Consider the following 71,823-nt stretch of genomic DNA (forward strand, 5'->3'; position numbering starts at 1 on the left):
CTTATCACGGGTTGGGCAGATGAAATTTGGAAGAAGGGGCACAATGACTGTGTATACAACTAGAAAGTTGTGGTCTGGATTTAACTGTTGGGAGCTGCCCAGAGCAGCAGGGCAACCCAGTCAGATCGGTGGCTAATAATAATAATAATAATAATAATAATAATAATAATAATAATAGTGTGTGTGTGTGTTGGGTGCTGTAGCACCACATACACACGAGTTATTATTCCCTGTCAGAAACACAAGCTCCCGTTCCCCCCGCCAATATTCCCCCTCAGGCAGCCCAAAGCTGCAGGCCAGGAGGAGAGAGAAGCAACACCTGTTGAACGTCTGCCATGCCGCTAAGCAGAGCTGAGACCCCTGCATTGCAGGGGGTTGGGCTAGATGACCCTCGGGGGTCCCTTGGTCCAGCTCTACCATTTTGCAAGCCCCAAGCGGAAGGCCGGCTTGTGATTTTAGTCAGGAGGGGCTGCGGCTGAGGGGTGGTGGTGGGGAAACCATTTTGGCTCCTCACAGAAACCCGGGGTGCCCGTGTGTGTGTGTCTGTGAGGGGGGAGGGCGTTATGGCCGGCCTCGGCCTGAGGAGGCGGGAGAGCGCCGCCGCCGCCATCCCTCGCGCCCTCTGAGGCGAAGGCAGCGAGGAGGCGGGAAAGGGCGACGCCGAGGAGGAGGAAGAAGGAGGCGCCCGGCCGCCGCCGCCGCCGCCGGCCTCGTCAGTCCCCGCCCCGCGGCGCTCGCGCTCCCTCTCGCCGCCCGACCGCCGTCCGCCCGTCCTTCCTCCCCTTCGTCCGCCGGGGCCGCCTGCCGCTGGGAGCCGAGCCGAGTCCCGCTCCTCTTCCTCCGCCGCCGCCATGAGCTTCTTGTTGTAAGTGCGGGCCGCCGAGGGAGCCCCTTTCCCCGCCTCGCCGGCAGCAGGGCCCAAGCCGGGCTGCTTTCCTGGCGCCCGAGCCCCGCCGGGGGAGGAGGACGGAAGCCCTTTCCGCCTCGCCTCCGCGCAGCGCCCCATGGCTCTGCCCGGGGGCCTTGGCTCTCCAACCGCCGCCTCCTCCACCACTGGGGTTATTTACTTCTGGGTTTTTTTGCTCTGTCGCTTAAGCCTCTTTCCTCACATCCTTTGTGTTCGTGTGTATGCCTTGCCACCCCCTCCATGGCTGGCCTCCTCCTGCTCCCCCCTCCTGAGGCTCCCCATTTTCTCCGGCTCTCCCCAATTCTGCCCTCGCCCCTTTGCTTTCCAGCACATTTGTTCCTTATGTGCTGGTGCTTCCTTTTAAAAAAAAATCTCCACCACCCCCACCGACCGCAGGAAAAAAAAGGGGAAGTGCTTTTATTTATATTTTCTGGTGTTAATGTTGCTGGTTCCCCTTAAATAGCTTCCCCCATATTGATCATCACCATCATCATCGCCTACTGTCCTGCATCCAAAGATCCCTGGGCGCTTTGCAACAGAAAAATATAAAATGAAAATACAAAATGCTTATTAAAAAGCAAGGGTGTTTTATTTTATTTTAAGGAGGTTATCTCTTTGCTTGCTTGACCCTTTGATTAAAAAAGGGGGAGATTGGTGGGATGGGGGCTCTGGGAAGCCCCTTCTGAACCTCAATGGGGGGGGGGATTCGCTTCTGCTGAAATGGGAGGCTGATTTGTTGCGCCTAAACTGCTTCCTATCCTAAAAGTTTCTGTTTCGTTCCTGGACCTCTGGGTGCCTTTTGAACTAAAATGGGGGTGTTAGCATTTTGGAGGATCTCACTGCTGTTGTCTGAATTGCCAGCTGCAGCCAAGTAGAGGAGTTCTGTATTATAGAAAATATGGTGATTCCTGTTAATTGTGGGGTGAGAATGATGGTGGGGGTGTTTGTAATATCAGGTGCCCCATATGCCTGCCTGTTATTCCCTCCCCCACTGTCCCCTCTTGGACAGCAGCTTGGAGAGACTCCCTAGTGGTTTCTGTCTGTAACCATAAAATGAAATTGCATCCCCTAGTTTGTCTCCTCCCTTCCACTCCCCTCTCAGGGAATACAGGAGTCTGTAATTAATCGCCCCTTCTCCCCACCGGCCTTTTCTGTGTTTGAAAAGGCAGCAGTTTTTCTCTTGAGTGGTTCTTGTGATTAAGATAATGGTTGTACGGGGTACCCAACTTGTAGAGAAGGTTTTTTTGGGGGGGGTTGTTTTTTTGTTTTGCTGAGACTGACAGGGAACGCAGCTGGCTCTGTTACGTAGGGGGCTAGACATCTTGGACAATAACCCTTAGAGATCCCCTTCCTCCTTTTGTACTCTGGCCATTGATTGCAACTGCGTTGTGGTGGTCTGGTTTGCTCTTAATTTTTTTTTTTTAAAGTATCTGCTAGAGTGAAAAGCAAACTTTTGGTTTGCTTAAAATCTTTTTTTAAAAATATGTATCTAAATTTAGAAGTAGATTGCATGGTACTTGATAGTCTTTTAAGTTCCTCTAGGGAACACAGGACACATGTGTATAGTAGAAACTAAATTTAACATTTTGGCCTTCAAAATTGCAGAAGAAGGGGCTTCTTTTGTGAAGGGTCTATGTGCTTTGAGGTTTAGAGGTTCAGCACAGAATTTGGAGAATGTACATCTTCCATTTCCCTAATACTAAACTTGAAGAAGCAATTTGAAGAGGTTTATTGAATTTTATGGGCAAAGGCGTCTTATACACAACAGTAAGCACCATGGAACATCCTGACTTTTAACATCTGAGTAACCAACATAGGATGGCTTAAAGAAAACCACATGAAAACAACTACTTTGCTTGGTTCTTTAAGCCTTTCAGTATACTATGCAGTTAAAAGCTAGTACAAAGCTTTTGGACTTTTGAAGGATTGGCACATGTTCTGAAAAACTCAAACCTAATTGTGTTACAACTTGTCTGGCATTATAGCAAGCAGGTACTGGAAAGGACAGATTGATGCAGACACTTGCAACATGAAAACAGCTCTAGATATCAGTAGTTGTAAGCTAACTGGCACATACAAAATGTGTAGGGCCCGTTGTTCTGTTATTTGGTTTCCTAGTTCAAAAGTACACCCAAGTAATCTCCAGTCCTTGCTGGTTGGAGTGGAGGCAATCTAATTATGACAATCAACATAAACCGGTTAAGTGACTTACAAAATAAAACACAGTGTACTCCTGGGAAAGGGAATGTTGGGGACTTAAAACAAAATAATCACTTTGTTGTAGAAGACTTACTTTGTCATGTTCCTGTAAAATGTAGTTGTGCTTATACATGCTTCCACGAACCTCTGCAAATATATTATTGATTAACATTAGGATAGCCCAGTCCTGTGCATATGCTTTAGCCACAGTAAGTGTCAAAATGTTATGCCTTATTCATTCCTCTTCTTACTCTTTAAAATATCTGGAATGGATTTGTGTCTATGCAAAAAACTAAACCCCCTCCCCCCAAAAAACCACCTGAAGCAAACTTCCAGAGCCACATAGCTTTCTTTGTGTGCACGTGGGGCCATGTTTGGAAGGACTGTATCTTGAAAGGAAAACTAAAAACAAATTTATTTAAAACAAATAAAGTGTGTTTTCCTCAAAAAGGCAAAAAAAGAGGTGCTCTCATTTGGTCTCCTGGAGTAATGATCTGTTGTGGATTGATGCTTCTTTCTATATAATTAAGGTTCATAGTAATTTCTGATTCTGTAAACCCATGTTATCTTCATTCTGATTGTGAAAGCCAAACTGACAGCTGCATTTTTAAGAGAACTCTTCCTGAAGTTTGAGACTGCCTAAAAATACTTGCTGTGCAGATATATCAGTGAATTGTGCCCATCCATCCACCCTTGCAGAAGAAGAGGACAAGAAATCTTCCATTTTCTTGTCTTTGGTTTGGGGTTTTATATTCATACCTGCCTTGGTTAGCAAACACAGAAGAAAACATTAAATATTTGGAAATGAGGAGGAAAGCTGGTTTTCTGATCTGCCTGTTCCTTTTGAGCTTTCACAGTTCTAAGAAAATAGATGTTGGTTCCTGTTCTGTTTCCCTTTTTTGCATGAACGCAAGTGTTCAACGCAGATAGTAGCCCAAATACATCATTTCTCTTCCTCATGGCAAGACATGGGTAGCATGTCTGTAGCAGGGCTAAAAACTTAGATATATATAGGCAGAAATGACTGGCAGAATCCGAGACCAGGGAAAAGAGACGGCGGAAGAAGATTGGAAGAAATTTAAGAACTATCTTAAGAAACATTGTAAAATTAATGAGTGTTAAAATGATGCGGCTTTAGAAAGTAAGTGGATTACAGCTGTAAAGATTAAGTTAAAAGAAAAGAAAGGTTAACAATTAGATAAAATTAAGGGTGAGGATTTGCTGAACTAAATATCTGAAATTAGAATGCAGAAAGGGGAGGTATGAGGAGGTCGGTGAAGTAAGTTTTAAGAAAATAAGGATTTGAAATTATACTTGTTTTTTCTTGTTTGTGTTTGTTTGTATTGTTGTGTTTGATTATATAATTTGTGAAACTTTAATAAATATCTTTTAAAAAAATAAAAATAAAAACTTAGATATATAAGCTAAGTGCCAAATGGCTCCTTAAACCACGGTTACAGTCACCAAAATGGAATGCCTAGTTGCCATTTTTGGGCCAGACAGCTCAAAATCCATATTTTTCAATATGACTTTTTGGTTCCTGAAATTCATTCTGATTGTGCAGATAAAATACAACAAATAGAATTCTTCAGGATGTGTTGCTAGTGTGTGAAAACAGTCAAGATCCAAGGATCCCCGGCCGTGCACCTCCAGATGGTGGAGACTTCAGGTGCCACCCTGGGGCCCAGGCATCTTCACTTGGTCACAAGTGGCTGATAGCCAGGTGCAAAATGCGCCTGGCAAATTTTGAACACTGGTCTGTTGTGGGGCAGCCAGCATTGATGCTACGAGTTGCTGTGTTTGTGCTGTGGCTCTATGATAGGGCTGTGGACAGTAGTATTAAACTTGAAACTTGAAATGCAGACTTTCATATAGGTCAATTTGGCAGTGTTACTTTAAGAACAAATTACTGCAGAGTTGCAGAAACCATAGCCTGCAATTCCCAGGAAAATGTTAAAGATAGCTCTGGTAGGCGTACCATATGGCAATGTACCACTGCTTTTTAGAAATGCTTAAATTGCCTGCAAAAGAAACCCTTGTGAAGGAGAAGAAAACCCCACACACCTTGCTTAAGCTCACCATATTTCACTAGCTTGTTGTTTTTTGTTTTCGCATTGGGTGTCTAATTTATTTGTTTATTAAATAATATATGTCCGACCCTTCCTCTCAAAGCACCCCAAGGCTGCAAACAAAAAGTTATAAAACATCTTAAAAACAATTCTGACCTAGATGCAGACAGGGAAAGATCTCAAAAGTCCTGTTGAAAGAGGGAAGGCCTTCAGTAGATGTTGAAAAGACAACAGAGACAGCTCCTGTCTAATATTCAAGGGGAGAGAATCCCAAAAGAGTAGGTCGGTGCTGCAACACTAAAGGCCTTGTTCCTGCACTATGCAGAACTGTACCTTCTGTTAAGGTGGTTTCTGCAGGAGACCCTTACCTGCGGAGTTATGTGACTGACTGGGTGTACAAGGGCGAGGTCATCTTTCATGTATCTTGGTACCATGGTATATAGGGCTTAATAAACCCGAATCAGCACCTTGAACTTAGCCCGGAAGCTAATTGGTAGTCTATCTTCTAAGAGCAAGATAACCTTTCAACTACGTAAGCCTCAGTGAAAAGCACCAGCATGCGCAGAACTAAGCTTATTTGCCCAAAACATGTTTAATATATCTAGATAAAATGTACCTGTGGGAGTGACACTGATTTTTTTTTTAAAAAAAATTTCTGCATCATCTTTAGGTAGCCTCCAAGATTATAGATTGCTTAAATGTACATTTTTAAAAATCAAACTCTACTGCCCCTATTTTCTCTTAAGGCCTAGGTCTTTGTGTTAAACAAATTTGTATGATAATGACATTAAGATGGATTCAGATTCTTATATTATTATTGCTGTTTTTCACTGCAGAGACACAATCCCCCCCCCCCTATGCAAACACATTTCTCTTGTATAGTATGTTTTGGATTTCCAGCAAGCTGCAGACATTTGCTCACTGAACAGAGAGGTCAAATGCACATCACACACTCTTAAGACCACACAAGTGTGAGATGCTATGGGAAAACTCTTGTCAGATTCTGCTCTCATTTTGCCTTGTATGTGGATACATGTTATGCCATTTATATACCTTTTCAGACTCCCTTTGGTGCTGTTTGGAAGCACATGCTCTTACATGCAGGAACTCATGCTTCTGTGCAAGCTAGTTAACTGGATATTTTATGCTTGCTTTTGAATCTGTTAATTGCCCCAAGCCTTTAGAACTGTGTATCCTGTGCTACACCCCCCATTCTGATCTCCTTCTTTTGTACAATATTGATTTGAAGGCTTTTTAAAAAATCTAGAATAGAATGGGCTTATTGTAACTATAAGCCCTTTGAGTACCCCATGGTGTGCTTTTTTAATGTAAAAGATAATAGCTAGCCTACTTGCCTCCTTTTTTATCAAGCTATCCCACGGGAGACTTGTCAAGCACTTTTAAAATTATATACATGGAAGAAGCTGTAAATGGCCTCTATGTGATGGCTCATCCATGTTGTTGCAAAATTGTCCATGTTGTTGCAAAGTCATCACATTGGGCATCATGTAATTATTCTGCAAAGCTGCCATAGAATGTGGAAGGATATGAAGTGTCAAAGATGCATATCTACATCAGTAGAATAATATCCACCCCCAGGGCAGCAGGGACAGAGAAGCCACAGGATGGAGGCTGTTTTGATCTTTCTCTGTGCCTTCTTAGCGTTTAGCATGCCAAAGGGATGCACTTAATCAACAATGGTAATGTATAGGCCATGTTGACAAGCTGAGCTGATGTCTTGCCTAATGGTTCAGAGTAAGCGTCACTTTCTACATTATGCTACTACCCCTGTGTGGGGGCGGGCGGGGAGACACGTTATGCGATTTATTTCATATTTAATGGTGCACATGTTTTTCATCCCCTAATTGTCTAGGAAGACTCTTATAGGTTGCATTTCTAAGACAGTAAAATATATTTTTGTAATTATTCCCCAAATACAGCTTTTTCCCTTCTCTTGCTGTACAGCGGATGCTCAGGTTGTGAACGTGACTCGTGCGGGATGCACGTTCACAACCTGCAGTGTCTGCAACCCACAGTGGCGCGTCTGCGCACGCACAGGTTGCGATTTGGCGCTTCTGCGCAAAGAGCGATTTAGTGCTTTTGCGCATGCGCAACCGCTGAAACCTGGAAGTAACCTGTTCCGGTACTTCCGGGTTCCGGTGGTCCGTAACCCGAAAAAACGCAACCTGAAGCATCTGTAACTTGAGGTATGACTGTATCACAATATTAGTCTTAAACACACCTACCCATCAGCCCCATCTCTGTCACCGAGAACAAATACTTCTAGTCTTAGATTTTAGTGAATTGTTAACCCTGAGTGAACAGAGGTCAAGTTTTCTGCTTGGGGATTTGTTTACTTTTCTCCTTGGGGAAATATTTCTCACTAGAGAGTTGTCACCAGTTATTTGGAATCAGTATGTGAAACTTCCCATGTCTCCTCACCTCCTTGGTCCTATATAGACGTCTTAGTTTGCAGAGCCCTCCTGCCACGCCAGCACCCATTCCCAGCAAACATTTCTGTTTTATCGACTTTGGAGAGCGGTGCATTGATTTATTTGCTTTTTCCCATGTTTTCAACAAAAGGCTGTTGAGTCAGAATGTGTGCGCAGAATTTCTGTAGGCAGAAAGATTCTCGCAAATCAGAAGTTGCCTTATCTTTGGCAAACAGCGAAGTCTGTGATGAAAGGTTATAGGCTGGGGGTACAGAACCCTTTTGGCTACATGGGCCAGATCCTTATGAGGATCTGCTTCGTGGGTCAAATTTGGCAGGTGGGCCACCCACAAACCTTTTCACTCCAATCTTAAAGGGGGTAGGGGCAACCTCCCACTTCTTTTTGAAGTAACGAGGATGGCAATTGGTAGGTAGGTGGGCAGAGATTCAGGGAATTGTCATTGTGGACTAAGTTAAATTTCCTCACATGATTTTCCTTACCCCTGCTATAGAGAAGTCATTGCCAATTGGGGGCAGGGCTGCTGGTAACATTCAGATTGTAAAGAACAGTATGCACCACCTTTTTATAGTGGTAGCCTTGTTTCTAGTGATAGCCAGAGGTTTCTTCCAAGCTGATGGGAGAAACAAAGAGCATTGGAAAGTAATAATAATAATAATAATAATAATAATAATAATAATAATAATAATAATAATAATAATATCTTTATTGTCATTGCCCCCTCTCGGGGACAACGAAATTACTTCCAGGATTGGAAGTAATAATTAATTCCAGGATTGTCTGCTTAAATATAACAATTTGATCATTTTGGAAATCATACCTCCAGGCATCTTCTTGAAGAAGAATGCAATTGTCCAGGCACCATGGTAGTCCGTTCATAGGCATAGATGTATGTCCAAATTCTAGTTTTGATTGAACTTTGGTAATTAATTCTCTACCAGTCTATAAAAGTAGAATAATAATGCCCTGCTCACCTGGAAGCTCAAAGGGTTAGTGAGATTAAAATAAAGCAATACTTTGCACAGTGAAAGAGCTGCAGAAATGAAGAAAATAATAAGTTGGTTAAAACACTAAATGTGAATTATTTTTGTCATTGGAAGAATTCCTTTCTCCTTTTGAACGTTTTTAGCCAACATTTGATCTACGGTAAATTAGTTGCTCGGAATTCTTCCTTATTGAACATAAAAAGGAAAGCTGTATAGATCATGCTGCTTTTGCCTCCAAAAGGACCCGGTTCTTCCTTTCACCCTTGTGTAAGAGCTAGAAATACTTTTTGCAGAACAAACCTAACTACGTTTTCCTGAACATCTGGGAAAGGTAGATATTTTCCAGTCCTTGGAACAGCAATATGGGATGTCCAGAAGAGGAAATCTGGGATGAAGAGGAAGATGAAGAGGAAATTTTTGAAAAATTAGTTTTGTCGCTCTTTGTCTTCCTTAATAATCGGCAGGTTTCATCTTATGCCGTAGCTTTTAAGAACATCATAATTCACAAGTGCAGTTTTACTTGAAGTCTGCTCTAACATCTGTTTTTCTGTTCTAACATTTTCATCTTGTGTTTGGCTTTAGAAGTTTAGGGATTTGCCCCAGGCTGGCAGATTCGCTTTCTGTGTGTTCCTCTTTTTGAAAGCTGTCAGAAACCATAGAGACTAATAAAGCATGAAAACTTAAATAGAAATTCTCCATTTACCCTGAGTGCATTAACTTCTCTAGAAGTTAATATTGTCACAATGTATAAATTCTTCTGCATTCCTTTTCAAATGATTTACATTTTGTTGTATAATTCCTAAATCACATATGCAGCTTGTGCAGACATAATGTTGACTCCCTCTTAATTGCAATTAAGAAATCAGGAGCCGTTCTTGAGAATGCATGTTCTCTTCTCAGGATAGAATACTCTCCTGTTCCCTAACATTAACTATGGTTTCCATGCAATACTGGTCTGAAACCAGCTGTAAAAGGTGATCTGGTTAAACAGGGTTCTTGGTTAGTCTTGGCAGCACTTGGTGTTATTCTGGAATATCTAGGTGTTATTCTGGAATATCTGAGTTTGGGGCCAGTCAGGTTTGTGTTAGATGGCCAATTCAACAATTTCATGCCATCCATTTTTAAACCCTTTCTTTGCTGCAACTTAAGAATTATGAAATTCATTGCTGTATAGAAAGCTGCTTTACAGAGTCAGGCTATTGCTTAATCTAGTACACTATTGCATGGGCTGACTGGGAGTTTTAACCAGCCCTACGTGGAGAAATACGACTACTACTACTACTAATGATGATGATGATGCCCCACCCATCTGACTAGGTTGTCCCAGCCACTCTGAGCTGCTTCCAACAAAATATAAAAACACGGTAAGACATACATCAGCATTATAAACTCCCCTTGTGGTTTGAACCTTGGACTTTCTGCATGGAAGGCAGGCGAATGCTTCACCACTGAATTATGTGTGGTTATGTACAGTACTTGCCCCGTGTCGCTCCTTTGGGTTCTGGCAACCTGTCGCCAATCCTCCCCTCCTATCCCCATGGCCTTTACGCACACCACTTACCTGGTTTTATAAATTGTTACTACCCATGAGAGCACCCCCCCATCCATATTCAAAGGCAAAATGACTGCTAGAGACATATAGGAGTGGGGGTGATAATAGGAAATGTCCAAGCAGAACACCTTGCTAATTATGGCTGGAGTCAAGAGTGCTGGGATTGATAGAGCAACACTTTCTTATGATGAAATTTGCATATGTGGACCAACCTTGCTGCCTAGCTGGAAGCTGTGGGTAGGTAGGTATTAGAAAATCAGATTACTAAGGTTTTTTTAATGTAGGCTATCTTTACTCTTAAGCACTACAAAGCAAGAAGTACTTAGCTGCTATGAATACTGCAAATTAACCAACTCTCAACAAGCCTTTGCTTAAATGGTGTTTTTCTAGTGACGAGGTTCTTAATGAATTTTCATTGAATTTTCAAGATAATCTAACTAACTTTGGCTTGTTACTTTATCACTTGCTGCCAGCTGACTCTGAATTTAGAGTACAAACATGCATTAGAAGAGCTTGCATAAATCTAGCTTCTACTTTTTACTACTTTGTTCACATTCAGTTTCCCGTACATCAGAATTTTGGCTACTTGTCCGTTAAAGCCTAAGGGCAAAAGATTCTTGTCAAGGTCCACTGGGAAACCCAGTGGAATTCTCAATTATCTTGGCTTACTGTGCGCTTGTGCCTTTTGCAGCACTATGGTGAAGCTGGCTAGCGTTTCATTAGCATATTTTTGATGCTGTAGCTATGACAATGGAAGAAGGGTCTGTATAAAATAATAAGTTTGCATCTGTTCAGAGAATTGTCATCTTCTGGATGGAGGGAAAGTGAATGTGTGGGCTAAGAAACTGAGCTCAGCAGATGGCTGGAAAGTAGTGGCACATTTGTTCTTCATTATAAAAATTATTTTAGTGGGAAGTAGTTCATAAATAGGTTGCAAGGTCCAATTTTGCATTAATCACTGCATCTGAGTTCCTTTGAAAAATCTTTATCTTAACAGCAAATACAGTTCTCTGGTTCTGGCAAGGTACCATGAAACATTAAGATGTTTCAGATGTAATACCAAATTATAGGTTGGTATTACTTAAAATATATGTGCAAGTGAAGCCATATGCTCATTTACTCCCTTTTTCCCTTGGGCTCAAAAAACACACAACTTCCCCTTTAACGTAAACTGTACAGTGGTTGGTTATTATATCTCAGCTGTCTGCTCTTGCTCTTTAAACCAGGAATTGTGTATATTCCACCTTTCCTCCAAAGACCTCAAAGTGGCATACATGGTTCTCTACCGTTCCCCCATATTTTTTCCTAAACAACAATCCTGCAATTCTAAGGTGGGTTAGTTTGAGAGGTGGATCATGTTTTCTAGATCACCCTGTCTTTAATAACTCTGTTCTATTTACAAGCACAATAACAAATTATGTTTAATAACTGAGGAATCCCAGTGGCAACAGCAACAGCCTTTTGCAGAAATTTAACTCAAGTTCCTGATTAGACTACTTAGATTGCAGTCCTATACACATTACAAGGAAGTAACACAGCAGGAGTTGCTTCTGAATAAGCAAACATAAGATTGCTCTGTTAGCATCTTCTTGTAAAAATGCATTGATATTTTAAAGTGTAATGAAGAGTCTGCCCTACTTCCTTAATTCTTTGTATTGCTTCTGCTTTGAGATAATATCCTGTTGTTCTGTGTCTGAATGTGTTAACTTCATCTTCACTGGCCACTCTACCCTTTCCTTATCTTTGCAGTTATTTCCTTCTTCCTGGCTGTTTGTTTTGTCTTTTTCCTCTTTGCACCCCGTTTTGAAAAGGGTGCTGCCCTTGTGTTTAAATAGTCTTATGTTTCTTCCTTCAAGATCATTCAGTGTTTATGTTCTCTGTGTCAATGCAGTGAATGAATTTTGAACTATTCAGGTCACATTCAGAGCATGCTTTTAAAACACATTTAAAGCACCACAGTTCCCAGCACCTTGAACAAACCATAGTTCAAGATTTGTTTGGAGGAAACAATGTGCTTTAAACGTACGGTGTGGATGTGACTTTAGGACAGTGTATTTTGTTGAATAGGGAAGGTGTCTTATGTTCCTTAAGACGCTTAGTGTTTTGTCATGATAATTTATATAACATTCTTCAATGCACTAGTTCTTGTGCATTCTTGTGCAACTAGGGTTCACGCCTTAGCCTTTTCAGCTATATCATTATTTTTGGTATTTTTTTATTTTTTTTGAGGAGCAAGCTACTCTTGCTGCACGAAGTCACAGTGAACAAAGCTTCCCTCCTTTGCTTCATGTTTGATGGTGTGATATTTATAGCTGTGTTGTGCTGTGGTGAGAGAGAATGTGCTAAAAATATGCATACAGTAAAATATTAGAGTATTCGGTTGGATTCCTAAGACTGGATTGTGCTTGGCAAAAGAGATCCTTCACAAAAGCAAAGAAAGATTTAGAGCTTAGGCTTCCTTTGGCCTATTTGTTTAGTTTATTCAAACATTGCTGAATAGTTCCCAGCAACTACTGCAGCATTTGCATGTTCTGCTGATTTTCGGTGTGAAGTCTTCTGGGGTGTGAAGACTCAGCAACATGAGAGGGAGAGACATTGTTAGGAATAAATTAATATTTCCATGTTGTCAAGGAGGTACATGGTATTCAGCTAGCATCTTACTTCACTTCAAGAAAATGACTTGCATATAATGAACAGTAGCAACACTAAGGTATTTATTTCAGAGTAGCCCTTTGCCCTACTGCAGTGACTATTGTATCCTTGCCTATTTTATTGTGTTTTTAATATGTATACAGTGGTGCCCCGCAAGACGAACGCCTCGTGAGACGAAAAACTCGCAAAACGATTTTTTTTTCCGTTTTCGAGTTGCCTCGCAAGATGAATTTCCCTATGGGCTTGCTTCGCAAAACAAAGCTTGCCCCGCAAGCTCCGGGGACAGCGGGAAGCGCAGCGCGTCTTCCCCGCTGTCCCCGGACCTGGGGCTGCGGGGAGAAGATCGCTTCTCCCCGCAGCCCCTTGCTTCAAAAGAGGTCCGGGGACAGTGGGAAGCTCAGCACGTCTTCCCCTCTGTCCCCGGACCTCTTTTGAAGCAAGGGGCCGCGGGGAGAAGCGATCTTCTCCCCGCAGCCCCTTGCTTCAAAAGAGGGGACAGAGCGGCGCTTCCCCTCTGTCCCCGGACGGTCTCCATAGGAACGCATTGATTGATTTTCAGTGCATTCCTATGGGAAACCGTGCTTCGCAAGGCGAAAAACTCGCAAGAAGAAAAAACTTGCGGAACGAATTAATTTCGTCTTGCAAGGCACCACTGTATTGTAAGCAGCCTCAAAACTTTGGGTAGTGGTTGCGGTATAAATACTCTTAAATAATGGTAATAAAATAAGAAATGAGACTTCAGTATGACTAAAAAATAAGAAAAAATAAGTGAGATGGGAATTTTAATGTGGAAGGAAAGTTTGCTGATATATTGAATCCCATATTAATATATGGGAAAACTATTGGCAAACTGAAGTAAAGCACTAAATCAGGCTTCTTCAACCTCGGCCCTCCAGATGTTTTTGGCCTACAACTCCCATGATCCCTGGCTAGCAGGACCAGTGGTCAGGGATGATGGGAATTGTAGTCTCAAAACATCTGGAGGGCCGAGGTTGAGGAAGCCTGCACTAAATTGGAGGAGGAGGAGTGGTAGATTAACTATGGTTAGCAGAATAATAGAGTACAAGATCACTACCTTGATTAAACTGATTATAAAGTAACAGATTAAGAACTGGTAATCATGGCAGGTTTCAAAGATAGAACAATATTTTAATTTTTTTTACCGACTCAATGATTAATAATATTAGTCCCTCAAGAACAATTAACAAGGGGGTTGTAGGTTGCTATGGTATTTAAAGGAAAATTTTAAATACTTCATTGCATCTGTTTTGTTCAATCTGTGCCTAATAAGGTTCAGAAAAGATTAGTCAAAATATTGAAGGTGTTGGAGCATCTTTCCTGTAAGGGAAAGGTTAAAGAAAAAATGTCTAAGTTGGAGTAAGGGGAGATGAATGATTTACAAATGTGTGAATGGCATGTAGAAAGTGAATAGATTATGTTTTTCTGAAAGCGTTGCCCAGATTCAGGGCACACTTCCAAAATTTATAACGTAATATGGAATTTTCTGCTACAAGAGGTAATGATAGCACTGACTTAGATGGCCTGACTAATTCATGGGTGACGTACAAGGCCCCATCCTCTCCAGATTTGTGTAGGGTTCACTCCTTAGCCTTTTCTTCTCCCAAAGATATCCCACATGGCAGCAGGGGTTTAGGATCAGAGTTTTTCTTCTAGATGGGCTCCCTTCCCAAGTTGATGAGCCCCATCTGCCCATCACTTCCCTGTATAGTACATACAGAAAACACCTTCTTGACCATTGGATCCACTGTTGGTCTTGTCCACTCAATCCACCAGAGCCTGTCTTCACACACAGAGGAAGCCACTAATTCACTGAGCATTTGAGACCCATCAGCTACCCTCACCTGGTTTAGTTGGCCAGTTGAAGCAGTTTCCCAGGGTGTGGCCGCTGTCACCTGCTGACAGCTTCTAGGCGCCACAGGTGAGAGCTGAGTGAAAGGTGAGCACAAAATGTGGGCAAACTACTCCAGATGGAGCACATTGTGTACCCCATCAGAGGTACTACCTCTCTGCTAACACCCCAGTATCACCTATGCTCCTGCAATCTAGGCAACAGCTATAGCATCCAGCTGGAGGTGTGGAAAGTGTCCTGAAGAAAACAAATTACAATTTTTGTTACTCATAGAAAATGTAGGGCCTACAGCATCCCAACCATTTTTTCTCTCATGCATTGCTGTGATCTTTTTTTAAAAAAAACTCACAGCATCTTCTTTACTATACTGCCATCACTGTACAAAGTTCAAAGAGCAAGGCTGCAGAGAACTACTCTGTGGTTGTCCTTCAATTATGTCCCTTCCTTAGATGTCTGAGCTTGCTGGAAGTATTGCAAGACTTTATTGGATGCAGTAGCCTTTAATACCCAGATTTATGCACAAGTAGGTGTGCTGAATGATATTTTTTAACACACATAGACGGCCCTTGCTAAAAATGAATATTTTTCTTTTCTTTTATGAAATTTGAGAGGAAGAGGGGTAGAAATGTAAATAAGCCATTTACCCCAAGGCAACTTTGGGTTCAGTATGCTAATGATTAAACCTAGCTACGACATCAGGTGTTCAATTTTCTTTTTAAAAGAAGGATGAACTCATAGGATTTTGAAATATTTTTCAGATCTGCATAGGGCTAGCTCCTAAAACTCAGAATCCCCTCCAATTTCTGAAGACAATCAATATTGTATGTTTACAGAGGAGTGTGCACATAACACTGTGTGTGTGTGTGTGTGTGTTATAAGCAAACCACAACGACACATTTCCTCATGGAACTTTGAAGTGTCAGGCATAGCCCTACTGGCTTTAGCCCAAACGTAGCAGAGTTTTCCTGCACAGCGAAGAAGCTAGTTGCGGCAGTAATGACTAGTCAGCTAGACTCAGAATAACTATTTACAGGATTTATTAAAAGGAAAAATAAAACCAGCAGAGTTTCTGCATACAAATAAAAGCAAAATAAATCCTCTCTTTCTCTCTCTCAAAACCATACACAGCACTTCTAACTCCTAACACACCTCACATCAAACTGTTCTAGCAATCCCTAGATAACAGAGTTGAGTGCTGCTCGTTAACCAATCAGAGTGAGTAGTTTCTAGGTCAAGCAGACCTGGGCTTTCTGCCAAGAGTAAATTGACACCAGCTTGAGTTAATTGGTGAAGCTAGAATCTGCAAGTTTCCCACGAGAACCAATTAACAGAAACTGAACACCCCCTCACAGATTCTGCTGAACAATTAACACCAAATACACCTATGTAGGAGATCATTTTTCCAGCAAACCTAAACCCTTGCACATTTGCTTGTTCTTTATCTTTGCCAATGGTTTAGTTAATACATCTGCTACATTTTCTTCACTTGATACATAAGTACAGGTGATTACATTGTCTTGTACACAGCAACGTACATTTTGGTATTTTACAGAGATATGTTTGGAACGCGATTTGAAACCCTCTGTTTTACTTAAGGTTATACAAGCCTGATTATCAATGTAAACTTGTACTGGTTCTCCACAATTTACATTTAAATCTGCTAACAAATGCTTGAAATAAATCACCTCGTTGCACAATTCACTCAATGCGGCGTACTCTGATTCCGTTGATGACACACTTACAATGTCTTGCTTGCGAGACCGCCAGCTGATTAAAGCTCCACCGACCCTTATGACTAGTCCTGTGACAGATTTTCTATCTGGCAAATTTCCCCAGTCACTATCACAGTAGCAACTCAACATTTCGTCCTCGAAAGAATTTAATTGTAACATATAGCCAATTGTCTGTTTGAGATATCTCAGAACTTGTTTTACCCCTTTCCAGGCATTTAGTGTGGGTTTTGAGACCAATCTACTTAATATGCCTACTGCATAGCTAATATCAGGTCTGGACCACTGTGCTATATACAATAAACTTCCAATTACAGAGTGATATACATCAGGATGTTCAAATTCAGGACTCTCATCTATGTGAAGTGTTTTTATGAAACCTGGATCCATAGGCACCGCTGCCCCTTTGCAATCCTGCATCCTGTATGTAGTCAGTAGTTGTTTAACTTTGTTCTGCTGACTAATTAGGCAGCTGCCATCTTGGGCCCAGCACACTTCCAACCCTAGATATGTCCTAACCGGGCCTAAGTCCTTTACTTTGAACTTACTGGACAATTGCTTGGCAAACCTTTTAGTTTGTTTATCTGTTTTACAGGCATACAATACATCATCTACATAAATCAGACAAAACTCTTGATCACTGCCTGTACCACGTACATAAACACAATTGTCAGCTGTACTCTGCTTGAAACCAAATGACACTAAGGCCTCATGGAAACATTTGTTCCAAGATCTTGCAGCCTGTTTGAGACCATATAGAGCTCTGTTTAATTTCAACACTCTATTGGAACCTGTCTCATAACCAGGCGGTTCGGCTAGATACAGGTCTTCTGATATTGGTGCATGTAAATATGCAGTCTGGATATCAAAATGGTTTAACAGGAGTTTTCTCTTTGCTCCAAGTGTTAGAATCAGCCTTACACTGTCCCCCTTAGCAGTAGGGGAAAAAGTCTCGTCATAATCTTTTCCAGGCCTCTGAGAGTATCCTTGAGCAACTAAACGAGCTTTGTATTTGTACTCTCCTGTCACCAGAGGTTTAAGTTTGTACACCCACCTGCAGCCTACAATCTTTGCCCCCTCAGGCGCTGCTACTGGTGTAAAAACCTTGTGCTCATTCAGAGAGGACATCTCTTCCTCCATTGCCTGTTTCCAGCGCTCTGCCTCCTTTTTTGGTAACTTTAACACCTCCTGAAAACTCTTGGGTTCTGCAACTACACTAAACACATTTGCAGTATCAGGAGAAAAACGCACCGGAGGCACTCCTTTGTTTTGTCTTTTAGATCTTCTGGGAGAAAATTTTTCTTCTGACCCACTTTCCTCCTCAGAACTACGACCTCTCTTTTGTTGCTTAGCCACTGGTCTCTGGCTAACTTCACTTTCCTGAGAGCTCTTATCTGAACTTTCCTCCCCCTCAGACTCTGATTCTCTGTGTCTACTTTCAGAGTCATGAAGCTCCTGGGAAGGTTCAAACCAAACCTCAGTATTGGCATGTAGTCTCTCCCAGCCACTATGTTCACAAAAACTGGCATTCCTGGAGATCACAATGCCATTTGTCCCTTCAGCAAAGCGGAAACCTTTTCCCAGCTCCTGGTAACCCACAAACACTAACTGTTTGGTCTTAGGATCTCCCTTCTTCCTCATTTGTTTCGGAATTAATACCCAGGCTTTTGATCCAAACACATGCAAATGGTCAATTTTAGGTTTTTTCTGAAACAATTTAAAGTACGGGGTTGTACCTATTGTTTGATGAAAGAGCCTATTTTGGAGATAACACGCGGTGAGCATGCTCTCCCCCCAATAAGACATGGGTAAATCAGCATCATCAAGCATGGCAAACATCATATCTTGTAAAGATCTGTTTTTTCGCTCTGCAACGCCATTCTCCTCTGGGGAAAAAACGTTCGTTTTTCTATGCCCAATGCCACGCTTTTGTAACCAATCTTTAAAGGCATTTGACATAAATTCGCCACCTCTGTCCGTCTGAATCCTTTTGAGTTTAATGGACAGAAATCTTTCCACAGATGCCACCCAGCCTTTAAACTTAGTGAACACGTCACCCTTATTCTTCATGGGAAAAACCCAAGAGTAACGCGTGGCGTCATCCACAATTGTTAGTGAAAAACGCGATCCACCCCTGCTTACAGCAAATGGACCAATTACGTCCATGTGAACCAGCTGTAGCGGTGACTCACTAACTCTGTCACTTCTGGGGTAAGAGACTCTGTGGGTTTTAACCTTTTTACAAACATTACAATCAAGGTACTTGTTACAACTCTTTAAATTACCCCCATCAGCCAATTCAGACATTTTTAGTACACTTTTCCAGCAAGCATGCCCCATTTTCCTATGCAATAAGTGCACACAGTTGTCATGTATAGCTTTGTTATTCACTGCAGGCTGAGATTTACTGACTACTGCTGCAACTTGAGATCCTGCTTTAAGCCAAAACAAGCCTCCCTCTGACTTAGCAGTGCCTAAAATCTCACCAGCCTTCTTAATAATGCAACTGTCTCCTTCAAAATACACTTTAAACCCAGCTTTTAGCAAACAATCTACAGACATCAGATTGCTCCTTAATGACGGCACACAAAGTACATTTTGCAGGCATTCACGAAGACAAGGAACAAAAACTGCACCCCCCGAAATCACTTCAGAAGTACTTCCGTCTGCTAGAGCCACCTGGCTGCGCTGTGCTGAGTTCTTGGAAACAAACAAGTCATCTGAATTTACGATGTGGCGAGACGCTCCCGAATCGACCACCCAGACCGCTTGTTTCTCATCAGCAATCTTGACCTCGCCGGTCACCAGCTGAGCCGACTGTTTTTGTTTGAAGAATTTCTTTTTACGCTGCTGCTGCTGCTGATCTCGTCTCTGCTCCTGCACCGGCCACTGAGACTTGACCAACTCCGGACATTGTCGTTTTAGATGCGCTGAAGACCCACATCGGAAACAACGCCTAACAGCAAACGCTGACTCCTCACCAGTACGCTGCTTTTGCTCCACCTCTGGCACGGCATGAGAACTCCTTCCAAACCGCCCGTCAGTAGAAGCCTCTGCAGCCACCGACCTTTCTTGCCTCTTCTGCCATTCTTCAATCAAACGCCCAGTAACGTAACTGACTGATAAATCACGCTCCTGTATGCCTTCTAGAGACAAAACTAAATTATCCCAGCTTTCCGGGAGAGAACTCAAAATAATAGCCACCTTCTCCTGCTGGTCTAACGCACAGTCTCTTTCCTGTAGCGCAGCAAACTTTAACTGTAAACTGTGTAGGTGTTCCTGCATTGTAACCCCAGGCTGTAACATTGCCTTGTACAATGCCTTGCGAATGAACAGCTTGGAAACCGCTGTCTCACGCACATGGAGTTCTTTAAGTGCTTGCCACACACCTCTAGCTGTCTTGATTCCCCTCACATAGGGCAACTGGGAATCTTCCAGCCCCAAGACAATTGTGGCCCTTGCTCTTTGGTCTTTATCGAGGTCTTCATCATCAGGCTTCGTAGGAAACTTACTCACCACTTGCCAGAGACGATCCCTCTGCAGCACTGCCTGCATGCGTTCCGACCACAGCAAGTAATTGGAGTCATTCAGACGCTCAAAAACCATCTGAACTGGTTGTGAGGTCATCTTGAGAGCGATGTCCCTGGAACCCGGAACCAGCTACTCACGACCACCGAGAGAGAGAACAGGAACCACAGCACCCAGCACTCACACGCTGCAGCTGTTGTCCTTGTGTCCGCAGCGTCACCAGCTCACCACGGTCAGGAACCAGCCAGAGAACAACAACTTCTGGAACTACTGGAACCAACGCCGTTGCTGCTGACACCACCGCAACTCAGGCTGGCAGCACAATGCCCATAACCTCATGGAACTTTGAAGTGTCAGGCATAGCCCTACTGGCTTTAGCCCAAACGTAGCAGAGTTTTCCTGCACAGCGAAGAAGCTAGTTGCGGCAGTAATGACTAGTCAGCTAGACTCAGAATAACTATTTACAGGATTTATTAAAAGGAAAAATAAAACCAGCAGAGTTTCTGCATACAAATAAAAGCAAAATAAATCCTCTCTTTCTCTCTCTCAAAACCATACACAGCACTTCTAACTCCTAACACACCTCACATCAAACTGTTCTAGCAATCCCTAGATAACAGAGTTGAGTGCTGCTCGTTAACCAATCAGAGTGAGTAGTTTCTAGGTCAAGCAGACCTGGGCTTTCTGCCAAGAGTAAATTGACACCAGCTTGAGTTAATTGGTGAAGCTAGAATCTGCAAGTTTCCCACGAGAACCAATTAACAGAAACTGAACATTTCCTTCCTTCCTTCTCCTACTTTAAGATTAGCAGATCAAAAAGTGTAAAAGGCATTATGTGTAGAAGGTATTTGGGGTATCGCAAATGGCACCAGCACAGGCCTTCCCTGTTGCCGACAGGGCCACCTCCTCATTGATTTAAATTAATTAGGATTCACTTCAATCCTGAACTTCCACTGCTTTGCGGCTATCGTCATTCATGAGAAAGGCTTTGGGAGTAAACCCTGACAAAAAAATCCATACCCACTGCCTTGTGGGACATCTCTGGGAGAAGGGAAGGCTAAGGAGTAAACCCTGCACAAATCCAGAGTGATGGGTTGTTATTCAGTTAATTGTCTCCCAGTATGATAATTTTAATGCATTTCCCCCCTGGTCTTTTATTGTTTTTTGCCTGTTTTTATTATGCATGTCTAGTTTTAACTAAATCACCATGGAAATATTTACTGAAGGGCAGTATACTAATTTATTACACAAATTCATTAACTAAATAGTGCATTCTCCAGAGCAGTAAACCTTAAAGTTAGAAAAGTGTCTCTGAAAATATAAAAAACATACAGCCTGATTAAAGATTTTGGAACAAGACAAATGCCTCAGGTGACTCCATCAATGCCGTTGACTTGTTCCTTTCTGTCTGTCCAATGCTATGTGTTTGCTTAATTCACTGTGTTTGTTTTGCTAAGGGGATTAGTTGTGTCAAATTTCACTGCTCGGGTAACCTATGCTGAAGTCCCAAAAACAAACTCATTAAAGCTTGTGCCTCTATATTTTTGGTGACACAAACTAGATTACTTCTTTCAAAGTTGCATAACTTGCATGTATGTTATGGTTGTTCAGGAGGATCAAAAGGGAATGTTGGAAAAATATCTTCATTAGAATTTACTTCTTAGTTAATTAAGTTACCTGATCCCCTGAAAAGGTGTTAGTAGATTCAGTAGCCTTTAGGGTTCCTCTGATTTAGTTGACAACATATTAGACTTCCTATTCTACCACCTAAAGATTTCTGAGTAAATTGCACTCCTTGACGAAAAAGAAAGACACTTGCTATTTTTATCCTTGCCTTCCCGCCATATTGGAATCAACATGTTCAGAATAGAAATTTTTAAAAAACTAACCTTTTGCATTTGAACCTTTGTCAAAACAGTTGTTCAAAGTTTAGTTGTTCTTGTATGCCTTTCAGTATGTTGCTGTTCTGTGATTACACTGTGGTGAACACAGGGCACCTTGAATGTTACTATTTCTTGAGTACGTAGATGTACATCTTTGAAGAAATGGGTCCAAAGAGGACTAAAATAGAGGGGACAGATATTTGAAAGGAAATGTTATATGAGTAGCTTAAAGCAGAAGGTAGTCAGATAGTATTGCACTGATGGACCACTAGCCAATTTCCAGTGGACCTATGTACACTTGCTGGTTGCTGAGATTTGTAAAAAAGAATCTTGACTTTCATGTAAACTTTCACTTGAACTAGCAACACACTTCTTATATTTTTACACAAGAGTACAGATACAAGATCAATTAACCTAGATTAATTATGGCTTCACTGTTAAGATATCCTGCGTAATCTTTCTTCCTTTGTAAATTTGAGGGCTGCATGTGAATGGCATGATTTGTGTAGACCTTTCCATTTGATCAGTGTTCTAGATGGAATTGCAACATGGAGAAGTAGCTCCTATGCTGGCTATTTGACTGTGTGACGGAAGTTTATGTCATCTGTGTTTTTGCTAATCTCGCCACTCATGGATTCCCCCCCCCCCTTTGTGGTATGTAATAAGGGTGTACATCATGTTTCCAAGCATGCAACAGATTAGTCACACAGCCGTCTTATATTTTGTGGGGAGGGGAGAAAACATTCTAACTCATAAGAATGTTAGTGTAAGATTAGGGGATCATTCTGTGAACCTGTCTCTCTCTTTCCCCAGTACACAAGATTTTCTGAAACCAAAATATTTCCCTTCTTTTGCAGTGGTAGCCGCTCTTCTAAAACTTTTAAACCAAAGAAGAATATTCCAGAAGGCTCTCACCAATATGAGCTGCTGAAACATGCAGAGGCCACTCTTGGAAGTGGCAACCTACGGATGGCTGTTATGCTGCCTGAGGGTGAAGATCTAAATGAATGGGTTGCAGTGAACAGTAAGTAACATGACCTTTCCCCCCTGTATGCTTTTTGAGCATTAATATTGACTGATAAAGCTGGGTGGGGGGGGGGTAGGGGAGGCATGAGAGGTTTGACATTCATTCCCCTGGGATGGTAATGGTTAAATTTATTTCTGCAGACTTACCTCCGGAAATCACTCTTTTTAGAATGGTTGAATGTGCCATGATGTAACTGCAGCCAGTACGATGTAGTGGTTTGAATGTTCGAATAGAGCCTGGGAGGCCAGGGTTCAAATCTCCACTGAGCTCCCTGGCTGACCTTGGGCCAGTTACTGTCTCTCAGCCTAATCTACCTCACAGGGTTGTTGGGGGGATTAAAGGGCAGGCAGGAGAACTATGTATGCCACCTTGAGCTCCTTGGAGAGAAAAAAAGTGGGATATAAATTAACAAATTAATTCTATAGGACAGGTGGTAAGCAAATCAAAACCAGAGTCGGTGGGTTAGAAGAAATTGTGTGCATGGGATACTACGTGAATGTGTACTGTCCGCTACTGACTATTTACAGGGGTATACCAAAGTAGTAGAAAGCAGTAGTGAACTAAACCAAATCACCTTAGCTCTCATGCATGCTTGGAGGACTTGGGACAGAGGCATGTTCTTACTTTTCGGGTTTCCAGAAAATAAGACGGAAAGGAAAACTCCAAGCAGCAAAAGAGAGACCCCTGTTGTTTCCTTCATTCGTTGACCGCACAAATCTGGCGAGGTGATCTATATGCTCCCGAGTGTACTGCTTACCAGGAGGTCAGAAGCACTCACTGTAGTGAGGTGGCAAGTAGGTTTGTAGATGCACAGTTTGTGACTCACCAATTTGAATGCAACTCACCAGGGACTGGATAAACTTTCTGGGTTTGCCCCTTGTCTGGAACTGCACAAAGGGAAAGCAATTGGAGGCCCTAGCAAGCTGCAGCAAATGGCTAATTGTCTCTGTCCAGCTTGATGGATCACAAATTCTCTAGGTCTGATACAGTACCAGCTGTGGTCTGTCTGTTCTTTGAGCAGAAGAACTGGATTTTACAGTGTTGTTTATCACATGTGGCTGCAGAAGTGTCTTGGGCTCGAAGACTTGCCATGTTCCCTGGGGATTTTCCATACTGTTTTCTTTAAATTTCAGCTGTTCTTCTTGAGAGAAATGTCACCACTGTTTTTAGCAAACATTGAAAGCTGATAAAAGCCTAGTAAGTTCGACTCCCCCAGATTCCATCTACAGCTGTTTTGCTGTACAGACATGTCCTCCCACAGCTGAATTAAGACATCAGTTGTTAAAATATGATGATTATTTATTGAATTTATATACCGCCCTATACCTGGAGGTCTCAGGGTAGTTTACAGAATAAAATCAAAATATAAAACCACAAAATACATAATGAAAATAAAAACAACAACCCAGTTACACCCCCCCAAAAAAAACAACCACCACCCACATTTTAAAAGGGCATAGGGTGTCAATCAAAGCAACCAAAGGCCTGGTTAAAAAGGAACATTTTTGGCTGGCGCCTAAACGTATACATTTTAATGAAGGCGCCAGGCAAACTTCCCTGGGGAGAGCATTCTACAGACAGTCTTTTGTTTTTGTGGAAAATATTGTGTCAAAAAATCTAGATGGAAAACTTTGAATGAATAACTGCATCTTGGGATAAAGGATTGAGCTATGGTTTGGGAAGACCCTGGTTTGAATCTTGCCTCTGCCATAAACTCAATAGGTGGTCTTAGGCAAGCTCTGCTCTCATGTTCTGCTCTCAACCTCAACTGCCTGCCCCTCTAGCTGCAGTTTGGAGGTAATAATACCAACCTTTCTTAAAGTGTCCTTTATAAGGACTGCAAGATTATGGTCCAGTTAACACATAATCCAGTTAACACATAACACAGAATAAAATTGCCAGTATCATAATGCCCTTATATGAGCGCAGCTGTGTGAAAATAAATAAAAAATTCAGAACATAGGAACTTTTAATTCCTGTGTTCCTTGACTGGAATTGAAGGGCATGGAAGCATCTGTCAGTCTTGCTGAATGGAGGAGGCCATGATCTCAATAGCAGTTTAACGACAGTGACATTGAAATTGTCATAATTTGACTTCCCAGACATCACCCAATTAGATTGTGGAAGGCCGCAAATCCTTTTGTGCTGCTGCTCTGTCTGCAGCCAAACCAAAACAAGACAAATTGCACAGCTGTTCCTGCTTACAAGGCCAATCTTCAAATACAAGTCTGTAAATGGCATCTTGAAAGAAGGGTGCTCAGCATTTTTCAGGATTTGGAGTAGGGCAATCTATCTAGTAATAGAGATTACTAGATTTGGCATTAAACTGGGCAGGGGAGTGCAACCCTGTTGCTTTTTGATAGCTTAATGGCTTTTGACGCCATGGTTTCCTAGTGGGCCAACTCTCTGGGTTGGCAGTAGGAGGTCCTGTGCTTTGGTGGTTCCAGTCTTATTTATAAGGCTAGATTCAGAATAGTATTGGGTGACTGTACCTCAGCCCCTTAGCAGTTATGGACCTGGGTACATGAAGAAATGCATTCTCCCACATAAATCTGCCCATAGACTGAGATATTTGGATGAAGTCTGCATGGTCAACTTAGTGACAATGGACTCTTTCTGTCATGGCACACAGTTTATGGAATCATCCCCCCTTTATTAAGTTTTTGCACAACTTCATTAACTTTCTGGTGCATCTAGGCATTTGCTGGTTCTCAATGCCACCCTTTTAGTATAATTTGGCTGGTTTTGTTGTGATTTTTGTATTATGCTGTATTTTAATATAATGTTTTATGCCAACCTGGCAGTTCGAAAGCGTAACAGTGTGAATAGATAAATAGGTACCGCTGCGGAGGGAAGGTAAACTGCGTTTCCATGCGCTCTGGCACTCATGGTGTTTTGTGTGCCAGAAGTGGTTTAGTCATGTTGGCCACATGACTCGGAAGAGCTGTCTGCAGACAAACGCTGTCTCCCTCAGCCTGAAAGCGAGATGAATGCCACACCCCATAGTTGAATTTGAATGGACTTCACCGTCCAGGGGTCCTTTACCTTTTATGAGAAACATGTTTGTATTGTTGTGAGTCTCTCTGGTATTACTGATGAAGATATAGAAATGTTATAAATAAATGATAAAGCAGTCAACAGAAGGAACTTTGCCATCTTAGCATTGCTATGGTAGACATGCTGCTCAATAACACCAGGGGATAAACTCCAGACAGAGATCCTGATACCATAGACGAGGAACGACCAAGCAAGGGATGTAAAGGTAGCAAAGCATGTTAAGAGATGAGGTAGACACTGAGCCATTGATGTGTGTTTAGCAGTTGTAGATGGTTTGACTCTAAGGATCCTATTTCACTGGAAGGAATGGAAAGCCAGAGGATTGCGTATTTGTACTTTCACCACTTTTAACAAACATAGATTATATAGTTTCAAAACCATTTTAGTACACTTATCTTGTTATGTGAGTCTTTCTGGAGGTCTTAGTCTGTTTTCTGACTGGCATTTCCTTTGTATAGTAACATATTAAACACAGCAGAGTACTTTTGCTGAGAAGCTGTGTGGATGGTCTAGCTTGCAACTGAAAGCACACACTTTTTATCTGCCAAATTGAAATCGTTCCTATTTTTTATATATACAGCTGTGGACTTCTTCAACCAGATCAACATGCTTTATGGGACAATTACAGACTTCTGCACAGAAGAGAGCTGCCCAGTGATGTCTGCAGGTCCAAAGTAAGAATGCTAGTTATGCGACTTTGAAACTATGAGACATAAAATACTTGCTGTTTTTCATTTTTAATTGGGTTTTAAACAATGATAATTGCTACTCTTAGTAAGTTAAAAACCTGAAATTTTATTTACAAAGAAGCTGAAGTTCTGTGTTTCATGTTTTTGCTTTTAGCCTGATCGAATTCTTTACAGATTTGTTTGGTGGTGGGAGGTCAATGAAAGTGTGAGAGAGAGCAGAGCAGGAGGAATTTAATAGTCCTGAAGGCCACGATCTGACCTTGAACTGCTGAATTGCAAATATTGCCGGCATGTTTTTCATCTCTACAACCCTGAGAACTGGAAACCCTTTTTTATTTTAAAAATGATAGTGATTAACTCTGATTTCCAGCTACCTAAGGTACCCCACTAGATAATCCCTTTTCCACAACTACAACTGCTTCAACAGCACACTTGCCTGAAGCTTGGTAACTGGGATTAAGCAATACCATCTAGTGGCTTGGCTTGGCTCAGGGTCCTCTATTTGCTGTCTCCTACGCTAAGCAGTGTTGTTAAGACAGGAGAGGACCATTAAATATATGTGTCTGTATAGGTTCCCCCCCCCTTTTGTTTCCCCTTTACATACATATATACATACATATTTAGTTGCCTTGTCCTTTTAGTTCTTACTGATGCATCTGGAAATAGCATGATCTGTCTCTGTTTCTCTGTGTCTTAATATATCTTGACGACTGCTTGAATCAGAGTTGTTTGGATGCAGGGTTTTATTTTCAGTACAGAAACCTTGATTAAAGGACTTTTCTGATCTCTTTCAAATTTATTAGCTGGCAAAAGCTGAACATGGTTAAAAATGAAGGCGGATATGTAAATCTTTTACTCACAGACATGTTATTACACTGGCACCGTTTGCAATAAGAGGCAATGGTTGCCTCTTATTCACCACAATTAAGCAGCTGTTTTTCTTGGGTTAGCTATTCAGATGCCATGTGCAAGCATAACATTTGACTATCAGTCGCTTTCCTTAATTATTGTGTCTGAAAGCCACTGTTTAGAGAAAAGAATGGCCACAAGCCAGGATATGTAACTGGTTTGAAGTGGGTGTGCAGACCTTGGTTAATACTGTAATCTTATGCACACATAATTTGGAAGTAAACTGCACTTGAACTTACAAGGTGCAAAACAGGCTTTACTGGTCTCTTTACGTACAATTTGGTTGTCTAACAGTTGCAGGTTTGACAACCCTGATGTTCGCTATGGGATTTGATGGCTTCTCCTAACCATTTCAACTCCCCTGACAACTGTTGTCTGTCTCCAGCCCAAAATGTTCCACATGCTCAGAAGCCAGTTTCCGGCATTCATTCAGATCTTCCTATTTTGTTCAGCTGATAGATTTCTGAAAACTTTAAATGGGTGAATATAGGTGCGAGGTACCAGTTTCCAAAGTGGCCCTCCATGCTGAATATCGATGTAATACAGAAGAAAGTGGTTTTAGCATTTATTGTTTTACTCGGTTCTTGTGGAATACATAACTGTTTTAAGGGAATTTTTTCAAATTTTGCTTGCATATCGTTACTGCATTGGCTCAAAAGAAGCCAATTCATAGTTTCCTACTGTAAGATCTAAGAGTTCTGAAAACATTGCTTAATTATAGTGTTCTGGTTCGTAGATACATTGAAGCTCTCTCCATGGGTGTACTTCTGTTTGAGTTGTTACACTGTTGCTTGCTATCCTGGAAATGTGTGCTCAGCTAAAATACAGTAGTTTCACTCCAAACAAGAGAAAGAGAAAATTTGACGGAGCTGTGCATGATATTAAGATTATCAAAAAGAAGGCTGTTTAAGGAGGCTGTGGAGACCAGGTTCTGGAATAATTAAGGTTCATGGCTGAATGTTTTCTGTTTTACTATTCCACTTAATGTGTCATTTTGCATCAGTTCAGCTATATGCAATACTGTACCATAATTTTAAATCCAATACTATTAAAGTATAAAACTAGACTGTCAGCTTTAGATTAAAAAGGAGTAGAACATGAATGAGTGTGTTTAATGCACGTGTTACTTAGCACCAGAAGTTCTGGAATTAAAAAGCATTTCATGAGCTAAGGGCATGGCTGTATCGGGGAAGAACCTGCCTCTGGCTTGAGATACTATGAGGTTTGGGGCATTAGAACATGGTTAGCACGATAATTCTCCTTGAACCATAGCTCCTGCTGGTTGTAGGGCTAGCTTTGCAAAATGCCAATTATGTCACGTCTTATATAGTGATACCATAATCACTCTAATTCTCATGTGTGTATATTTGGATGCCAGCCAACTGGTTCTCAGTGCCCGGGGGGAATTTGTTCCTGTGCTAATCACTTTTGAAACCGAGGAGACTTGTGTATGGGGAAGGGGTTAAAAGAGAGAAGAATTCTCTTGAGCATCTTCAAGCCCTTGGGCACACCTGAAGCAGGCCTTTATATCCCAATGTTATAAAAACAATAATTCATTTGTTTAGTGTGTACAGTCCTAGATTTATTTAAAGGGATGTCTTTTAACCCTGTTTCATTCCAGATATGAGTACCACTGGGCAGATGGGACAAACATAAAGAAGCCAATCAAGTGTTCAGCACCAAAGTACATTGATTACCTTATGACATGGGTTCAGGACCAGCTGGATGATGAGACACTCTTCCCATCCAAAATAGGTAATTTTAAAATTAGTATATTGCCGCTATATAAAAGCTGGATGGTTTAATTTGCAAACTCTGAACATGCTGTTTCAAAAGGAATAGGAGAAAACAAAAACTTTTAACTTGAGGGAAACTAACATAAGATTTTGAAAATATATGTAACCATTTTAAGCAGCAGTTGTTCACTATTAATTAATTTTTGTACAAGATTTAATTTTAAGACTCTGCAACTGGACCAGGGGTACTTTTACCTTTATGTAGACCAGAACATACCTAATTTCTAGCAGTCCTTAATTAAAAGGAAGAGTGATCTTTGAAAATAAGCAATTAAATATTTCTTTGCTTATGGTATTTATTTTTCCCTCTAGAGAAAAAGCTGTAATAAGGGAAAGCACAAGTACCAGTTTGTTTGAGGACTGGTTTGCTATTTTTGCTAAATACTCAGTATTTCAAACAGGACGATTCCCTTAGGGTGATTTCTGTGCTAGTGTAGTATTGCATTTTTGTTCACTTCTGCACAATGCATTCGTTGGTTTATAAAAATCACAGTTTTAAACTTAAAATTTTAAATCAGTGCAAGATACAGTTACCGTATGTCTTTAAAAAACATGCTTGCTGAATAGTTCTGGTTGTGTTTTTGATTACAGTTGGAAAAACACTTGCATAGATGGTACTTTTCCGATATTTGTGGTTCTCAGTCCTGATACGTGGGCTGTTTAAACCTGTGCTGCTCCCTGCCCATTCATGGGATGACAAGATTCCTTGTGAGTGGCTTCTTATGCTTTCTGCATGGGTCATGTATTGTGCCACAGCTTAGGCACTGAAGCAAGAAGCCACTATCTAGATGAGTCTTGAGCATGATAGCAGCTGGGGGTTGTATCTAATGAACCTGTCTCATCAGCACAAAGGCTGCTTCTGCTTGTGCAACAGAACTTCCCCTTCCTCTTCTCGCTCCCCCTCCTACCCCCAACCTGCTCTGGATGCTATGGGGAAACCCCAGAACTGATATGAGGGAGAAGAGAGGGGAAGTTCTGTTTTGCAAGTGGACATAGTTGTGTGAACAGGATGGTTTTGTTGGATACAACCCTGTGTTCTTTGTAGGACTTGAATGTAAACACTTGGACGTTTGCTTTGTTGATTTCTAGGTGTTCCTTTCCCAAAGAACTTCATGTCGGTAGCTAAAACGATCCTAAAGCGTCTCTTCAGAGTTTATGCTCACATCTACCACCAGCACTTTGATCCAGTCATTCAGCTGCAAGAAGAGGCACATCTCAACACATCCTTCAAGCACTTTATCTTTTTTGTTCAGGTAACTAGGCATGGGGTACTATGACTTAATATAGCCCTGCAAGATGGAGCGTGGGCTCGCATTCTCTTTTGAGTTTTCTGTTGCTTATTGCGGTAACTAGGGATCCTTGTATTCTTCAGCACATTTGAAGTTTCTCTCTAACATGATTCTAATGTTGTCTGCTGTGCCCTATTCTCAATTAAGTTCTATGTCATGCCATGAAGTATTATTGGGAGAAAAGGTTTGGAGCTATTTATTTATTTGAATAAATATACTTATATACTCTATCTTAACCAGAAAATCAAAGGAGGTTCTATAAAATATAAAGCATTAATTTAAAAATACCAGCAGAATTAAACATTTAAAAGCAAGCTGACATATTTTTTTTTAAAAAAATAGGTAAATAAAATTAGTAGTTTTAAAACAAATATACCTAGTAAAATTACATGTTTGGGTAGGCTTGCCTAACGAAAAAGGTTTTAGCAGGTTCCAAAAACTGTACAGTAAAGCCACCAGCCAAATATTTTCTTTTGTGATCTCCTTAATGTGACATGAATGGTGAATATGTATAACCAGAAACCTTTGTGCACTTTAACTGGATATTGAAAAATATGTAAAAGTGATTATCTGATTGAGGTAAAAGCAGTTCCTTTAGGATTATATATCCCATTTGGAAATGCTGAAATCCTTCTGTGTGGAATGGAAATTAGTGCTATCACAGATTGCATGGCAGACTTCTATTGTTAGAGGTGTTTGGTAGCATTTGGCCACCAACCTAGAATTAAAAATATTGCTGGATTTCTCCATGTGCCATGTGCAGTCCCACATATAGATTCTGCGCCTAAGTAGTGCAGGTTCATGAATATTCTAGAGTTCTAACTAGGACACTGGTATCCTCTCACATATCAACAAGAGGCAAGTGAACATGCCTAGAGAAGTGAAATGAGAGCCTCACTTGGTTCTCTTCTGATCTCTGCAATAGCAGCAGCTAGGGCAATGCTTTCTGTGGAATCTCCCCACAATGAACTTTAATATCTGTCTTTCTCAGATGGGGATCTTTCTTTTAGTCTTAGTTTCGGTGTGCCTTGCCCTCATCTTTGTTCTTCCTAAAAACTGTGTTGACTGCTTTTACTTCCAGCGTAAGATAATTGTGTTTTCAGTTACATAGGGTAAAACAATGCTGTTGATAACTAATGGATGTCCTGCTAAATGTTTAACTGAATTGTTGGTCTTTTTCTGCCTTCCACAGGAATTTAACCTTATAGACAGAAGAGAACTTGCTCCACTTCAAGAACTGATTGAAAAACTCACTTCAAAGGACAGATAAGCAGAAGTGAATTTGTGCAAATCACTTGTTTGGTTTAAGCAGGCATGTGGTGTTTTAGGGATTTGAGCTGCAATCCTCTGCACACTGATTAAGATCCATGGAACTTACTCCTGAGCAAGCGTGTGAAGAGGCTTGCAGCCTTTTAAATTTTTGTTTATGTTTTTAGAAAGAAAAGGAAACCTGTTCTTGTTTTTTATTTGGGCAACCTAGATCCATTCTCTGTGCTTTTATTAGAGGAACTCGTTTGTCTTTAGTGAGACACACACAGTAAATGGCTTTCTGTTCTTGTTTATTGTGTAATCTTCTTTTAGCAGAAGTCGAGTGTTTATAAAGGAGAGAAAAAAAATACATGCTTGTTGGGAAATGTGACACTGCTGGTTGTATGGGTTCTGCGTTGCCAGTTGCAGCCCATTCTCAGAAAGTCCTTTAAGAGACTTAACATTCTCTAAGTGCCTTGGCAGACTCTCTTCTGAGGTACAAAGCACATACAAAGAACCTTGCTGGAACCAGAAAACACAAATTGCTACCCAGGACTTACACTTCTTGTTAGATATAAATAAATATGTGTAAACCTTTTTTTAAAAAGCCATAACTTCTAGAAGTGATCTCCAGCTTTTAATGCAAAACAATGCCTTTAGAGATGAATGTGGGCTACAGGAGGTGGGGAGAGAGGGGGGCTCATTTTTCTTTCTTTTTTTTATGTCCTCAGAAACCCACCCAACGTCTTGCATCTGTGGAGGACTAAGGACAGCCTGGGGGTTGACCACTTTCTTCTTTGTTGCTTGCATTTGTTCTTCAAACATTCAACTTTCCTTTAGATTAGCCAGCCTGATTTTGATGATCACGGGAGGTCAAACTGTACTGTAAGCTTTCTTACCCGTATAAATCAGTAGCCTTGCCAGAGCATCAAGTGGAAACAAGGGGAAGTTGTTTACGGAGAACAACAGTGGTGTTAACAAGGATTTTTAAAATACTTTTAAATCCACCATAGTCATTTTATTGCGAGTGGCAGAAATCTCACTTGACGTACAAGTGTGGGCTCCTTAGTTGCAAACTGCCTCAATCCATTTATCGTATGGAACACTTGCCATTCCATTCATCCTGAGCGCACAGTCCCACTGCAATCCTAACTGTACACCCAAATGCAGCAGTTTTCTTATATGGCACACAGTACCACTTTTTCATGTTTTTAGATGTCTCGGTTTACTTTTACTCACACATATTTTGTATTTTTGTCACTCTTTCTTTGTTTCTTCCCCTCCTTTCAAATGAGATGACCTAGTACCTTATAACCAAGCACCCAGATAACCGTCACCTGTTGGTTTGTGGATGTTTTTGATAGCACGTTGGGAAACCCAAGACTTTTCATTCTTAGAAGTTCAGAACATGAGCTATCTCTGATTCCCACATGTTCATAAGATTGTCAGGTTTAATTCAGAGTTCTATATACAACCAGATCTTTCTTGCACATTTGCAACTTGCCACTTCTCTGATTATATAGTGTTAAATCTAAAATGTTGGGTTTTTTTGCTGATGCATCATACTCTTCAGATGTTCTTAAACCAATTTGCACAGAATGATTTAAAACGGAGTTCTGTGTAGTATAGAGATAGCCTTCCTTGGGTGAAATTGATCTGAATCTGCAAATTCACAAAGTGGTATCTTATTGAGTATGCATTTCAGACATAAGCTGTGTGCCCATGCATGTCCCTTTTAAAATCTTGTGTGCACAACACCTTCCGATAGCATGTTTTTTGCAGTGTGTGTAAGTTACTTATGCACAATGTGTGTTTTAAACACTGCATTATCCAGTATTCAACATGCTCTTGAGCTTAAGATGTGGTCTTGAATTATTTGTAACTCAGTCATAAAAGGAAAAACAAGAAATGCCATGAACTTATCTAGGCTTACTTCACCTTGATAATTAGGTAGCCCTTGCTCATTGTACCTAATGTACATATTGCATGGAGCACCATAATTCTGCATGTAGATTTAGCAAAATAAATGATCAGCAGTTTGGGTACTACTTAATATGCACACACGGTATTACATATGCTAATCTTTTATGGTATTACATATGCTAATCTATGTCCAGGCTTGATTTTATAGAAGTCAGGCTTACCATTCTGAGATCAAATATTTAAATAGATGTTTGAGGACCTTTTAAAAAATTGGATTTTACAGACAGCAGTTTATAAGGAAGGAAGTTACTATTTAAATGTTTCCCACTGATGAGCAATTTCAATCCCTTGAAATATTAATTTAACACACACACAAACACACACAATTTTTTTAGGGACTGTTGTGAACCTTCTATAAGGTAAGTCTGTTCTATAAAGGTACAATGAGAGTGTATTAAGTTTCAAATGCTCATTGTAGGGGGGATAATTTGGTTTGCTTTCGTTTGCTGACTTCTTGGTTGGATAATAAAAGGCTGGAGATCACTGAGAGTACATTTAGTTAAACTCTGTTGATTTCATTAAACTTGAAAACGAAAACACTGAAGATATCTCATTGTATTGAACACAGAGTATATTTTACCAATGCATTCAAACGTAAATCCAGGTCTCCTTGATTTTTTTCATCTGACCAAGGATTTTGAAAACTGAACACCTTAGTATTTTAAAATCCACAAAATTATAGTCTGGATCTGGGTTTCAATCTTGAAGGGATACTCTGCTAAATGCCAGGTTGCTTTTTTTATATATTAAACATTGGATATTCAGGCCTGGGAATATAGTCACAGCCAGCCATTGTATTTTAACACTCTTTTACATTGTGGAGGAAGAGCGAAGGAGCTTCAAAAGTCTGAACCAGTTTTACTCTTATTTCAGCTTTCAGTGTGTTTCTTTGTTTTGGTGATGGGGTTAATAACTTCAGGAGGTAACCTTCCTCAATCTGATGAGACAGAGTAAAATTGATGGTCATGGAAGTTGATGCAAGTCCATTAAAGTGGTTGCGTTGTGCTTTCTTAGGCCAGTGAACAAGGATTTACATTGTTAAGACAGATTTTTTAATTCTGACCATAGAAATTGTATGTCTACTTTGCATATTCGTGTCAGGGATCCATGTTCATTGCGTAAATATAAAAATGTCCCACAATATTTTAGTGGTAACTCAGCTTTAGCCAGAAAGCTTTCAAAAGGATTAATAGCTCTTCTGTAAGTTCATGTCAAGTTTTTGTTTACTGCTTACTATGCAATCTAGAACTCTGAATATTTGCAGTTGCTTTTAAGATAGAAAACCAGAGACTCTTTAATCTTTTAGAACTGAAATCTCTCTCTGAAGTTCCCTTTACAGGCAAAAGGCCAATTTGCTGCTATTGACTCTTCTTACCTTTTCAGATTTTCCCTCTCTTTTCCTTGAGCTCTTGCCTTGAATTGCCATACAAAGTTTTAAGATTTTTTTTTAATTAAAAAAAATCAGCATGGGAATATCTTAAACCAGCTGACATGTATTCTTTCCCCCTGGAATACTATATTATAGGTGAAATTCCTTCTTTCATATTAAATAAAAACAAAAAGGTGGACCTGCCAATTTTTCAACTGCAACATTCCCATGTTACTTAATATGTTCATTTCTTTCCATTGCATTTCTTTTAATAGGTAACTATTTAGGGTTTTCTAGACTGCATTGATAGAACCACTAGCCACTTTAGGAGTGAGATACTTAAATTTAAGTAAAAGTTTAGTTGGCATCTTATTTCTGCCAGTTGTACACATAGTTTCATTTTTTGAAATTCAGTTCCCTCCTAAAATGGCAAAAGTAATTCAACTTTTGAAACTCTTCGTTTGCTTGGTTTTTTTCTTCTCCAAGAACACTGTCCTTTCAATAGTTTTTTCATAGATAACTGTATTTTTAGGGGAAATTAATTTTTATAGCCACTAAACTGTACTCATTATTTTTGTACATGTATAACTAGGTCATTCTGGGAACACAAATCTTTTGAAAGGTCATTTGGTTCCATTTTTGAAGACATTTATTCACAGATGTTGTGTTTGCTAAATATTGCCATAAAAATCAATACCTTTTAACTTGTATTGTGAAAATTAAAAGGCTTGAGTAAATATTACTCATTGGTAAACCTGATACACGCAGACAGACCTGCCTAACTCTTACTATAACTGGCAAAGCCTTAAGTGCAGTGGGGGTGATAGGAGACTAGATAAAATATAGGACCACTTGCCTGTGCTCTCCTAACGGAACATCCAGGAGCATGGAGGTTTCCTGATGTGCACTGCACAGCACACATCAGCTATGGCCACAGATTCCTGCCTGAATCAGGCTAGGTCTGTCCAGCCAGCATAATCAAGCAGTCTAGCTTGCAGGACTGCACAACCTCAGGCTACAATTGGTGATGGTAAGAAGGGGAAAGAGTTGCATCATCATGGGGTTGGGCAGCGGGGTGAGGGATTTCCTTGCAAAAGAAAAAGCAGCATTTTGGGTAGAATGCTTAAACTGCAAACCATCTCCTAAAGGTGCTTTCCACCTGTAAAGAGTTTAAGCTGTGGCAGGAGTATTCGCGCATGCAGCTCTCTCTCCCCTTGGCAGCTAGAAGCAGTACAGGAAAAGCCTTACAATTTAATTGTTCTGAGTGCATAAATTGGTTCCCCTTGTACTTGATTTTATGCTGTAACAGTCTTGCCTTCATGTGTGAGCTCACTCAGTGACCCCTTCTCTGAACCTGGTGTTGGGCCTGCTTTTTGGAAGCAAGAAGGTATTGCAGATGCAACACTATGATGTCTGCTTCTTTTAAATACTTCAAAAGCAGCTGGACAAAATAGGCTTAAAATATAAAATGCAACACAGAGACCTGTACTGTACGCAGACTGTGCCAATATTACTTCAGTTTGTAGTCATTATTGATCAATACTTGTTTTAAATGAAAACAGCTTTTTGATTTAAAAAAAAAGTTGAATGTCTGAAATTCTGCAACACATGTATTGGAAAGATGTAAATAATGTATACAGATTGTTGTAAGTGATGGGATGAAAAATATATATAAATTCTAGGCTTTTTCAGTAAGGAACTGAATGCTGTTTATAAGAAGAAAAATAAATAGCTATGTTTGACCACGATTGCCTTTTCTTTCCCGCCTCATCCTAACTTGCAGTTTTTCAATGTATCCATTATGTACACATTGTACACATCTGAGCATTCCACATACAAATTACTTTATGTGATCACCTCACCTGAATTTGTGAACTATTTGTATTGCAGGCAAATCTAAGAGCAACAAAACAAACCTGATGTCCTTCCATTTTCCTTAACTCTTATAGCCCTGAAGTTTTGGCATACAACTGAAGTTTTCAAAATGGGAGGCAAGCCTACCAAGAAATTATAGTCAGTTGTGGAAAATGGGAGTCCTTCCTCAACTGTACCCAAACTCAGACATGGGCTGTTTCCCGGTTCCAGTACAAAGCTGGAAGGTAATATGTGGCTGTTAGGAAGGAGTGCTGGAATGCACTAGTTTGGTTTCAAGATACATGAAACAAAACTGTAATTAAGCAAGTTTGGTTTGGTTTGGTGCCTCTTGAAGACAGCTTAGGAACCTGCGAAATACCAATCATACTTGAAGCAGACCCATTGAAATGGACTCATTACTTGAGTTCATTGATTTCAGTAGGTCTGCTTTAACATTGGATATCCCGTGTGTTTGTTTAAATGTGTAGCTTGCTGTTTATTAAGGATTCCTGTGTGGGTTGCAAAATATTAACATAAAACATCACAAAACCATTGTAACTAAATTGCCTTAAAACTATTGCTCCCATCATTTAACTGTTAAGACACCATCAAACTTCCATAAGGGTCTGAGCAGAGATGCTTTTAGTTGGCAATGAAAGGTAAATGAGATCTGTGTCAACTGCACTGTAGAGGAAGGGGCATCTGTTGGCTACAAAATTTGTGCCCCTGGTTGCAGCTGTTATAAAAAATGTGTATGGATTCTAGAATAGTTTGAGCAACACATTTGGGCAAGAAAATTCTTTAAAGTCAGATTTGCCCTTAGAAGTGGTCAACATCCAGTAATGCGTGTGGGAATTTCTACAGAATATCTACAATAGTTTACATCTCCTGTGTGAAGCCTTTACTGCATGCCACTACTAAATCTTGAATGTTCTGGTTGTCTTGACCATAACCTGGGCAACAGGTTTCTATGGATGTCTCATTTTGTTCCTCTAGCCTTTCTTCCAGTATTTGTTTGGCGTTTTCTGTGCAAAATGAGCTCTGTGTGGGGATGGTGTATTCATTAGCATTTGCCTTTTCCAATTCAATCCTTAATCTCTCAGAAGTTATTGCTGAACTCAAGGTTACCTGCGTCCTATTCTTCAGAATTTTCCGAAGACTAAAAAAACCAAACAAAAAAAACCCCTCCTAGAAACTTTAAAAGTTTCTGTGTCCAAATGCAAACTGTGTCCAAATGCAAATGTGAAAGGCACAGGAATCGTACATTTTGAATTGTTTGTTTATATTTCTAGATCAGTACACATAGCGTTTTCTAAGGAATAAAAGAACAGGTCCCTGCCCTCACTTGGATGTCTTAGGCAGAGGTGTAGCTAGGAGTTGGCAGAACTGACCCCTGCTGGTGTTGACTGTGGAGTGTATGACGCTGTACGTGTGGCGACATGCTGTTGCAGTGAGATCAAACACGGGAAAAGCTACACGTCTTTCTCACACCATAGCACAAAAGTGGGCCTTCCTCACTTTGAGTATCTGGGTCATGTAAAATGTAGTAATTTCGAATATGGCTATTGCAGTAAAGTGATTGGTGGCAGTAGCAATTCAGCTGCTTGTCAGGGATGCAACAGATCCCAAGAAAGTCATGTTGGAGAAGGCTATTGATGGTTGGTAGCTGTGATGGCTACGATGTGCCTCCACGGCTTAGAGCCTCCTTGCAGGTTTCCTAGACATCTATGTGACCACTCTTGAGAACAGCATGCTGGACTATACTGGCCATTGGCTTGATCCAGCAGAACTCACCTGATGTTTTTATGCTATCCTGAAGCTGGATGATCTAAAACCGAATTAAGGGAGAATTTAAACCAGGGTCGAGAGCCTTCCAGATGTTACGGGGACTCCTAACTCCCATCATCCTTAACCAGTGGGCCTCAGGTCCACCTGATCCACAATATGCGTGGCTTCTCCCGTAATCCCGGGTCTCAAAGCCACCTAGGCTATATGCCTTTTCAAAGATCACAGCAGAAAAAGACCACAACACGCGGCATTTTAAACACTATTTCTAAGAAAACTTTAAAATCTCCTCCTGGAAGGCGGAGTGCGATCTCGCCCCAGAAGCCTGGCACGCTGCCATGGCAACGACGTAACTGCAGCAGGGGGTTGGACTAGATGACCCCCTTCCAACTGCAGAATTCTACGACCCAAGCCGATCGACGCACTCACAGCTCGACAGCGCTCCCTCCGGCTGCATCCGTTGCTCGGTGTGTGATTGAGCTTCCCTTCCCATGGAAAGCCGGCCCTTCTGAGGCGAGCGAGCGCGGTTGGTTTTTGCTCTGCCGCAAGCCGCGGTGGCTCGCGCGCGCGCTTCGCCATACGGTTTATGACCCTCTCGGGCACCTGTAGGGACTCTTCAGGCGGCTGAGGAGGGGAGAGAACGACGACAGCTGCGGCTGCTATTATTACGATCAGGCCGTCATTGAGGTGAAAACGAAGCCGGAAGGAAGAAGCTGACTGGACTCCCGCGGGTGACGTCACTGCCCGGCATAGCCAACCCCGAGCGAGGCCGCGCCAAATTCGAACGGCGGCTGGCGGGACAAACGGGATTGGCCGGCTAGCTGGCGCGCGCGCGGGCACACGGGCTTACGTAGCCTCGGCGTGTGGGAAGACCGGAGCGCTCCCGCCTAGGTTTGTCCTCTCAGTCGCACCGTCTTCCCCGGGAGCTTCGCACCGTAGCCGGTAGGCAGTTTCCATGGCAACCCCACCTAAGCGGAGCCGGACCGAGAGCGCCATCAAGAAGATCGCCATAGAAGGCAACATAGGTGAATTGTCTCTTATTTGCGCTGTTTTATATATTCCCCTCCCCCCTCCCGCTTTTCAGCAGTGTTGGTTGCGGGTGGGGCTTCCAATGGCGGTTTACAGAGAGCCGAGGATAAGGCCATAGCTTCCTTCTCAAGAAGCACGGCATAAAAGGAAAAGCGGGCTGGGAGGGAGGAGGAAAAAACGCAGGCTCAGGGGTCAGTTGTTCGACTTGGTTGCGAAAGTTATTGTAATAAAGAACTGGCTGGACTAGGCAGTAGAGATAAAACAAAACGTGTGTGTGTATATATGTGTGTGTGTCTATATATATATATATATATATATATACACACACACACACACACACACACACACACACACACAGTGGTACCTCGGGTTAAGTACTTAATTCTTTCCGGAGGTCCGTTCTTAACCTGAAACTGTTCTTAACCTGAAGCACCACTTTAGCTAATGGGGCTTCACACTGCCGCCGCCACACGATTTCTGTTCTCATCCTGAAGCAAAGTTCTTAACCCGAGGTACTATTTCTGGGTTAGCGAAGTCTGTAACCTGAAGCGTATGTAACCTGAAGCGTATGTAACCTGAGGTACCACTGTATAGATATATACACCCACCCACCTGCCTTAGCTGGACAGCCACGGTCCATAAAGTGCTGACCTGCCACAATCTCACTTGGAGCTTGGAGTATCACTCCACAAGGAGACTGAGCTGCTTCACCAGGCAAAAAAAGAAAAGAAAAGAAAACCTTTTGCACCCAGCAAGTTGGAATGCCAAGATGCTGCAACCTTCCAACAGCTTGACCTCACCCCCAAAGGCACACTCCTCCATTGTCTCCCGAGGCAGACAGATGCCAACAATGACGAAAAAGTGGTCTCATTTTTATTGCTGGATGGAATGAGGAATGGCTGCTGCTGTGGGAAGTGTCTGTAAAATATGGGAAGTGGGAAAACCTTGGGACCAGCTGAATTACACTCTCTTCCATGGCATTGGGCTCTCAGTGTGGGGCAGGAGCTGAGGAAGAATTGACCTTAAGGGGGTCAATAAGCTGAAGGGGGGGATGGTTCTTGCCTTGGGGGGTATGGTATGGAATTGATTCGATTTACTGTATTATATTACCATGCTGCTTTTCATTCAGATGAATCCCAAAGCGGCTTATGAACAATAAATAGCAATAACATGATAGAACATCGCAAATGCAGCATAAATCATATAGAACATAATAGGTCCCCAAAGCCACAGGTGCGCCCCACTCCGTAATGGGGTTCCTGTGTCTTTATATTATACAGGCAGAAATGCTCAAGCTCTCCCCACTGCTGTGTTGAGCAGATGTGTGTGGCTTCTTTCCTGGCAGTGCAGTGGTACCCTGCTCTCTCTCTCTCCCCCCCCCCAATTCTACTTATCTAATTTTAAGAACTTCCATGATACTTTAAGGTTTACAGTTTCTTTAAGCATACAGTATCATTCAAAGTTCATGTGATGTAACAGAAGAATGCTTGAAATGGAAAATGTCTTTAAAATTCAGATAGCTAAACAGCTTAAAAAGGTACCTTTGTCTGCACACAACTCCTGAGGCCAAAAACCATCACATATATCATCTTAAGACTGTTATTATCGTTTATATAGTGCAGGAGCTCTGGCAGGCTCTAGGGCAGGAGCGGTTAACCTGTAGCCCTGTAGATACTTTCTGACCACACCCATCAACATCTCTGACCATTGGCCATGCTGGCTGAGACTGATGGAAATTGTAGTCCCACTGCCACCAGGACAACCAAAGGTTAGCCACTCCTACTGTAGGGGTTTGACAAGTTGCAAAAGAGTAGGGCAATAATATTTGGTGTACAGTACATCAATATAGATCTATGGGAGACAGGAAGTAGAGGTCCACTGTTGAGCCCCTCAAGCCTATAATTTTGGGTGTGCATTCTAAATTGACTTCTAAAATTACCAAGTTTGTAAACTTGAAAATGTTCTTTATATACTCTTCCCATTGATTTAGCTTTGTATGACCTTGCTTTATCTTGCCCCACCCTACACCCAAAGAAAAGACTCCTCAGCAATTATTCTCTCATCACCCATACAGCACACCCTGTTTGTCGAGTGAATTAGTCTTCAGGCGTGTCCTTAAAACTTTCAGTTTTAAATGTGAAGTGGTGAGTTGGGAAGAAACTTGAAGACTTGAGGTGCTTCACAGTATTTAAGTTAAAAAGTAAAACCATGTCCATAGATGTTACAGCCTAAAAATCCAAAGCTATCGGGCAAGGAGAAGGATATAGAAAGGAGACAGAATTAAGCAAAAATCAGTAACCGGTGAAAAGTGTGTAACAAACAAGAAAATTGAGTAACAGAACCCAAATGAACAGCATAGTTGAGAATAATAGACAAACTGTGCCTACTATATTTGTCACGCTGCCTATGTTGGGAAAGCAGGGTATCATTTGAATATATCATAGTAAGATGGAGTGGAGAAAGAAGGAAACCAGAAAGGAGATAATTAATTTGATTTGTGATGGACCCATCCTGTATGTCCCTTCCTTTATTTTGGGTTCACATGCAAGAGTAAACATGGATAGGACTAGGCTACATGGTTGCAGTAATACAGACCTTGGGTTTCTCCCATTAAGCTCTTATGGCCTTGCATCTTGGTAAACATGTGTAGGCTCATTCTTCAATCCAGAAAATGTTATACTGTCACTGAAATAAAAAACCATATCTGTGCTCAAATGATGAAATTTTATGATTTGTAAAGCAATTATACATCAAACAGTGTTTCCTATATCTGGTACAATGTGATGAATAATGTTTATTTCATTATGCAAATATGTATAGATGCAATTTACACAGGTGATAGTGAAGCAGTGGAGAAAACCTTTGTGGGGCGTGCTGTTATTACCCTACACTCTGCCAGATATTAAAAAATGAAAATAGTTTCCTTACTTGTTTACATTCAACAAATAAAATGTTTCAATTACATTTGTTCTGTCAAACATTTCCTCTTTTCAAATTGGTGTCAAGCACACGAATGCCAGTTTGATCAAAATCGATTTTATGTCCACAGCTGCCGGGAAGTCTACTTTTGTGAATATTCTCAAACAAGCCAGAGAAGATTGGGAAGTTGTTCCAGAACCAGTAGCAAGGTGGTGCAATGTTCAGAATTGCCCTGATGACAAAGAGGTATGAGGAAATATGATTCTGTGTTTAGGGGCGACGGACATATTTTCTGGAATGCAAAGTGTAAATGGAGTTTTTTTTAAAAAAACCACCACCAAATTTCAGTCTAGATGAGTGGGTGTATGGTCTATATTTTAGACTAGTGATGAATATAAATCTTTGCACAGTTCTAAATTGAAAAAGAAGAACTCTGCTTTCATTCGCCCATGACAACCACAACAAAAATATTGCAGAAGTAGAACTGCAAAAATAAATATGGAAATGAAGGTTCTTTATGCAAGGTTGCTTTATTTTTGTAACTACACCCATTAGAATTTTTATTTCTGACTCTAGACAGAATTTCTTCACCCAAATGTTCCTACAATCACCATGTGGGGGATGTGTGTGTGTGTGTGTGTGTGTGTGTGTGTGTGTTGCTTCAGCAGTTGAAAAAACAAAAGGAAATTAAGATCTATGTTAAATAAACTTCTCTGTTTTTAATGCTAGTGCAGCAGATCTGCTCTCTAGTGGTCAGAGTCATGAATGCCAATGCATAGCTATGTTTCCAGCAAAGTATAAATGAACTATTGCAAGGGTTTTTGAGGTGCAAATCTTTTTTGATTGGGATTCTTAAGCCTGCATTCGCACCATAGGACGCACACACATTTCACCTTCATTTTTGGAGGGGAAAAAGTGCGTCCTATGGGGCGAAAAATACGGTACTTGGAAAAGGTAATTTTAAGTATTGCATGAAATGAATTTTTTGGTAACTATCTTAGGCATGTAACATTTGGTTTTATGAAGGTTACCAAGCATACAGTCCTTATCTTACTCAAGTTAGAGCATTTCTGTTTCTAGTGAAAAGTGTCATGACATAACAAGCTAAAACATATGGGGGTAGGAAGAATACTATTTCTAAGTATCAAGATTGGATTGTATGCTTTTGCATGTTATAGGAGCATGCTGCCAACTGCTTTTGGACATCAGTAGCAGCTGTTACTGAATTGTCTCCCTCAACAGATGGTATGAGCATGGCCAGCTTGATTTTTAACGAAACTGTCTCATGGCAGGAATAAAAAGTGTCCTCAATAATAAATGATAATAAACTTTTATTTATATCCCACCCTCCCCGGCCAAAGTCGGGCTCAGGGCGGCTAACATCAGATATATAACATTAGTATAAAATCAAACAATAATTAAATTACCTCCTAAAAACGGGTCAAAATCAAATTAAATCAAGAGTTTGATATTCTCTCCCACTTGCTCTCATGAAAACTCCTGGAGGCCGATCCTTCTTTTTAACTCCTGAGGCAGAAAGTGCTTTCTTTGAGCCAAATCCCTAGACTTTTTTATTTCGTTTGGTTGAAACCTTCAGTGACTTGTCAACATTTATTACCAGATGCTTGATTTTTAGCCAGTGTATCTCACTTCTACTTCTCTTCCTACTGTTTGTGAGTTTAATTTTGGGGCAGACCCTCTTCCATCTTCCCTGGGGCTGCTTAAGAAAGACCAGTGTCCCCTGATGGGGGGCAATAAGAGCTGGAGCTCAAGCTTTTGAGCCAATGGCTCCTGACAGAACCAACAATGGCCTGAGAGAAGTGTTGGCGCAGCCTCTTCCCATCCTTCACTGGAGCTCTGTTTGAGAACTGAGGGAGAGCAGGCCAGGGAGCTCCCATTCAGCCCGATTGAATTCTGTCACTCTGTTTTTGTTGATCATTTTTAGATATTTCTTGTTAACCACTTAGACCAGGCATAAGCAACCTTTGGCCCTCCAGATGTTTTGGCCTACAACTCCCATGATCCCTTGCTAACAGGACCAGTGGTCAGGGATGATGGGAATTGTAGTCCAAAACATCTGGAGGGCCAAAGGTTGCCTATGCCTGACTTAGACATTTTATTCCTACCAGGCTGTATATAAATTTTGTTGAATAAATAAAAGAAAGAACAACTTGCTCCTAGGAAAATACTTTCCGTAGTAGTTGTTTGCACTCAATGAGTGGGGAGAGTGTGTCATGGAAATCTACTCAGTAGTGATCCAGAGCAGAACTCCAATGTATCGTTAGCAGAGTAAAAACTTAAACATGCTGCAGAATTTCCCAAAAATAGACCAGAGGCAACTGTATTTCATCTAGCAGAGCTTTATGGCTACTGAAGGCAAATGAGCATAATGGTCACAAATCCAATACATTCAGAATTGGTACTGTCCATGAGAAATCCAGTTGCAGCTGACTTAACTTGAACTTACAATAACTTATAATAAGTCTAAACCTTAACACTAAGCATACTGTGTACAGAATACCACAACGGAAGAAAAAGAGATAGAAAGAGGAAGTGAAGCCCAGACTCCTTCTGGCCTTATTTTATAGTCAGCTTGACAGAAGAGATAAGAGAACCCATTTAAGCCAGCTGTACTCAGCTTCTCTGAAGGAAGAGTCCAAACATCATGAACCTTCTTGTTTCTTTCACACAGAGAAGCTTCCAGATCCAGAGCCCTCTTGAATTAAGTAGACTAGGAAAGATCTCGACACATCAGATCAATACTTTCTGCACTAAGAAATGCAAACTGTCAGAGTGTTCTTGCTTTGGCTTCAGATAATGTTGGACTCCCAGTACCCATCTGCGCCAGGTAGCTTGGCCACTGTCAGGTGGGAGGTGTAGCCTGTGGGGAAATGCTCAGAATGCTCAGGTGCTGTGGTGGGGAGCTGGCTAGTTTGCTTGCAAACTAGGAAATCGATAGGTGAATTGGGACATGCAAAAGAAGATAGAGTAGGAGCCCAAGATTTGTTCACGTAACACCATATTCTGGTTTGGTGTTTCAGGTGATTGAATCCAAAGTTATGAAGGTTCTAGAAATCACTGTTTGGCCACAGATCTTTAGTCTATACAGTCATACCTTGTTTTGTGACCGGGATCTGTTCTGGAGCCTCAGCTGCTAGCCGAAAAGGACACAGGGCAAAGTGCCACATCTTCACATGTGTGCGGAACGGTTTGCGCTTCTGCGCATAGCACGATTGGCAAACCCAGTAATAACCTGTACTTCCGGGTTTGCCGTGGACGTTCGTCGAAGCAGACGCTGGATGAGGCGGACGTTCGCGGAGGTATTACTGTACCTGACATTGCTGGTTTTTGTTCACAGAAGAAACTGGCGGTGACATGGCTGCCTTTCTGGCAGAAGTTATTCCCCTAATACATATCAGTTAGTTGGCGAACTTTAAAATGCAGCTGAGGAGGTAAAGCTGAATGAAGTTAGGACATTCTGTTAGAACTTGGTGACCTTGGAATATTTTAACAGCAGCTGTTTTATTTTTTAAAATGCTACCTTTTTAAAAAGTCACGTTATTTGTATTTTAAACAGGAGCTTACTTCCTCTCAAAAGAGTGGTGGCAACTTGCTTGAGATGATGTACGAGAAGCCAGAGAGATGGTCCTTCACTTTCCAGACTTACGCTTGCCTGAGCAGAATCCGGGCTCAACTTAAATCTTTTGAAGGGAAACTCAAAGAAGCTGAGAACCCCGTCGTCTTCTTTGAGAGATCTGTTTACAGTGACAGGTTTGTATGTGTTTCTTGCTAATTCTTGCAGTTCCTTTCTTTTATGTGTTGCTCCTAATGGCCGTTTCAGTTTGTAAGACAAAAGCTTTCCTCCTCTGGATTGTTAGAACGATGTTCTCGACGCTGGAATGAAACAGAGGAAAGATGTATAGAGTCGTACCTTGGAAGTCGAACGGAATCCATTCCAGAAGTCTATTCAGCTTCCAAAACGTTCGGAAACCAAAGCACGGCTTCTGATTGGCTGCAGGAAGCTCCTGCTGCCAATCGGAAGCAGCAGAAGCCACGTCGGATGTTTGGCTTCCAAAAGAACGTTCGAAAAACAGAACAGTCACTCCCAGGTTTGCTGGGAGCCAAAATGTCTGAGTACCAAGGCGTTCGGGAGCCAAGGTATGACTATATATGAAAAAGTGGCATGGAGGGAGAGAAGCAGATGTTGTTAGCTGCTGCGTTGATCGCAATCTCTGTATTGGTTTCTGCCATGCTGTTCTTTCACTTTGCAGAAAGCAGTATATGAGGATACCTCTGGAGTGCCATATATGTTAAGCTGCTCCTCTGGAACTTCCAAGCAGCTGCTGGGAGGCTGGCTCTATGTAGCCAAAAAGCAACAATTGGTTGATCAGTTGGCTAAATTTTGGAGGTGTGATTGATTTTCCAGGAATTACAGTTGCAGTGTTAACAGTCCCTGAATACCTAGTTCTTGAAATTGCAGACCCCTAGAAAAAATACCTGTGTTCAAACTGAATCTAGAGGGGTCCGTCATTTGTCTTTAAAAACAGAATGCCTTCCCAAAGAGATGGCCACCATCTTGGTATTGCGCAAGCTGCCCCATCATCATTGGGCATATCGTTGCCCCTCCTCCCCAGTTTGCTCAAGGAGAATCCATACACAGACCATTCAAGAAGTTGTCAGGGGAATGGAGTGTTTGCAAGTTGATAAACAAGGCTTAGAGAGAGCCACACTGTTTCTTCCTTTGTAGGCTCTCCTCCCATTGGGGAAATGTGGTAACCCAAAGATGTACAGGTTGCCTAGAAGATACTCAGACTGTGGCAAGTGCCCAGAGAAAGGGCATTCCGTACTGGTGGGGCATCCGCCAAAACACATCAGTGTTCACTCACCTCTGTTATTCATTGAATCCACTCTTCTACATAAACAGCCTTCAGTGGTTTACAGTTTCATCCCTAGTCATTAGCTACCTATCGTCACTCGCCTTCCCTTCAGCAAATATTCTTACATCATTTTTTAGAAAGGTTAGAAAATGACATTGAGCTTGATTGCCTCCTTTTGTGTAGGTATATTTTTGCGTCTAATTTATATGAGACGGACTGCATGAATGAAACCGAGTGGACTATTTACCAAGACTGGCATAACTGGATGAACCAGCAGTTTGGCTCAAGTCTTCGGCTGGATGGCATTATTTATCTCCGAGCTACCCCTGAGGTAAGAAATGAAGTTTGTGGGCCTGTCTGACAACAGAGCCTGTGGGCCCTCACCTCTGTCAGTCAACCTAAATCTTATTGAAAAGGCAGAGAACACACTGGGCTGCGTCTTAACAAGTTCAGGTGCTGTTATTACATGGATTACATTGTGCCTTGTGTACAGGTGGGTGTAGGATTGCAAGTTAAGGGCGAATGACAATACAAAGAGTTCTGTGGCGCCATAAAGACTTCCCACAGCACAAGTTTCTGTAGGTCTGTGTTAGCTGGTGTGCTATTTTGTTTCGCTTTGCAAAAATGCATGCTGAAAAATACATACAGTAAATGAGGAGTCTTTAAGGTGCCAGGTTGACATTTTCTGCAACACATATGTATTTTATATACCATTTCATACATTAAAGTCTCTAAGCAGTTTATAAAAGAATCCTCAGCCTTAACATGTTTTCCCTTTAAGGTTAGTGTAACTGTGCCTGTTCCCCTTTAAGATGATTATTATTACTGCTTCATTCCAGTTGTGGCTTCTTTATTTTTAGAAATGCTTGAATAGGATTTATGTGCGTGGGAGGGATGAAGAACAAGGCATTCCTATGGAATATCTGGAAAAACTTCATTACAAACATGAAAGCTGGCTCCAGCACAGAACGTTGCGGTAAATATTAAATAGATTACGAATTTAAACCAGCGGATAAGATAGTTGCCATTGCTGAAAACTATAGATATCTTACCTAACTTTAGAAACTTTGCTGTGTATATTTGAGACCCTAATTTATAAGACGGTAAAGAATTCTCAGCCTGGGCAGCTCCCACGATTGGAAATGCAACAGCAAAGGCTTCAATCCTGTGCACACTTTCCCAGAAATAAGATCCGTTGCCAGGACTTACTTCGGAGAAACCCGCATAGGGTTGTGCTGCAAACTTCAAGAAACAGACGTATTTTTGTAATTAACTCCCTTTGCCCTCTTCATGTCTTCAGTTTCCCAATTCAGATGTCCTGTTTTCTTTACAGAACGGATTTTGAATACCTGCAAGATGTACCTGTTCTAACACTGGACGTAAATGAAGACTTCAAAGGCAACAAAGACAGGCATGAAGATATGATTGAAAAGGTAAAAGCCGCCAGAAAGTATTTAACATTTCCCTTCTTGGACAACCACACTTAACTATTTTAAAAAGCCCTGGTGGTTTAATATGTTGATGGTAGATGATGAAAGTCCACACATACAAAGGGGGACATATGTGGAATGGTCCCCGTCCATTAGAGTAAATGCAGAAGCCCTTGCAAATACAGGAATTTTCTTGGTTCACTGGAGTCTTCGTGCCCAGCCTGTAGCAAATAGTTTTCAGATATGTTTTCTGTATATTCCTCTTTTTTCTCCTTTGCACTACAAGCAGTAGTTGACCTTTTAATTTTGGTTAGCTCTCTGAGACAGAGCTTTCCAAACTTTTCATGTTGGTGACACACTATTTAGACATGCATCATTTTGTGACAGAGTAATTCAGTTTTACTAGCAAGCCAGAGGTTAAACTAATCCCTTTCCAGCCGCAGGAGGAGTGCAGGGAGCATTTGCATGACACACCTACACACTGCAGCCAACACACTAACGTGTTGCTACACACAATTTGCAAAGCTCTGCTCTTGAGATATCGTTGCGTTTTCATAGTCATATAAGTGCACAATCTGCTTCCACGTTTCTGAAAGCCTGAAGGAAGTTCTGTTGCTTCCCTGGTCACTGTTGTACAAAGTTTTTGGCCACATTCACACATGAGCTAAACTGTGGTTTGTTTAAGTCCTTTATGGTGGTTTATTTAGGAAGACTTGAATAATCCTGCTCTCATCATATTGATGCAAAATAGATTGAAAGAGTGATTCCTTTCTCTCTACCCCCAACTGCTCCATACCCACATTTGCTACCCAAGGAACGCTGGTCTGTAGTAAGGACTTGAACGGTTCTGCTTCCTTACAGAAAGTTGTATTTTTCTCCAAAGCGTTCTCAAGAAATAGAGACCTGATTTTGTTTTGGTGACTGAAGAAAGTTTAAACTTTCTTAATTGGCCAGTCATTTTAGTGATGATTTTGAATTCTTTTTATGGAGTTCTGTGTTTTATTGTATATGTTGTTACATACACACTGCATTGATATATGAATAGGAAGTATATAAATATGTTAAGTAATAAATAAATCCACAGCAGCTGCAAACACTCAGCCCTCTTTGTAAGTTTACAGGTGCAGTCACAAGGCCCTTCTCCCCTCTCTTGGTCACTTTTTGGAACATTACTATGAACTACATTAGTGCGGATTTTGTGCCATCTTTGGAAAAGTGATCAGAAACTTCACTAACGTTACTTTGTATGCCGCCATGCAGTGCTTGTTTTTAATCTGAGATGGTTGTGGTATTTATTAATGTTGGCTTTCTTTAGTACTTCTGGCCACTGTTCACATTGTTTTCACTCGCCTGGGAGAACTTTGTGCTTCAGGGCTTCTGAAACTAAGCCAGTATGAATCTGTTCAGTCCCTTAAGTGAGAAGCTACTGGCAGCCCCTAAGAGATGGGTGGAGGTGGGGGTGATTATTTGAGGTAAAAACCAAACCAAACCCTGAATCCTTTTAGGAGCTTTTTAAATTTAAAAATGTGTTACTCTTGTGGCAAGTTAGTTATTCTGTGATATGAAAGAGATGTTTCCCAGAACCTAGCAGCCAGTGCTTTTTTTCTATCTTGGTCACTAATTTTTGATAAATTCTGTGCTTTTGTCTTTGCAGGTCAAAGAATTTCTGAGCACTTTGTAGCCATTCCCGAAACCACACCGAACTTGAGCATTCCTGGCATTCATACTGCTTAGTTTGCGTTGCCAATTCTGCTTTTGCTTAAGGTGTCCGAGGGCAGTGTCCAGCTTTCGTTGCATTGCTGAACCTTTGCAGTGGACTGGGTTTTTATAGCACTTATATTGTATTTGGCTTTCTTAGGTGAAGTGTTTGGAAAGACCCATCCCTAATATTACAAATCAGAGTTCAGGGAGTCCTGCAAAATACATTCTGCTTGCGACATAAATGAAATAGGCAGAACCATTTACTTTTCTGGAACTGAATTCGGGAAACCTGTGTGTGAACGAACGTGGGACCTCTTTGTGCGCACCCACAAGTTGATTGGGATACTCATAAAGTTCCAAGAGCAGTGGGATCATACTAAAGGGATGCTGTTTCTGCTCACCTAGATTTTGTATGCATGTGTGGTTAGGAAGGGGGGCATAGGGTCTGCATTTTGTCCAAAGCGGTCTGCGTGTGTAAGGGGTGATGATTTTTTTTTTAAGCCATATGCAAACCAGCCAAAAGCAACAGCATTGTAGTCAGGTGTGTGTTTGTCTAGAAATTAAGGCAGTTCTTAAAGGCAATCCCTGGCCCCCGCTGCTGTTTTCCAAGATAACTGCTTTTGCCTGCTTCTGTAGAGAGGCACAGCAATCCAACCAGGTCGGGGACGGGGAGAGAATCACTGAACTGAAAACTTAGCCGAATGCTGCAACCTCTTCTTTACTTAAAGCCAAGGTGCTACATACAGAAAACTTGAGGCAAGAACATGCCCAGTAGGATTCCTCCCCTCCTCAAATGTTTTAAATGAATTATTTCCTATGGGGGTAGTGGTGGGATGGGGCCATTTAATGACTCCTTGCTTTGCTCCTGAATTGCCCCTAAATGTGGTTTGTTTTAAACATTCCCTTTCCCATCAGGGCTGTTTGAGGGGAGGGGAGGATGGGTGGGCATGTATACATACAAATCTCGTATGCACTGATAATGGGAGTGTGATGTTTTATGAATTTTGCAACCCTTTGGATTGACAAAGGGAACCTCTGGAATAACCATGGTTTGAATTTTTATTCTTAAAACTGATTTTTTTAAAATATTAAAAGTTACGAAGGATCAAACCAATTGTGTAACCCACTTGAAATCTATATTTATTTTAATGCAATGTATTACTGTCTGGATGTAGTTGGCCTCAAGGTCATTTTAGCCTCTGAAGATTCTACAGTGTTAGTGCTGTGATCATGTTGGAAACTTTTGGCTGAAATAAATATAGAAGCGTCTTCAGTTCTGCTCCACTTAAGTCATTTGTCACAGTTCTTCGCATGTTTCTCGCCTGGATTTGTTTCTCATTTCCCCTTTATCTCTAAACTGCAAGCCTTACCCCCACCCCCAAATATCTGAAATAAGTGGGATAACCTACATTCTTCGCTCCGCATACATTCTGTGTTTAGACCTCAGCATGCTCCGTTTGGGCACAGTCCAGCGTAGAGTGAAGGGGGCTGGGACCAGATCAGCAGTTTTCGTTTCTGTCCGTCTCTCTGCTTATACATGCATCGCAGCTGCTCTATGCATAAATAGCCAGAGGTCTCCAGCAACAGTCTCTCTTCCTCCTACTCCCATGCCCCATAAACATTCTTTGCATTCACTGCAGCAGTTTAAAACCGACTTTACAAGCAGCAGACTTTGTCCTCTTTAAAAGCACAGCCTATCCGTTGCATAAGGATTATTTAACTAGACCTGGGGCAAGAATTGTCAACCAAATATCGTTTGAGAGCTGGTCAGTTTGTGCTTCAGTGTCTATTGTGAAGCTAGAAACTTTGAGCTCATTGAAGAAGAGGCTACAGCCCCCCAAATAGATCCACTAGGGCCCCCTCAGATTCAGAAATTGAACGGGGGGGGGGGAGTGGTGTTCATTTCCTTTCAGAGCTCCTCAGATTTCTGAGAGTTCACAAGGCATTGGCTAGAAGCATAGATCTGCAACCATTGCTCTTATCCATTTTAAAATGGAATCTGAAATTTTACAGCCCCAAATTCTCTTGTGTGCCTTCCTGCTTTTTGCAAAATCATTTCCTCCTGGAGCAGCTGTGGAGAACCTGTGATGCTCATGGGTCAGCAAACTTTTTCAGCAGGGGTCGGTCCACTGTCCCTTAGACCTTGTGGGGGGCCAGACTATATCTTGAAGGGAAAAAATGAACGAATTCCTATGACCCACAAATAACCCAGAGATGTGTTTTAAATTACACATTCTACTCATGTAAAAACACTGTTTTCTGGATCGTCCATGGCTGAATTTAGAAGGCGATTGGGCCAGATCCAGGCCTTAGTTTGCCTACCCATGCTCCAGTGGCTGGTGAATTCCAGCTCCCATCAGCCACAACCAGCATGGCCAAGGGTCACATGACAGGAGTAGTAGTCAGCAACTGCCCGGGAAGCTGCCTGCTCTCGATGGAGTTACAGGATCAGGTATGTAGCTTGGAGGGTACTTCTGGAGTGGCTTCAGGTGGCTTCCGATCAACTTTGGCTGGTGGCCCAGCTGTGACCCTACCTGGACAGGGATAGCCTAACTACTGTTGTCTATGCTCTGGTAACCTCTAGGTTAGATTAACTCAACACATAAGCAGAGCTGCCTCTGAAGATGGTTTGGAAACTTCAGCTGCTGCAGAATTTGGTGGCCAACTTGCTCACTGGGGCCAAGACAGTTTGAGCATCTTACACTGATCCTGGTCCGACTGCACTGGCTGCCAATTAGTTTCCAGTCACAATTCAAAGTTCTGGTTTTGACCTATAAAGCCTTAAGCAGATCAGGACCACAGTACCTCAAGGACTCCCTCTCTCTATATGAACCTACTCGGACCCTGAAATCATCTTCTGAGACCCTCTCTTCCATGAGAGGTCTGGATAGTGGCCTTTTCTGCAGTGGCTCCCCATTTGTGGAATGCTCTCCCCAGGAAGGCTCACCTGGCACCTTCATGACAACTTTAATATTGCGTATACAAAATTAACCATTCTGTGTCAGGGTGTTACAAATCAAATGCTAAGATTTATGCACCTCCGCTAACAGTAGACAGAAATCCGATAGTCAAGGCTCAAAAAAGCACTCCTTGAGATTAAATTGGGTGGTCTTCCAGATGTTGCTGGCCTCTCAGCTCCCACCAGCTGCATCCAGCATGGCCAACGCTCAGGAATAATGATTTTTTTTTTTATAAAATTTTTATTGGTTTTACAAAATTTTTTAAAGACAAACAAACACCTAAAAAGACATACAAACACGTATAATTTCATAACATTTTTTCATAAACCTCTTTTCCGGGACTCCCCCATACCCCCCCTTTCTGCATTCCAATGTCCATAATTTTTTAGCAACTTCTAAATATTCCTTTCCAACCTCTGTCATCTTAATCTTTTCTATAGTCTGTTCTTATGTCACTGTATCCCTTTTTTTCCTGCAAACCTCAACATTCTAACATTCATCAAGTTTATAATAGTCCTTCAGGTATCTCTTAAATTTTCTCCATTCTTCTTCCGCCGTCTCTTTTCCTTGATCACGGATTCTGCCTGTTATCTCGGCCAATGTCATATAGTCCATCACTTTCATCTGCCATTCTTCCAGAGTAGGTAGATCTTGTGTCTTCCAATACTTTGCGATAAGTATTCTTGCTGCTGTTGTAGCATACATAAAGAAAGTTCTATCCCTCTTTGACACCAATTGGCCGACAATGCCCAAGAGAAAGGCCTCTGGTTTTTTAGGGAAAGTACATTTAAGTACCTTTTTCATTTCATTATAAATCATTTCCCAGAAAGCCTTAATCTTCGGGCATGTCCACCAAAGGTGATAGAAGGTACCTTCAGTCTCTTTACATTTCCAACACTTGTTATCGGGCAAGTGATAAATTTTTGCCCGCTTGACTGGGGTCATGTACCACCTATAAACCATTTTCATAATGTTTTCCTAACGCTCAGGAATAATGATGGGCAACATCTGGAGGGTGATAGATTCCCCAGCCTTGGCTAAATCATAGGGGATTTGAGCAGATAGCCATCTGTTATGGATGCTTTAGTTGAGATTCTTGCATTGTAGGTTGTTTGACTAGTTGTTGGGGTGTCCCTTTCAACTCTGATTCTATGAACATACTTTTGTTCCCCAAGGCAGGGTCAACCCCAAAAAACGAGACACCATCTACTTGCAATTGAAGATGGAACCCTGTATTTCCTTGCTGCTTACAAGCAAGAATAAAATACACAATTGTCTCGAATTTTGTTGGACTCATCCTTCTCTTTCCCTTCTTCATAATGGGATCTTGACCTGGCCAATACACAGTACAAGGTCATTTAATGGTTTCCTTGCTGCTGCTGCAATTCCTCTTTCCGAAACATTGCTGAAACGAAGCCTTGCAATTCCTTAATGGTTTGCAGAGTGCTCCCTCCCACCCTCGCCTTTTCTATTAAGAGTTTGCTTAAGAGATGGCGCCAAAGCAGAGAAAGTGGAGACGTCAATTCATTTAATTTTGGAAATATCAACAGAGTCTAAAAATACATCTAGCATGAGTAACATTTAATATTTCAGCTTCAGGGTTGTTTTTTTTTTAAAAAGAGGTGATCTAATGGTACCTGGATACAAGGATTTTGCTTTTTCTTTCCCAAAACACGACGGAAAACAAGTCTCTTGCACATTTTGCACAATATTTCAGGGCAGTCGTAAGTTAAAAGGTCAGGCTGGAAGTTTAAGAGCTGGCTCAATTGAAGCAAAGGCTGGGAATAATATACGTTTATATAGCAGGGAATTCAAGATTTGCGTTCCAGCATTATCAGCATTGGAGACAAGGGAATAGATTATCAAACAGGATCGTGATATAAAAACTAGGATGGCAAAATGCGAATCAGGTTCATAAATAGCTCTAAAATGTGTCCTAAGTGAGTTAGTGGGTCTCAGATGAGATCTAACCTAAGTGCAAAGTGATCCATATTGGGAGGAAAACATAGCCTAACTTCATCTAACTACCCTGTTCTTGAAGGTTGGAATAGATTGTGCTTTTCAGTGCTTGGAATGATTTGGAAACAAGCTGATAAGAAACCAGTGTCATGATGTTGCTGCGTAGATCGACAGCAGTCTTGCCCAACTGGTGCCTTCCATATGCTTTGGACTACATCTCCTATTGACTGTTTAGGGAATTTTTACTGTAATTACTGATGTTTTATTGTGTTTTTAATATTTTGTTGGAAGCCGCCCTGATGATGATGATGATTATCCAGATGGATGCCTTTTTGAGTTCCTCCCTCCTTCCTTCCTTCCTTCCTTCCTTCCTTCCTTCCTTCCTTCCTTCCTTTCTTTCTTTCTTTCTTTCTTTCTTTCTTTCTCTGGCACCCCTGTGGGACTCAGGTGTGTGTCACCTCTTGCCCGCAGAGCTGGCAGCTCCTCACCTCTTTTCAAACACCCTCCCTTGTGGAGTGTTTCCTCAGTCCCCCAGTTTCAATAATTCCCCCTACTAATTGTAGCCTTCTTTGCTGTATTCCATTCCCCCAACGCTCAGGAGAAACTTTTTGGGGCTACATTGGGTAGAAGAGATTGTCAAAAACCAAATTGTAGGGCATCTGCTGGTGCAACACTGCTGTTGGATACAAACTTGAGACTTTGGCAGTGTTGCTCATAATTAGTTTTTGGGCAGAATCTTACTCATTCCATCAGTGCAAGGATTTCCATTTGTACTATAAGAGAACTTCCTCCCCTGGGCTCCATGCTAAACCTGTTCTTTAGGTTCTCCGCAAGAACCCAGAGCAGATTTGGGAAAGGAGAGGAGGGTAGTTCTGTTGTGCAGGTTAAAATCCTTGCGCTGATGAAGAAAGTTACTTGGATATTGCCCTTTCTCTGCTGTCATAAACAAAAAATCAATATTACATGTGTTCCCAGGTATACATCTCCTGGACCTTTGAGAATAATGTCTTGCCTCCTATGCAGCTATGGCTTTTTAGGGTCTAATCTCTAAGGGTTTCATAAAAAAAAAAGTAGTAATTAGATATTTTGTGTGTGTCTATACTTTTGGTTGCCAGCAGGGAAATGGCAGTCCTTTCAAAGTCATGGCCAGGAGAGATTACTTATTTGGGTTTAAATCAGATTATAAAAATCCTCCCTTGAAAATCTCATTTCCATGCAGGTTGATTCATTGAATATAATTGACCTTGGAATGATGCTCTCTTCACTGAGGCCTCTGGCAAGAAAATGCTCTTCTGTGTGGAGCTCCCTAAAATATTGGCTATGGTTTTCATGCTCCTACTTGAGATGAGAAAGGAGTGAGGCGCTTCGGACGCACAATTGTGATTGTGCTCAGTTGTGCCACACGGAGTCGCTGTCTGCTCACATGAGCGAAGAAGCACCAGCGTCTCCATTGAATGGCTTCCGACAAAGTGGCGAGAGAGGTCATTCCGTCTCTGTGCCCCAAAGCCCAAGGCATTAACTGATTGTCTTCTGAATGGGCAACTATTATTTTATGAACTGAGAAGTAAGCCCCGGCAGCTTAAGCAAAGGGTTCTCTAAAGGCTGGGCACTATTTTTGACACCAGAAGGTTTTCTCTTTAGCTCCCAGCTGTTTCAGCTCTGCAGCGAGATATTAATGCACAGATAATACTAATCCTGGCATCGCTGCATGAGAACCGTCTTCCAGGGCAGAATCTATTGTGCTCGGACAAGACAGCTTGAGGCTCTAATACTGGCAGGGTAGCAACAACTGCAACAACAAAAAACTCCAACACCCTGGCAATTAGACATGTTATTAACAGAGGTCATTGCATACAGCAGAGGGTGAAATACAGAAGGTGTAAAGAAGAGCTTGTTGCCAATCAATTTCACGGAACAAACTGAAGTTTTCATAATGCGAGAGAAGGGGGAAAATATTTACATTTCTCCACTTCTGTTGGACTTTTTAAAGCAGAGGTTGGGTGGTCATAGAATTGCAGAGTTGGTAGGGACACCGACGGTCCTCTAGTCTAACCCCCTGCAGGGCAGGAATATCTGTCAGGGATTCTTTATCTGTGATCCCTGGATTGGACTAAGTGACTCTTGAGATCCTTCCCAACTCTGCAGGATTCCGTTATTCTAAGTGACCACGGGGTTCTTTGGGGGACAGGGCTGTCTTTAGCATATGCGCCCCTGGGGTGCAAAGATCCACCCAGTGCCCCAAAATTTAGTTTAGCCACCCCCAAAGGGGTGGGGAAGGGGAAGCCAAAGTTGTTGAGCTTTTTGGGGGGAGGAGACGCAGCGGAAATAACTGCTTTTGTTTCCTGACTCGTCGGGAATATTTGATGCTATGGAGTAACAGAGCGACGGAGGAAGGGACAGGGACTTTAGCTCCATTGCTTTTGACTGCCGCCAGTCGAGAGGGACCAGAATGCAGTAGGTATACATTTGGCGCCCCCATAATACATTTGCGCCCCCCCGAAATTGGCGCCAGGGTGCCCTGCACCCCTTGCACCCCTGGATAAAGACGGCCCTATTGGGGGAAGCCGTATGCTTCAGATTTAGGGTGAGCATAATGGTTGAGACAGCTATCGGCCTTCCATTCTGTTTCAAAAGGTGGAAAACCTTGAACTTCCCTCCTCTAGTCTGCATTGGGATCTTGGACTTCAGAAGGAAGCACCTGCCGCTTTTCTTTAAAAGTGTGGCAGCCACCCGTTTTTGCGGCTCTGGCTTAGGCTACGTCGCCCGCTGAGCTTCTGTGATACTTGTGAACAGGCCCAAATAATCAATATAGTCAAATGGAAAGAACAGGCAGGCGAGAGAAAGCAAAAAGACAAGAGAGATGGTAAGCACATTAGCAAGATGCAAAGTTGTGAGGTGGGAATATAAATAAATAATTCTTCAAACAGCTCTGCTTAGATATAAAAAAAGTGCATGTATCATGCCAGCTGCTCACTTTAAAAAAGAGAAAAAAGATTGTCACCTGCATATTTAGCCTTTAAGAAAAAAAAGGAGACATTTTAGAGACTCTTGCAAAACTACTCTATAGTGTCTGTGTGTGTGTGTGTGTGTGTGTGTGAGAGAGAGAGAGAGAGAGAGAGAGAGAGAGAGAGAGAGAAGATAAATGAATGCCTTTAATGATGTGACCACAGTCCTAGCCAATTAGGCTTGCGGAGAGTTGCCTGTTCTGGGGGCTGGGGTCGGGGGAAGCTCGGGCTTCCCCCGCCCCAACCCCACGCCTGGGGAAAAAAATAATTTCCCCCCTTTATTTCCCCCCCAAAAAACTAGGTGCGCCTTATGGGACGGAGCATCCTATAGGGCGAAAAATACGGTACATGTGGCAGAAATTAAACACAGAAAACCCCGATGTGCACGACATGAATGTTTGTGCATGTTTAAATATACAGTGGTGCCTCGCAAGACAAAATTAATCCGTTCCGCGAGTCTCTTCGTCTAGCGGTTTTTTCGTCTTGCGAAGCAACCCTATTAGCGGATTAGCGCTATTAGCGGTTTAGCGGATATTAAAGGCTTAACGGCTATTAAAGGCTTAGCGGATTAGCGGCTAAAAGGCTATTAGCGGCTTAGTGGCTTAGAAAAAGAGGGGGGGGGAGCAAAAAAAAAAATCAGAACACTCGCAAGACGTTTTCGTCTTGCAAAGCAAGCCCATAGGGAAAATCGTCTTGCGAAGCAGCTCAAAAACGGAAAACCCTTTCGTCTAGCGGGTTTTCCGTCTTGCAAGGCATTCGTCTTAGAATCATAGAATCATAGAATCATAGAGTTGGAAGAGACCACAAGGGCCATCGAGTCGTACCCCCTGCCAAGCAGGAAACACCATCAGAGCACTCCTGACATATGGTTGTCAAGCCTCTGCTTAAAGACCTCCAAAGGAGGAGACTCCACCACACTCCTTGGCAGCAAATTCCAATGTCGAACAGCTCTTACTGTCAGGAAGTTCTTCCTAATGTTTAGGTGGAATCTTCTTTCTTGTAGTTTGGATGAAAGAAGTAGTTTGGTCTTGCGGGGCACCACTGTAATATCCACAGAAGGTAAAGTGCTACAACAGCAGGACCAGGTGTTAAATGGAGCTTGTGACTTTGTGTTTCCGGGGGCACAGAGGAGTGAATGGAAGGGAAGAGATGTGGAAAGTTAGGTGGATGAATGAAGACAGAGAACGAAGAATATTTATGTCAGTTGATGCTACTGTTAATGCTTTCTTTCCTGGGTTTGCCTACTTTTCTAGCCACCTGGAGTGTGAACTCTGGTAATTTGGCAACAAGCTAGGCAGGAGTGCTGAGGCACAGCTGGAAATTTGGCTGGTGGCACCAGTGATTTCTGGCTTGCTGGCTTATGGGTGTTGCATGGGAAGGCGTTTGAAGTTGCTTCCTCATGAGAACAAGGAAAGGAAGACTGCAACATTGGATGGTTGCCCAGCTCTTGGGAAAATAAAGAGCCATTCTTGGGAAGTACAAATCACGTGGTCAGGAGCTCCGGAGGCGGAGAAGGTATTGCTGTTAACTGCTCACATTTCACTTTTGATGTACAAGATATTTTGCAATCAACAATCTTGCTCATCCTTAAAAAGACCCTGTGAGGTAGGTCACCAGTATCCTTAAAGACAGGCAAGTGAGACTGAGAGTTGGTTCCACTTATCTGTCTGTCCTTCCATCAGTAAACATGGCATTTTAGAAGAACAGGCAAGAAAAGAAAAGAAAAAGAGAGAGGCGTGTCCTTGCTCTCCAGGAGCTTTTACAATCTGAACTGCAGATTTTGCAAGGAGGGGATACAACTGAGGTTTGGGGGCTGCTGGATGAGTGAAGAAAGGTCAGATCCAGATGGCCTGCTTGCTGAGCATTCTTTCCGTTTTGTTTGCATAAAGTTTGTGGGGAGGTTATATCAGCTTCGGCGGGTGACCCGGCTACACCTATACCTGGGTAGGGACAGCCTAACTTCTGTTGTCTATGCTCTGTTAACCTAAGTTAGGTTGCTGCAATGAATTATGCATGGGGCTGCCTTTGAAGATGGCCCAGAAACTGTATGCAACCACCGCTCTTATAAGCCTCCTTGAGCGTAGGATGAGGTCAGATACCCAGGTGAGATATGCAAGCCAAAAGCCTCCTTCTTCCAGGCCCTGTTGTTGCTCAAAGACACACACAGGTGTGACCCTTTAGGCTTGTTGGCTCCAGGTGCATTGTACTGACTACAACATTTTTAAAAAACCAAGCTGTTGAGACAGTTGGGAAGCCTCTTTCTTATCCCACTTAGCAGAGAGAGGGAGATCAGAATTAATTGTTTTCATCTCCTGATAGCTGTGGGTTTTCCAGTTTAATTAAACATTCCTGAAGCGGAACAGCTGAAGCGTTGGAGTTCTGTTTGCAAGGAGAGGCTGCCAAACCTGGATTCTCTCTTCCTTACAATTGAAGAAGTGGGGCTGGTCTGCAGAACGCATTTTGGCAGGTGGTTTCCTCATTCGTTCCAGGTTTACTCCAATCAGATGTTCTGCCACTGAGCTATGGCCCTTTCCCATCAGCACACGAGGACGCGTTATACTGAGTCAGACCCTTGGGTCCATTTACCTTGGTATCGTCTACACAGACTGGCAGCTGCTCTCCAGGACATAACAAACATTCATGGCAAGAATATAGGAAGCTAGATTATACTGGCTCAGACCATTGGTCCGTTGTCTGCACTGACTGGCAGTAGCTCTCACCTGGATAGCTCAGTTGGTTAGAGCGTGGTGCTGATAACGCCAAGGTTGCAGGTTCGATCTCTGCATGGGACAACTGCGTATTCCTGCATTACAGGGGGTCAGACTAGGTCAGCTTCAGGGTGCCTTCCAACACCTACAATTCTATGGTTCTAGGATTTAAGACAGGGGTCTCACCCAGACCTCAGAGGTGTAGCTAGCTGCTCTGGCACCCAGAGCGGGGGCAGCAGGGCAATCCATGCACAGAGTCCGCCTGGCGGATGCGAGTCCCATGCTGCCATTTCAGGCAGCGTGGGTCCACGAGCCACCATGTCACTCCCAGGAGAGATGCGTGGCTCAGGCGTGCTGCCGGCCAGGCCCCACGGTAAGTGCCACCCCCCGTGGTGTGGCATTTTGTCACCCCCTCAGGGATGACGCATGGGGCAGGCCGCACCTCCTTACCCCCTTCCTACGCCCTTGCAAGACCTACCTGGAGATGCCAGGTATTGAAACTGCTGCATGGAAAGCTCTACCACTGCACTGTTCCCATCTTTCCTGTTCCAGGGTTCTTCTGGGGGAAGCAATGGTCAGGCAAAGCAGTTTAAATGTGTAGCATATTTATTTCTGTCCCCCCGGCTCTATCGACAGGGACGCAGGTGGCGCTGTGTTGTAAACTACTGAGCCTTGGGCTTGTCGGTGGTTTGAATCCCCACGACGGGGTGCGCTCCCGTTGCTCCGTCCCTGCTCCTGCCAACCTAGCAGTTCGAAAGCACATCAAAGTGATGTCACATAAAAGGATGTCACATAGAGGAGGGAGAAAGGTTGTTTTCTGCTGCTCCAGAGAAGCGGACACGGAGCAATGGATCCAAACTACAAGAAAGAAGATTCCACCTAAACATTAGGAAGAACTTCCTGACAGTAAGAGCTGTTCGACAGTGGAATTTGCTGCCAAGGAGTGTGGTGGAGTCTCCTACTTTGGAGGTCTTTAAGCAGAGGCTTGACAACCATATGTCAGGAGTGCTCTGATGGTGTTTCCTGCTTGGCAGGGGGTACGACTCGATGGCCCTTGTGGTCTCTTCCAACTCTATGATTCTATGATTCTATGATTCAAAGTGCAAGTAGATAAATAGGTAAATGGCATTTCCGTGTGCTGCTCTGGTTTGTCAGAAACGGCTTAGTCATGCTGGCCACATGTATGCCGGCTCCCTCAGTCAGTAAAGCGAGATGAGCGCCGCAACCCCAGAGTCATTCGCGACTGGACTTAACTGTCAGGGGTCCTTTACCTTTACTTGGCTCTATCACATGTGCACACTGGTCTGAACACCTGGCCAGATAAGGCTGCACAGTGGAAAAGTCAGCCTAAGGAGGCCACTTTTTCCATCTCCCGCCAAATGATGTCCTGATGGTTGTCTAGAGCTAGGCCTGCCGTTGGCCTGGGCCACACAACTTCATGGGTTGCTTCTTGGCTGTCCCTCTTTTGGCCCAGTAACCGCGCGCCGGGGGGGGGGGGACATCTTTCTGGATCCAGATTCTGCCTCAGACTGACTCACCGTCCCTTTCCTCCAAGCACCAGCCCTTTGCTGTGCCCTCTGGCTGGGAACCTGGCATGCCAACTCCCTGGTTGCATCAAAGGACGCCTCTGCCCGCATGACTAAACTGTTTTCACAATAATTTGAATTGCAATGCAAAAAAAAAAAAAAAAAACGGATTCTGAGCAAGTTTGCTTGCTGCTCAGGTACAGTACCAGCATAATAGGTGTCCTGTACGCCAGCATCTGGAAAACAGAGGCACATTCCATGTGAAGGAGGATGTCTCTATGAAAAAAGGCTGGCAAGCCTGGTAGACTCATTCATTTCCTCCCTCTCATAAATACCAGCGTCGTCGTGAGGGGACTTCCCAAACACCTATGAAGATGAGACTTGATACATGACTAATCGAGGCTGAGGGACATGCGTTAATAGGAGCTGGAAAATGGGATCTTCTGACTGGTGCTGTCCCAAAATCTTCCCTCCGGTGCCTCAGGAGTTGTTGGCTGAGGTTTTTCTGCCTCATTCTCAGGGAACGTGAGAATTTCTTTAGAATTTCCTGGCTGGAGCTCATCCTTGCCTCTTGTAAGTCTGGATGAAGAAATGGTGGCAGCGGGTGGATATAGGAGTTATAAACCTCTGGCTTTTGCACAGCCAGGCGATAGCTTGCTTGGACAAAGGCAGGAGTCGTGTTTGTTTCTTTGCCAACTTGGCCCCCAGAAGGTTGTGGCCCTCAGGACATCAAAGTTTCCTCAACTCTACTTTAGAGTTTTGGTTGGTGTAAGGTAGGGATGTTGAAATTCTACTGGAAATGGGAGCAGAAATCACTGGTGATTGTTTATTCCTCCCATGTCTGGAAGGGAGATCAACCCAGAAAATTGCATTCACTGTTGTTGCTTTCAGTTCACAAACTGTTAAGATGCCCCCTTTCCCCTCACAGAGCTACTATTCCCATAGTTCTCCAGGAAAAGGAATTGACTGTTAAAGCACTCTCATGCTGCTAAACCATCTCGATTTTGGCTTCTGATTGGATCCCGGAAGGTCTCGTTTTTTGGTCTGGCATTAGTCAGTTGGCTCCCGCGAGAGCTCAGTACCAAAAAAATTTGTGCCCTGGCACAAATGATACTTGCCCAAAAATGGAAAGAAGAAGTCGTCCCAGCTAAAGAGGAGTGGATACAAAAACTTGTGGAATATGCAGAAATGGCGAAACTTGCCGGAAAAATAAGAAATCAAGATAACAAACTTTCTATAAAAGAATGGAAATAGTTTGTTGAATATTTTCAAGCAAACTGTAAACACATAAGAACATTGGCAGGATTACTGTAATAACCTGCAGTTTTATAAGAGTATATATTTAAAGTACATGAATAAATGAGCAAATTAAGTTAATTTGGATGTGCAGAAAAATATTAAAAATAAATTTAAGGAACTGCAGAAAGAGGGGGAGGAAAGCCAAGTTCTGAAATGTTAAAATGACTGTAAAATTATTGAAATGTATAAAACTGAAAATCTATATCGATCGATCAATCTATCAATCGATCTATGATGAGCGTCCCAATTTGGATCAGCCGAATGTTGGAGGGCAGGCACCCTGGGAATTGTAGCTCTTTGTAGGGAATGGAGGGAATCTTCCTCTCAGTGCCCTTAATGAACTACAGTTCCCAGGATACTTTGGGGGAAATCATGGCTATGGTACGATCCGGCTTCAACTGTATAGGGCCAATGGGACCTTGCATGGCTGAGTTCTGTCCCATCTGCTGCTCCACTCCCTTTAGCCACTTGCCACGCCCAATTTTTGCACCTGGCCCCTCCCGCTAATGACATGGGGCCCTGAGAAGGCTGGCCAAGAAGCAATGCGGCCCTTGGGATGGAAAAGGTTCGCTCCCCTCTTCTCTCTGTCATGTGGAAGTAGCCTAATAATGCTCATATTCCAGATATCTATTTATATGTATAGTATATGAGAATGCAGGCTAAAATAAATAATACTTATGTGTGTGTATATAAATATAGAAGGGAGGCCAAGTGCAAAAAGTGTGAGAAACTCGGGATTGTGCTGTCCAAGAACACTGGTGTTGAGTTAGATGATTTGTTGGGACATTTCACAGCTTTGCAGCTCAGTGAAATCTTCTTGGCTCCTTCATCACCACTTGTCTTGCTTCTTGGTAACATCTCCCAAGATTACTGAACTTCTGCAAACTCTTCTGATTTTAGGACACCGAGACATTTTATTGCTTGTATGTTCTTTTGAGGGCTTCTGATTCTGCCCCCCTGAGGTGCGCAGCTCCTTTTTCTCCCCCTTTTAATTGTTTGTTGTTGTGTCAAACTGGTCCTCCAAGGACCAATAGCATGAAATGTCCTTTACGAAAATAAAAAAAGTGACTCACCGAAATGATACTAGAGGACGGAGAAAGGAGATTTATCGCAGACTCCAATAATGGCATTTCTCTGAGCCTAACAGGTGGATCCAATATAATCCTCTGGCACACAGCCCACTTTCTCAAGCCGTTGCTTTGGTTACCCCCTCAAAACTTTTCCAAAGCTTAAAGCAGGTTTCCATTCACAATGTCCTGGTCCTGTTAGGTCCCAGCATGATAAATAAATGTGTAGTTCTGGCAACAATTAAGGCTGTTTCCTGGGGACCTGTTTATAGAGCATCCATCCTGATTTTCTTTTCTTTTCTTTTCTTTTCTTTTCTTTTCTTTTCTTTTCTTTTCTTTTCTTTTCTTTTCTCTTTTCTTTTCTTTTCTTTTCTTTTCTGCTGGGGGAGATTAGACAATGTTGACAATGAGCATTCATTCTGATCTGTTTGCGGGGAAGTTAGAAGATGAGGATATTAACCCATGATGTCTTTCCCGTTCCCCCTCCACCCTATCTAATCACAAAAAGTCTTTATTGGGGAGGGGGCAAGTTTATTTTGCAAGACCTCCCAATCAACTACAATTGTGCAACCTGAATTTGCTGGCATGTGATTGAATCTCACCTGAAAATAGCTGGTCTGGAAGCGCTCTCAAACTCTGGGGTCTGTGAGATGTCACAATTTATACAATCACTTCAACAGTTGATGCCAACCTAGGATTAGTCATGTGTGAATCCCCCTCTATCAAATTCAGAATTAGCCCAGTGTTTACAAGCTTTCTTGGAGAGCTTTCAGAATAAAGCTTGTCCAGAACCACTTGCCAAGCTTGGACTTGAAGGTGCATTGATTCTGATGGTACTTTGCATGTGACCAGAGGTGTAGCAAGGTCAGCTGGTACCCGGTGTGATTTTTTTTTGTCACCCCCCCAGGCATGAGATGCCCCTGCATGAGATCATTGACATATTCCTTCCTGGGAATTGTAGTTTGGTTTTGCCTGTCCTTAGATCAACTACTCAGCGCTTGCCATGGAGGAAAAAGGGGTATTTTTGAACCGTCCATGCCAGTACTTTTGCTCCACAATTGTCAGAATCAACAGAAGGACTTCTGCTAGTTATGGACATTAAAAAGCATAACCTTCCCTAGTGCTCTGATTTAGTTTCATGTCAGTATTACTAGAATGTGAGTTTTTCTTCATTTCAGAAAGCAGATCCCCAAACACCTACAACTCTTTCCATGCATTATCCACACAAAGGGGTCTCCATCCATGTATAGAAAGGGCAACATCGCTGGCCCTTTTCCTGATATTCTCATGTGGTGAGACCTGGCATTTAAAGCACTAGGAAATCAATTTGAGAGTGGAAGTTACTGTAGATACCAAACTTCAGCAGAAAGGGAAGCATTGATTGATTGGCATTTATTGCCCTTCATTCACCATGTGGTTGCAAGACACATTACTGTATATGATGCATATTGGCATCTGTTTGTCTCAAGAGACGATAGAGTGTGCCTCTGGGGTTGAAGTCACATTGCTGCGCTAGCAGCACCAAAGTGGCCTCCTTGGGGCGCACGCCCAGGCAGTGTGTATGGCAGCCCTGGGCTGCCCAGACAACAAGACCCCCCTCTTGGCCTTGGTGATGTGGACCAAAGGAAAGCAGAGCAAGACATTTGGCACCAACTTGGCTGAAGGAGTTGCCGGAAGGAGGCATCCAAGGCACTATCCAACAATCTCTGGCACTCCGCTCTGAATTTGTGTAGGGCTTACTCCTTAGCCTTTCTCTCCCCAAAGATATCCCGCAAGGCAGTAGAGGTTTAGGATCAGAGTTTGCTTTCTAGATGGGCTACCTTCCCAGGTTGCCAAGCCCCATCTGCCCATCACTTCCCTCTACAGCCGATACAGAAACCACCTTCTTGCACTGTTGGTCTCATTTGCTCAATCTGCTGGAGCCTGTCTTTACATGCATGTGATTTGTTGTTGTTTAGTCGTTTAGTCGTGTCCGACTCTTCGTGACCCCCTGGACCAGAGCACACCAGACACTCCTGTCTTCCCCTGCCTCCCGCAGTTTCGTCAAACTCATGCTGGTAGCTTCATGAACACTATCCAACCATCTCGTCCTCTGTCGTCCCCTTCTCCTTGTGCCCTCCATCTTTCCCAGCATCAGGGTCTTTTCCAGGGAGTCTTCTCTTCTCATGAGGTGGCCAAAGTATTGGAGCCACACACACACACACACACACACACACACACACACACTAAATCATGGGTAGGCAAACTAAGGCCTGGGGGCCGGATCTGGCCCAATCACCCTCTAAATCTGGCCCCCGAAAGTGCAAGGTGTTCTGAGATAACTCCTCTTCCCCCTCAGTCTTCTCACTGTTCCCACACCCCCAGGGGGAAGGTGAACAGACAGGAACAGCAAGGAGTTGGACGGAAGAGCCAGGAGCCTCTGGAGGTTGGCAGCGGGTCTCCTGCCAAGGCGTGGGCCTTGGCAGGTGCCCGATAATACCAGTCCCTGATCCAAACCCTGATGATAATCATGATAACATGGCATGTACTCAGTACATTATAAATGCTCAATGAGCTTCAGGTGCATTCATGGGTTGTCTCAGAACAGCTTACCACAAATCTGTAAAGTAGATCAGTTTTGCTACCCCCATGTTTCATGTGTGGGACTGAAACAGACAGGTGGTGGGTTCATACCCCTCAACTGTCCCGGGAAAACTGGGACATTCTTTTTTTTTTCACATGAGAGTACGGTAGCCATTTTGGTTTCTGCAATCTCGTCTCAAAAAAGGTGCTTCTTTCAGAGAAGCACTCTTGCACAGGTCACATGACTCATGTGGGAGCATGGTCCTGTAAGATGGCATCCTGATTTTTCACCTCGGCGTGTTGGAGGGTGTGGTGGGTTTCCAGAGGGCATGTTACTTCTTCCAGAATTTTAGTAGAACAGGAAGCTGCCTTATGTTGAGTCAGGTCATTGGTCCATCTGCCTCTGTATTTTACTGTATTTTATGCTGCTTTTATAATTAAGCGTTTTAAAGTGTTTTAAATTTGTTGTTAGCAGCCCTGAGCCCGGTTTTTGAACCGGGAAGGGCGGGGTATAAATAAAAAAAATATTATTATATTTGCACTAACTGCCAGCAGCACCTCTGCATAATTGCAGAAGGAAGTTCTTGCCACCCCTACCTGAAGATGCCAAGGATTGAACGCAGGATTTTCTGCATTCAAAGCAGATGTTCTGCCACTGAGCTATGGCTATCTTGCAAGGATCCTTGTTCCAACATGATCCTTGATTTCCCCCCTTTGCTGACCCTCTAAGTGTAATGGGTTGTTTGTGGGGCATTGGATTTCGTTCTTCTCCTTTATTTTTTTCAAAATATAGTCTGGCCCCCCACAAGGTCTGAGGGACAGTGGACTGGCCCCCTGCTGAAAATGTTTGCTGACCTCTGCTAAATGGAGGCATATTCTGATCTCATTCTCCACCCACAAAAGTCTGTGCAAAAAGGCACATCTTGAGTTGGCGACTACCGTATTTTTCGCTCTATAACACGCACCAGACCATAACACGCACGTAGTTTTCAGAGGAGGAAAACAATAAAAAAAATATTCTAAACGAAATAGTGGATATATGATTTTTGTGGTTCATGCTGTGGCCACAGACATGTGATCTGACAGTGAGTTTGGAGTAGCCCAATGCAAAAATCCTGAGGATCCATGTGGATCCATGCTTTGTAACCACAGAGGAGGGAAGGAGGGAAAACCATGGATCCTCTGCTCACGACTGCAGCAGATCCCCCCCACCACCCGTAGGCATTCGCTCCATAACACGCACAGACATTTTCCCTTACTTTCTGGGAGAAAAAAAGTGAGTGTTATGGTGCAAAAAATACGGTAAATGCCTACAGTGATGAGGCCGCCAGCACCATGGAGAGGAGAGCATTCTACAGTGTGGGGGCCACCACAGTTACTCTGTGATGATTTTACCACCTCAAAAAATTAACGTACCTTGGAAACACTGAAGGAGGGTGTATCACATTTGGGGAGTGAGAATGATCTGTATCACACCGAGGTGTGATTCAGCTAATTAGAATATATTCAAATGTGTGATTGACTCAGAGAAAGTTGCTACTTTGTTGAATCATAGATATTGCTCCTTAAAACAGGTTTGTGCCTTCCTTGGCGATTTTGAATCCAGAAACGGCCTCCCTATTTTGGACTACATGCGCAACTAGAGAAGCAGAAGTGTTCCTCGAGTTGGGTGGCATTCTGCTGATGGTACCTACACCAGTGGTTGCTAAGCTGTGATGCTCCAGGTGTTTTGGAATCTTGCTCCCACCAACCTCAGAATGCTTGGTGGAAGCTGCTGTTCAACATCTGCATAGCCACAGGTTCCTCATCGCTGCTCTTGAATATTCCCACCTGACTTATGCAAATATGAGTTTCTTGTAGTAGAGCAAGCTATTGCTTAATATAAAAGCACTTGTTTACATGTAATACAAAACCATTGCTTCAATATGACTGAATATGATTTAAAGGACATACCCAAACCTTAGTTTGTTGTTACGTCCTAACCGGCAAACTGTGGTTTTCCGCCAGCTTGTTAGTAAGTGAATTGAAGCATGCAAATGTAGAGTATTATTTATTATTATTATTTTATTTATTAATTTTGTATACCACCCTTCATCTGCAGATTTCAGGGTAGTTCACAGCACAACCCCCCCCCCAAATACACAACAACAACACAAACCATAACTCTCCCCTGCCAAAAACACATTTAAATGTACATAGAATGTTGATCAGCCAAAGGCCTAAGAGAAGAGGAACATTTTCACCTGGTGCCTAAAGGTGTATGATGAAGGTGCCAGGTGAGCCTCCCTGGGGAGAGCATTCCACAAACAGGGAGCCACCGCAGAAAAGGCCCTGTTCTCGTTTTGCCACCCTCTTGTGGAGGAGGCGCATGAAAAAAGGCCTCAGAGGATGATCTCAGGGTCCAGATTGGTTCATATGGGAAGAGATGGCTTTTGAGGTAGTCCTGAGCCATTTAAGGCTCTATAGGTCAAAACCAGCACTTTGAACTGGGCCCTGAAGCTAATTGGCAGCCAATGCAGTCAGGCCAGAGTTGGTGTAAGATGCTCAAACCATCTTGCCCCAGTGAGCAATCTGGCTGCCAAATTCTGCACTGGCTGAAGTTTCCGAACCGTTTTCAGAGGACACGTTGCAGTAATCTATGAACCCATGTGGAGGACCACAGGTTATCTATCCCTCATCTACGTCATAGCAATTTTAGTTACAGATAGGTAGCCGTGTTGCTCTGCCATAGTCAAAATAAAAAAATTCCTTCCAGTAGCACCTTAAAGACCAACTAAGTTAGTTCTTGGTATGAGCTTTCGTGTGCATGCACACTTCTTCAGATACACTGAAACAGAAGTTGCCAGATCCTTCTATATAGTGAGAAGGTGGGGAGGGGTATTACTCAGAAGGGTGGTGGAATGGGAGATTGGCAGATAGCTGAGATGAACCTGTTGACGACTCTTAACGACTGCAATTGGTCTTACAGGAAAAGGCAAGGGGTGAGAAGGTGAAAAATGGCTTAGTCATGTATAATGAGATAAGAATCCAATGTCTTTGTTCAGACCAGGTCTCTCCATGGTTTTGAGTTTGGTAATGAGTTGCAATTCAGCAGCTTCTCTTTCCAGTCTATTTCTGAAATTCCTTTGTAGTAAAACAGCTACTTTGAGATCTTGTATAGAATGTCCTGGGAGATTGAAGTGTTCTCCTACTGGTTTCTCTGTTTTGTGATTCTTGATGTCAGATTCTTGATGTCAGATTCTTGATGTCAGATTCTTGATGTCAGATTCTTGAAACAGTGGGGTCACTCAGAGGAGAAGATGGTGAAATGCAAACAGGGGACACAGAAGGGGCTGAACTCCTCAGTGCCTTCTTTGCCTCAGTCTTCTCCGATAAAGAAAACAATGCCCGACCTGAAGAATTTGGAGCAAATGATTTCAGCAAAGGAAACACAGCCCAGAATAACTAAGGAGATAGTACAAGAATACTTGGCTAGTTTAGATGTATTCAAGTCTCCAGGGCCAGATGAACTGCATCCAAGAGTATTAAAAGAACTGGCAGATGTGATCTCAGAACCACTGGCAGTCATCTTTGAGAATTCCCGGAGAACAGGCGAAGTCCCGGCAGACTGGAGGAGGGCAAATGTTGTCCCTATTTTCAAAAAGGGGAAAAGAGGGGACCCAAATAATTATCGCCCAGTCAGTCTGACATCAATACCAGGGAAGATTCTGGAGCAGATCATTAAGCAAACAGTCTGTGAGCACCTAGAAAGTAATGCTGTGATCACCAATAGTCAGCATGGATTTCTGAAAAATAAGTCATGTCAGACTAACCTGATCTCGTTTTTTGACAGAATTACAAGCCTGGTAGATGAAGGGAACGCAGTGGATGTAGCCTACCTTGATTTCAGCAAGGCATTTGACAAGGTGCCCCATGATATTCTTGTAAAGAAGCTGGTAAAATGCGGTCT

At 42.4% G+C, this 71,823-nt stretch overlaps 2 protein-coding genes across 3 annotated transcripts; both read left to right on the forward strand.

Annotated features, from left to right (window-relative positions):
• Window positions 1-630: 630 nt before the first annotated feature.
• On the forward strand, window positions 631-34,361 carry MOB1B (MOB kinase activator 1B). Of its 2 annotated transcripts, XM_081207455.1 has the most exons (7): window positions 695-865; window positions 22,684-22,850; window positions 26,491-26,584; window positions 29,130-29,263; window positions 30,394-30,557; window positions 31,786-31,869; window positions 32,573-34,361. In XM_081207455.1, the coding sequence occupies exons 1-6, from the start codon at window positions 852-854 to the stop codon at window positions 31,861-31,863; spliced, it is 651 nt and encodes a 216-aa protein (XP_081063581.1). In that variant the 5' UTR covers window positions 695-851; the 3' UTR covers window positions 31,864-31,869; window positions 32,573-34,361. The 2 variants fall into 2 exon arrangements, with proteins under 2 accessions (XP_081063582.1, XP_081063581.1); XM_081207456.1 differs by lacking the exon at window positions 32,573-34,361 and having other exon boundaries at window positions 631-865; window positions 31,786-32,147.
• Window positions 34,362-39,226: 4,865 nt separating this feature from the next.
• Window positions 39,227-52,061, forward strand: DCK (deoxycytidine kinase). Its single transcript, XM_081207440.1, has 7 exons — window positions 39,227-39,857; window positions 42,911-43,026; window positions 46,358-46,551; window positions 47,841-47,988; window positions 48,518-48,633; window positions 48,991-49,090; window positions 50,742-52,061. Exons 1-7 carry the CDS (start codon window positions 39,788-39,790, stop codon window positions 50,766-50,768), a joined length of 771 nt encoding a protein of 256 aa, XP_081063566.1. The 5' UTR covers window positions 39,227-39,787; the 3' UTR covers window positions 50,769-52,061.
• Window positions 52,062-71,823: the final 19,762 nt, after the last annotated feature.

Source organism: Podarcis bocagei, assembly GCF_964188305.1.
Source record: "Podarcis bocagei genome assembly, chromosome: 9".
Classification (NCBI taxonomy): domain Eukaryota; kingdom Metazoa; phylum Chordata; class Lepidosauria; order Squamata; family Lacertidae; genus Podarcis; species Podarcis bocagei.

Bases quoted from the DNA above. Each gene is read 5' to 3' on its own strand.
- DCK (XM_081207440.1), top strand. From the start codon at position 39,788: ATGGCAACCCCACCTAAGCGGAGCCGGACCGAGAGCGCCATCAAGAAG. The intron at 39,858-42,910 runs GTGAATTGTCTC...TTATGTCCACAG, and splicing joins CGCCATAGAAGGCAACATAG to CTGCCGGGAAGTCTACTTTT. The intron at 47,989-48,517 runs GTAAGAAATGAA...CTTTATTTTTAG, and splicing joins ATCTCCGAGCTACCCCTGAG to AAATGCTTGAATAGGATTTA.
- MOB1B (XM_081207456.1), top strand. The intron at 22,851-26,490 runs GTAAGTAACATG...TTATATATACAG, and splicing joins TGAATGGGTTGCAGTGAACA to CTGTGGACTTCTTCAACCAG. The intron at 26,585-29,129 runs GTAAGAATGCTA...GTTTCATTCCAG, and splicing joins GTGATGTCTGCAGGTCCAAA to ATATGAGTACCACTGGGCAG.